The following is a 71,337-nucleotide window of genomic DNA, read 5'->3' as shown; positions in this document are numbered from 1 at the left end:
GCCGTTCACCTCTGAAGACCTGGGCGTATCCTCCTCCTTCGCTTCCTGATCTCATCGGCGATGCTTTTCTCTTCACCTCCGTGTCCTCCGTTTGCTCCGTCACTCTCTCCGGCGATGATTCACGGCTTGGTTGGTGCTCCTCAACTCTCCCTTTTTGACCGCTTCTCTCCTGCTCGTACCCAGCCTCCGCCGGAACCCTCTCCTCCGACGGATCCTCTGCCTCGATCTCTGGTGTAGATCTCCGTCGTTGTTTGCTCCCACATGCTATCCTCCGCTAGATCTGGACGTTCATTGTCGGCAAGTCTTTGTCTCCTCTCCGCAGCTGGGTTTAGAGATCTAGAAGCTCGCCTCAGTCTGACCTCTGCCATGACGGCATCCTTGAGAGCATTTCACTTTTTTACTAAGGGTTCTATCAACGCTCCTCTCCCAATCCCCCAGGTTTGTCTTTACTCGCTCTCCGTTTCTTCTTCTTTTGAAAGAAATCGGTTTATTGTCGAGGAGATGAATTTGATCTTGTGGAATCCTGGTGTAGTTAGTTATGATCTGATGGCTGTAGTTCCCATCATTCACACATTTGTGGCTTTTACCGGCATCCATGTCGTATTGTTTGTTCGACAGGAAGGTATTCTGTGTAAATCCAAATCATTTCTGTTTGTGGTGTCCATACTTTTTCCTGAATCAATCACAAATGATATATTCCAAATTGAGGATTATATGAGTAAATCCAAGGCGTTATCGCATATGGTGTCTATATCCCAAGTCTTTGAATTCGTCATTTTCCTTTTAGTGGCAGAAGGGATGACAATATGTGAAGATCTTCTTCAAACTATCTCTGAAGTAATAAGGACAATCTCGGTAAAATCCGACTCCTTACATCTGCTCAAGCCATCATCTCAGGCTTTTGTGTTTTCGAGCTTCATGGTATTCTCGAGGATCTCACTCCTCAACAAAAGATTTGACTTCACCTCTATCAAGTTTATTAAAAGTTTATCTAATGTATTCGCTGCTTCCTTCGAGAAAAAACTCTTTGTATGCGGTTCACGCATTTTCAGTTTAATTAATGGAAGTAACTAGTTGCACACACACAAAAAAAAAACCATAAACTCAACAGTTGCAGTGGTTGGTAAAATAACCATAATCTCTAGAATTGCAATGTTTAGAGAAATAAACCATAAACTCAATAGTTGCAATAGTTCACTAAAAAAATGGTAACAGTTAAATCTCCAACATTCATTACCCATTAAAATGTAATCATAGATTTCTTAAATAAACAACACATATACTGATAACAAACGAGAAGACACAACCATACAATAGCAATCGTTTATAAAATAAGCAGTCATACACGAAAAGATACAATTTAAAAAATATTTAATGAAAATACACAATGGATCATTCATAGTTTATCATGGAAAATTATAATCTAAAAAATTTAAACAAAAAAGACACAACCTGATAATAATAAATTTTCTTAAAAATAACTGTTATACATGAAAAGATACGATTAATAAAAAATAATATGAATAGAAAGACACAATGGCTCATTCATAATTTTTTAGATTGTTATTTTCTTCACATATTAAGGTTTTTTTTGTTCTTCTTAGCCTTTTTTGCGAGTTTCATTTTTTTTTAATTTTCAAAACTAAAATCTTCCAAACTTTCACATAAATTGGTTTTTTTTTATCTTCTTTTTCAATTCACATCCAAATCTATTAGTTGTGTTATCTACTTTAGAAAGTGCATATTTAGTCTCCATTATAGTTTGGTATATCATGTTTCTTGTGTCAAATAAATTATAGAATTGTCTCATATTTTCTGGATAATGAGTGGATGGTAGATACTTCAACTCAAGTTTTTCTTTATTTATGGATGAATAATTTTTTTAAAAAAATTTAAAATATAACTAAAAACTCATAAGACAATATATTATTGCCTTTTAAAAAATTAGTGATAGAATTGCCAAGAAAATTACTATTTTTTTTGTTTAGTCCAAATATTTTAGCTTTTGTTCTAAAAATATTTTATTGGAGAATGAGCAGATCTTTCACCTTTTATTTTAAGTTTTTCTTTATTCATGGCTAACCATCTACTAAAAAATCTTTTTTGTAACACCATTTCTATAACAATTACTTGCAAATGAACAATATTTTTACTAAGGAATTTTAAGTTAATTTGAATTTTATCAACAATGAATTGATATATAAGGTGTTTTTTTTAAGTAAGAGAGCAATATAAAAAAAAGTTCAATAAATAAATAATGAAGAATTGAGAAAAATATATACAATTTTGAAAGGACATAAGTATTAACAAAAGCAGTCGTTGATAATCAGCGGTTATGTACGAAACGATACAATTAGTAAAAAAACAAAAAAAAATATTCCTAGAATTGTAACATTTGAATAAATTAGCAGTTATATATGAAAATGTACAATTAATAAAAAAAAAAAATATATAGAGATACAATTTTTCAATAATTCATTCATATTTTTTCATATTGTTATTACTAATAGATTACCACTCTTTTCTGAACATGAATATCATATCTAGAAAATTCACAAAGAATTCTTCATTTTTTCTTCCAAACGCCAAATGTCCTCTCAATAACCAAGCGTAAACATGCATGATATCCATTAAACAATTCTTCTTTGTTTCCAAGAGGATGACCATTCTCGAATTGTGACATATGATACCTGACAACCAGGTTTCGTGAAGATCTAAAAGGTGTCAAAAAACCTTGTTTATATGTATAGCCAGAATCTACTAAATAATACTTGTCTTCCGGAGGCAAAGGAAATTCGGAATCATTGTCTTGCGCCATAGTGAGAACTGATGTATCGTGACATGAATCCAGTGCTTCATTCCAAACATACGTGAATAACATATTCAGATCACATACAGCCATTATATTAAATGATGTATAATTGTGACAACTCCAATACATTCCTCGTATTTCAGGCTTCACTTTGACACATATGTGAACTCCATCCATGGCTCCAACAAAACCACTAAAATATGGCCAATATTTTTGTTTCATTAGCCGTCATTCGGGAATCCGACTTAGTTCTTGCCTTAGAGGAGTCCTAATATAATCACAAGCAAGTAACTCAACCGCTCTAAGCACTTCAAAAAATTTCCTATTCACTATCTCTTGTGTTCGTCTATATCGCAATCCCACATCTCTCTGGATCGTTGTGTCCACATATCCGCAAAAAAATGGCTACACTCTCTTCAATACTTATATTTAATGTTGGTTTTAAACCATAACTCGTTTCCAGTTTACCACACAATGTCTTATAACAATCTAATGACATTCGTAGTAACTGAAGACAAGCAGCATTATCAACTTGTAATCGACGCCAAATATTCATCCACGATAAGCTACCATCAGTTTGAACTTCTCCCCTTTCAAAATATCGTCGATAGTAACTCAATGATAATTATTAACTTTTCAAATTGTTTGTTTTCCAAATTCCATAACTTAATTCTCTCCTCGTAACTAAGATTTTGAACACCTTGCGATCGCAGCTAACATATATGAAATGCCTGAAAGATTGTGAACATGAAATAAAAGATAAATTAAATTGATAAAATGAATAGTTGAAAAACATTACACAAAACATAACATAACCGCTAATAAGAAAACATTACATAAAAATATAACATAACTGATAATAACAAAAACGTCTGATTCTTTCTCGTTGTTGAGTTGTAGAAGCACGAATATGAAATTGGGCAACCGATGGAGAATTTTGACGCATGGATTCACGAACAAACTCATTTGAAGCTATAAATACAAAACTTAAAGTTTGTATTAATTTAATTCACACAATTAATAAGAGAACTTAAACTGGTATTATATTTACCTTAATTTACGATTTCTCTTTTGGTTATTTGATTTCTTCTAATTTGATTCGTGCTTATTCATAAAAATTGTCTTCTTGTTAAGCTCTTTTGTCTTAGTGATTATATCTTACCTCTATAAAATGACTTTGCGAGAATCCTTTATTCTTTTCCTAATCATGTCTCATAAGGGTGTTATCGAACTAAGTTTCACCTTTTCTCTTACGGTCGCTGACTCTGAGGTTAATCTCACATCTTTCATTTATTTTAATCATTATTTTTTATTCTTGAAAGAAACAAAAAAAAAAAGAAATATTCATTTAATACCTTCTGGATCCTAGTTTTGTCCAGGGGCGGAGGTAGAGAGGGAGTGACGGGGTCACCTGCCCCCTACTCTTTTTTATTTTTTAAAATATTTAGGTATATTTAATCTAATTATTTTTTAATTTAATAATAAAAAAACAATTTCCCCCAACTAATTTTTTTTCCTTGTTTATAAACTTATGCCCCCAACTAAATTTTTTTCTAAATCCGCCACTGGTTTTGTCCATCCTCCAAGTCTCCTAGACTAGTCTTGACACGGCGGAACTAAGAGAGTTGAGGCAAAGTAACGATGCAAAAATGTTAAAAGAAGAAACTTCCACAATTTACTTGGAACAAAAGATATTAGATATTACGCAAAATAAGTTTTTTATTTTTATTTTCTGAAAACAGGATCAACTTAATGTTGGAAAGTTAACATTTTTTTTAAAAAAAAAAGAAGTAAACAATTTTTTAAATTTTTAACTTTTTTATAAATGAACCACATTTCTATTCTAACTTTTTCGTGAGGATCATTTATTAATTTTAGACACTTAACCTCGTAATTATATCAACTAGATGAATACCCGCGTAGATACGCGGGTTTTTTTGTATAAAATATATATGTTTATGAATATATATTTGTAATCTGATAAATTGGTGATTTGATTAGTCTTTCTAAGAAATTGATCATCCTAATATATAAATTTGAAAACTTTGTTAAAATAAATATTTTCTTCAGATATTTGGTTATTATTTAACCTACATCAATATCACATGAACATGAGTTACATAATCAAATTAAAAAACATACCATATTTTTGATGATATTAAACTTTTTACTAATTCGTTTGTCCTAAAGCAAACTAATCTAATTTTGTTTGATATTGGTTATTTTATGATTCAGCACTCAAATCATTAAGTACTTGGTTTTGTTTGTTCTATTTACCAACCACTTTGTTGTATTTTATTTTTGGCTATAAACATCGGAACATATATATCCTACATAAAAATTTACCAAATTGTTTAAATAGTCTTAACATGGATGAATTGTTTCTTTTACATTTTCTATAAAAATATTGGATAAATTTACATTATGGAACTCTTATTTGTCTTTTTTTTGTTTGTTGGTGACATTAAAAAAAACGTGATGTATAATATGTTATATTTTGCGTTTTGGTTTACTTTCAATTGTTCAGGCTTCAGAGGTAAGATACTACAATAGTTTAATTTAATTCACCATCTTCATTACAAAATACACCCAGATAGCCTATCGCACAGATCCAAAATTTAAAAGAATTATTAATTATTCCATGTATATTGTTAACTGTGGACAAATTACAAACATCAAGTTAAGAATCAAAATGTAATTCATTAGAAAAACTCTTTGCCTGATTATTTCTCATAAAATTCTACATTGAATACATATTTCTATCAAGTAACATGGAGATTTTGTGATCCTATCAAATAAATATGCTATTTTAAAATAATTATTTTAGACTCCCTAGCATCTTTCTTTAGCAAACATTACTTCATCTTGACAACTTACATCTCCAGCAACTTTCATATTCGCATCTAACTCTTCATATGTCTTCAATTGTGCAGCTTTTCTTAACGGAGCAAAACCATCTCAGATAAAGACAAGATCGGTATCAAACAATTATCTTCAACCATTTCTGTAAAGAACTTGTAAGCATTATTCCAATGCCCCATCCCACAAAACACTCTCTCTGTCTCGGATATTTTTAGGCACCACAACCAAATTAGTGTAAATTGTAACATCTGGTTCGAATTTATCATTCAAGCCATTGAAACGTTAGCTCTTCTTTTTCTAGAGAGGATGCTAACGAATATGCAAAACACAATTTTATCAGGAACGCATATGTAATCTTCCATTCAGTTAAAGTAATGTATTACCTCCCTGAAGGTAATCCAGCTTTAACGTAATGTCTACTCAAAACCGTGAAGGTCTCCATCAAAATCTCTACGATGAGACGATTAGATTCATAGTTTATTTTGTTTTAAGGATGAGACGATTTCTGGTCGTAGTCGTCAGTTAAAAAAAGCTATAAATTGTAGATGAGGGATTCTATGGCGAACGCCACTGCACTTCTATATCACGCATCACAAAAACGGAGGGGGAGATTTGTGAGACGTTGGCGGCAGAAACTTGGGAGGTTTTGAGGGAGAGAGAGAAGGGAAGGTGAAAGCTAGGGTTTATCATTGGGGTTAGTACAGCTTTTGCAGTAATGATCTTTGATATGCAATGAAACTTTTTTATAGTGTGCGTATATTTAGGAGTTAACAAAGGTAAGACAGAGAAGACGCGATGGCGGTAGGGGATTCGTCCTTTTCATGGTCATAGGGCAGAAGAGTTTCGAGGTGGTGAATGGTTTATTAGAAAAAATACAATAAAGTAATGTGAATTAAATATTTGAATGGTGAAGTTGGAACGATTTGTAATTAATATTCTGATTAATGAAAAAGGGAATGAAATAAATCGAAATAGAATTAAGAATCGAAATATTGAAAATATCAATTAATTTGGCTGATGTGTCAAGCTGATGTGGCAAAAGATGGAGTGCTTATGTGTCAAGCTGATGAGACTCAACTGAGTCTTTATATAATAGACTAGATAAAACCCTGCGTGTACACGCGGTAATTTATATATATATATAATAGTTTAGTTTATCAATAATATATATATATATATGCAAATTTAAGTTTTCTAAATCATGATAGAATTATGTAATCGCAAATCATTATCTCTTTAAATTATTATCAGATATATATCTGTCTGTTTATTACATATTTTCTGTTTTTTTTACTAATGAAATAAAATTAACAAATACGTACACTCATCGATACACAATAAAATACAAAATATTGAGTTTGTTTGTTTCAGCCTAGCTTTAAATCTCATCTCAAATCCTTTGAGTTCTGCTTAGGGTAATATATATTAAAAAAAATAATTTCTTTCTAAATATTCATTTTTTAGTTAAAAAAATATAAAGTTCGGACGTCAATAGAATAAATATGATAAAGTTTGGACATTATATTCTCCTGATACATAAATAATTTTGTCTATGTGACAGAAAAATAAGGCGCTACGTATGAAAATTTTATAGCTAATTTTAGATTGAGTTAAACATTCACTATATGTCAGTCTTATGTATCTACAAAAGATGTACGAAAACTATAAACAGAAAAGAAAATGCCTCTAAAACTTCAACTTCGTTTGTTATATCATCTTCTCTAAACCTAATATTGTTAGGCACCAGAGCATTACGAATACAAAAATATCATAATTTTTCATGCATACAATAAACAAAAATTATTTTTGTTTTTTTCAATATTTTGCGAACAACAAAAAACGTCGCATAAAACTCTAAATTAATATGGAAACAAGAAATAATTATTTTAATGGCTCATAATATTTTTCTTATATATACATAAAATAGGAATATTGATATATATATATATATTGTGTAATTACGCTAGATACAACTTGTTCCTAGCTCTCTTTCTATGAGGGAAGGATTGGTTATCATTACCTCCTCGTAGACACATAGAGTGATTATATCCATGTACTTGATCGCATTTCTGATCTGAAACATCAAAAGCCACAATCACTAAAACAAAAGTAACACAAAAAAATCTGCATTTTGGATATGTTATTTGAAGACTTTAGTTCTTTCCCAATGTTGGCGCTATATCTGATTTCTGGAGTTCTTTGAGCGTGTAAGAGAAAGATGAAAAATAGGTGGAATGCCGCTTCATTTTATAATAACATATGACTATGGCTTTTGATTCTTCGAATTTATTTTAGCGTCGTTCAATTTTTTTGGGTGTGCTTTAGGAAGTGGTAACACTACAAGTTCAATGCATTTCCTTTTTATTGTAAGAGAATGACTTTTCGAGATAAAAACTACTTTTGTATTTATGTTATGGCTGATGAATTAATTTTTTTTTTTAAATTGAAAAAATTAATTTTTTCAAATGATGTGTCAAAAGAAAAAGTGCTTATGTGTCAAGCTTGTGAGACTCAACTGAGTTTTTATATAATAGATTTTAATTTAAGCCAACCGTCATTACTCTATGTTTCAGTTTTCGGTTGAATCCTCATCTTGAATCTTGAATTGTCCCGATTCATTCACGTCTCGATATCATGTCTTCGTTGACTAAACCATTACATAATATCTTAGTAAAAAAAGATGATTATTTTTATCCAAAGAAAAACGATTTCGAAAGCTTATAGAAAGACAATACGACGACATGGTAGTCATTTTAGTTTTACAGCTTATGGTTTAACTCATTTTACTATTAATAGAGTGGAGAAACAACTCAAAAAACGTCTAAAACTACATATGTCTATAGAACGGCATAACTAAATTTACTATCAAAGTGTGTGTTTAAAACGGCATAATCTATTAACAGCATATACATCCGTGTGCCCTTGTTTACATATGGTTTTTTTTCACTCTCAAAGGACTCCATCATTTCTTCGTCGTGTTCCCCATTTTTCACAAAAAAAAAAAATATTCATAACATTTTTTTAAGTCATGGAAATAATGGGGAATGCGACGGCTCCAGGACTTGGGATGCCAGAGCCGGATTTTATTGGAAATGATTATTGGGCAGGAGGAGGAGGCAGCGATAACATTACATCGTACCCGGGATTTGGGAATGTAGGAGCTAAGGGGTCCGAAGTAGATTGGGTAAATGATTTGGTTTGGTATGGTGAAGCTATAAGAGGTGATGGGTTTATATGTGAGGAGCATCCGGCTAAGTTGTCTTCAGATGGTATTTGGGAGAAGACTGTTTTTGACAAAAGGGGTTATAGCTTTTGGCAATATCGTCTTCCCAATCTGGAGCTTGTTATCTTGCTTGTGTTCTTCCTTTGGCAAGTATTTTATATCTTGTTCAAGAAATTGGGTCTTTCTATTCCAAATTTCACTTCCATGATGCTTGTGAGTTCTTCTTCCTTTTGTTCTTCTCATTCTTGAAGATCTATGATTTGTTTATGCAAAATATTGACAGTACGTACATTTTGCTACATTGAAGGCGGGGTTACTCTTGAATGTTCTACTTACTATTTCTGGCGATAACTCGATTATGCAAGAGATCTTGTTCCCCAAGAATAGAATAGACATTCCAGGATGCTTGGGATCATTAGGCTTCCTGATTTTCTGGTTCCTCAAGGGTGTGAAAATGGATGTCAAGAGAATATTCAGGGCTGAATCAAAGGCAAGACTAACTGGAGTTGCCGCGGTTACTTTCCCTATACTTGTTGGCTTCGTGCTTTACAAGTCACAACCAGCTGAGAATCGACCACTCAAATCAATAGAGTATGATACATTGTTGCTAATGGAGAGCCTCACATCCTTCTCAGGAATAGCAAGGCTCTTGCGCGACCTCGACATGAACCACTCGTCTATTGGTCGGGTCGCATTATCCTCAGCCTTAGTCTCTGATTTGGTTGGACTCATGTTCTTGTTGGGAACAGTTCCAGTTAATTTTACATCAAAGATTCAAGGTGGGAGTCTACTTGTAGAGATGCTCGTCTTTATCCTTGTTGCGTTTACTGTCATGAGACCGATAATATTTAGAATTATCAAACGCAAACGAGAAGGGAGACCCATCGAAGACAAATACATCTACAGCATTCTCGTCATGGTTTGTTTAGCTTGTATGTATTGGGACGATCTTGAGCAGTTTCCTGCACTTGGAGCCTTCTTTCTTGGTCTGGCCATTCCCAATGGACCTCCTATTGGTTCTGCATTGATTGAACGATTCGAGAGCTTCAATTTCGCTATCATATTGCCTCTCTTCCTGTCAGCTAGTATGCTAAGGGTTGATCTCAAATGTTGGAAAGACTGTTTTACGTTCTTTAGCAGTGATGAAAAAAAATTTGCGGTTGCGTCTCTCATCTTGCTCATATTCGTGTTGAAGCTCTCTATCTCGGTGATAGTACCTTACCTCTATAAAATGCCACTAAGAGACTCCTTTTTGCTTGCCCTTATCATGTCCCATAAGGGTATTATCGAAATAGGTTTCTACCTTTTCTCTTTCGGCCTCGAGGTTAGTCTCTCATCTTTCGATTTCTTGATTATTAAACTCCATGTGCTACATAATGTTTTAGATAAAAGCATGGAACTTAAGAAAGTTAATTTTCTTCAAAAATTATCATATAGTTTTAATACAGAAAAAAAGCTAATCTCATTAGTCATACAATATCCAAATAAATGTAAATGTTGCATAGAAATATTGAAAACTTTTTATATTTTGATACAAAAAAATCACTAATTCATCATTATAAATTTAGGGAGTATTATGTTTTCTTGAAAGAAAAAAAAAAGATTCATTTTTTCTCTTATTGGTTTGTTACAGCTTTTCAGCAGAGATTCCTACTCGATCATTGTCTTGTTTATCGTCCTCAACTCGTTTGTCATACCAATAATGATCGGATTTCTATACGACCCATCAAAGCAATTCGTGTGCTACCAAAAGAAAAACTTAGCAAGTATGAAGAACATTGGAGAGCTAAAGACTCTTGTGTGCATCCATAGACCTGAACACATATCTTCCATGATCAACCTTCTTGAAGCTTCTTATCAATCTGATGAGAGCCCTCTCACTTGCTATGTGCTTCACCTTGTCGAATTACAAGGTCAAGACGTTCCCACTTTGATCTCACACAAAGTCCAGAAACTCGGAGTTGGGTCAGGGAAAAAATATTCGGAAAACGTCATCCTTTCTTTCGAACATTTTACCCGTTATGTATGCAGTTCTGTTTCCATAGACACATTCACTTGCATAGCAACCCGAACCACATGCAAGATGATATTTGTTGGCTTACCCTCGATAAAGCTGTCACGCTTATCATTCTTCCTTTCCATCGGACTTGGTCTCTCGACCGAACCTCCATCATATCCGACAGTGAAATGATTCGGTTTCTTAATTTCAACGTATTGAAACAAGCTCCTTGCTCTGTCGGCATCCTTATCGAACGAAATCTTGTTAACAAGAAGCATGAGTTTCAAAAACATCTCAAGGTATATACTCATATTTTTCATTTTATCATCTTTCTAATTTATCCATACATTGAAAGTACTAAATACAAAGAAATAATTATGGTGGTTTTTTTTGGTTAAGAACTCGCTCTACTTGTTGAACCACATCCATTGTGATTTTATAGACATTTTAAGTAGCAAGAAAAACTTACTAGGTTAATGTTCAAAAAAAAAAAACTTACTAGGTTAATTAAAAACTAAGTACTTGGAGGGACTTGATGACAGGTGTGTGTGATATTCGTGGGAGGAAAAGACGACAGGGAAGCATTGGCCTTTGGAAAACGAATGGCTCGTCAAGGGAATGTGACATTAACGGTTCTACGCCTTTTAGCATCCGGAAAGAGCAAAGAAGCGAAAGGATGGGATCAAATGCTTGACACAGTGGAACTTAGAGAGTTGATGCGAAAGAACGATGGAGAAGTACTAAAAGAAGAAAGTTCCATAATTTATATGGAACAAGAGATAATAGATGGAGCGGATACGGCAATGCTTCTACGTTCCATGGCTTACGGTTACGACCTTTTCATCGTAGGAAGAACATGTGGAGAGAACCATGAGGCAACAAGAGGGACTGAGAATTGGTGTGAGTTTGAGGAGCTTGGAGTCATTGGTGATTTCTTGGCCTCGCCGGATTTCCCAAGCGAAACATCGGTGTTAGTAGTTCAACAACAACGAACGGTAGCCAATAATTAGAAGTGGAGAAAAGCACACTACTTGTTCCACAAATTTCTTTTGTATAGCATCTAAAATAAAATTTTAAATAATTAGAGGTACAGAAAGAGACACCAGTAATTCTGCAATTCACTTTGAAATACCCAAAAGCAGAATATGAGTCGATATCATTTGGTTTGGTCATTGTTACTTGCGGATTATTACATTCACAAAAAAAAAATTGAGAGAAATTACAATGTTTTTACTGTAGTTCAGGGTTGTTCTGCATTTCCTTCTAAATTTAGGAATGTATCAAAATAAGTTTTAGTTTTTTATTTTCCTGAATTAGCGTCAATTCAGGTGTTGATTGGTTCATTCGCTATCACCCGTTTATAGGCATTTTATCACAATCATAGAAATCGCTGCAAAGCGTTCCATATCGTTTTATACCGCTGAAATCCAAAAGTTGCTTTCTGCCAGCGTTTGCGTTTACGGACGGTAGCTATTGAGTAAAAAAAAAATCACGTAAGATCACATTAGTTATAAAACCCTAACCCTACTAATCTTCTCCTATATATATAAACCCTAACCTTTCACTTTTTCTATCAAGTTCTAGTCTCTAATCATGGTTTTTATATAAGTTGAAGAAAATTAAGATACAAGCATAAATGTCATAATACTTTGGTTTAATTCATTTATATTAATTGTTCTGTTTCCACTTTTAAAGTAAGAAATTATAAATATGTATATTATTAATTACAAAATTAGTTTATTATAATTCTTTTTTTATTCATCAGAAAGTTACATGATCAAACGAGATGATATGTGCGTTACTTCAATGAATTATTATGGAAAAACAAACTCAAGATAAATATCTTAGATTTTTTAGTGCACTCCAAAAAGAACGTATTTTGAAGAATACTAATGAGCAATTTGGAGTTGATATGAGTTGGGGTCGTGCAAAAAACCGATTAGATCAATTGAAGAAATTTTACATTATAAATAAGACAAATCCAGAAAATCCACATATTAGAGCAAATTTTTTCTAGTCTATTACATTACTAGACATAATTTTGGGCAATGTTCCCAATAATTAAAATAAAATATATTATTACAAAATTTATTAGTTTTTAAAATAATTATTTAGTATTTATTTATAATTTTTATTAATTATTTTGAACTAGTGATTTTTATTTATAGTTTTTCTATTTTTTATAATTATATATAATGTTTATTTTAGAAATTTTAGATTTAATCGCTAAAACAACCGCTAGTTTTGCTAGTTAAAAATGTCTCGCAAAAAGATTCGTCTTAAAAAATTTAACCAGTTGCAAACAGCTGAATAACGCTCAAAACCGCAATCGTCCGCTTCCACAAACTCCTACATTCGCAACCGCAACCACTGCGTTTAAACCAGTCAAACCCTCAATGTTGGACGTTAATTTTTTTTTGTTTTTCTGCTAAATAACTCACTTTTTTGGGAGAAAATAATTTCATTGATTTCAACTGAAATTGCAAAGTCAATATACAGAATTTTCACAAAATAAATTGTTACATAAACTGATATATATGCCATATAGCAAAAAATATATACTAAAATAAGTGAGTTTGACGATTATAACTTACTTTCTTATACTACCTTTTTCGTCAAGAATCAAGATAATTGGTTATAAAAATACTCGAAATTCGTAACTATATCCATGTTAAATTAAAAGCAAATGATACAATTTGGTGGATGATCTAAGTCCTTGTGATTACAGTGGCTTCTCTTTCGAAGATAAATCTTATGTGGATATTATTCGTCGAATATCGGAAAGCCGTTGAAGTTCTCTGTTATTTAGAAGACCTGTGTCTCCATTTTTTTTGGGCTTTTGTTTTTGTTTTTATTTTTATTTTTTATCAAACCTTTTGATTTTCTTTGTCATCTAGAGTTGTTGTTTCTATCTGTGAAAAGAGCTTGTGACTCGGAAACTTTGTTATTACTTTTTATTCATAAGTTTAAACCTAAATCATGACCTAATATGTTCTAAAGGTTTTGGGTTCAGTCCTTGACTAACCCATTATATGAGTCGGAATATAACTAAAAAAAAAACATTTTAGAAAAAGGAATAGTACAACACTTCTTAACCAGAATTGATGTTTATTTATTCAGAGATATGCGGTTTAGAAACCTTACAAATTTTTCATATATTCTATATCAACAAATCTGATTTCATTTTTGTAGATAATCATGAACCTAATTAATTTGTCGACAATATGACTACGATTTTTTTGGTCTTTTTGCCTTTTTTTCTGGTAATTTTTTTGGTTTGACCTCTTTTATGGTTTAACTTTATATACTATTTATAGAGTGGAGAGACAACTCAAGAAGGTCAAAAACAACATATGTCTATAGATGTCCAAAGTGTGTTTTTTTTAAAACGGCATAACCTATAAACAGCATATACAATCTGTGTGCCCTTGTTTACATATGGCTTCTCTTTTTCACTCTTAGAGGAAACCAGCATTTCTCCGTCGCGTTCTCCATTTTCTCACAAGGATTCTTCATAAGATTTTAGAACCATGGAGACGATGGGAAATGCGACGGATCAAGGACTTGGGATGCCAGAACCAGATTTTGTTGGAAATGACGGTGGTGTACCGGGAGGTGTGGGGCTTGATTTAAATTGGGTATTTGATTTGACTTGGTATGGGGAAGCTATAAGAGGTACTGATGGGTTTATGTGCGAGGAGCATCCGGTTAAACTGTCTTCAGATGGTATTTGGGAGAAAATTATTTTGAAAAAAATTGGTTATAACGTTTGGCAATATCGTCTTCCGAATCTTGAGCTTGTCATCTTACTTGTATTCTTCTTTTGGCAAGTCTTTAATGTCTTGTTCAAGAAATTGGGTCTTTCGATTCCTAAGTTCACCTCTATGATGCTTGTAAGTTCTTTTTCCTCTTCTTCTCATTCTTGGAAATTTATTATTTGCTTAATGCAAAATCTTGATAATACATTTCTTTGCATTGAAGGCAGGGTTACTCTTGAACGCTCTACTTACTATTTATGGCGACAAGTCTATTATTCAAGAGATCTTGTTCCCTAAAAATAGAATCGACATTGCAGGATGCCTTGGATCATTTGGCTTCATGATTTTTTGGTTCCTCAAGGGTGTGAAAATGGACGTCAGGAGAATCTTGAAAGCTGAAGCAAAGGCAAGAGTAACAGGAGTCGCAGCAGTTACTTTGCCTATAGTTGTTGGTCTAGTGCTTTACAAGTTTAAATCTGGTGAGAATCGACCACTTAAAACTGAAGAGTACGATACATTGTTGCTAATGGAGAGCCTAACGTCCTTCTCGGGAATCGCAAGGCTCTTACGCGACCTTGGCATGAACCACTCGTCTATTGGTCGGGTTGCTTTATCCTCAGCCTTAGTCTCTGATATGGTTGGACTCACGTTCTTGTTGGGAATGGTTCCTGTTACTTTTAAATCAAAGGTTCAAGGTTTCAGTCTACTTGCTGAAATGATCTTCTTTATCGTCATTTCGTTTGTTGTATTGAGGCGATTGATGTTTAAAGTAATCAAACGCAAACGAGAAGGGAGACCCATCGACGACAAATACATCTACGGGATTATCCTCATGGTTTGTATAGCGTGTATGTATTGGGACGATCTTGAGCAGTTTCCTGCCCTTGGAGCTTTCTTTCTCGGTCTGGCCATTCCCAATGGACCCCCTATTGGTTCAGCATTGATCGAACGATTAGAGAGCTTCAATTTCGGTATCATATTGCCTCTCTTCTTGTCAGCCAGTATGCTCAGGACTGATATCAGTTCTTGGAAAACCAGTTTAACATTCTTCGGCAGTGATGAAAAGAAATTTGCGGTTGCGTCTCTCGTTTTGCTGATCTTCTTGTTGAAGATCTCAGTTTCAGTGATCGTACCTTACCTCTATAAAATGCCATTGAGAGACTCCATTGTTCTTGCCCTTATCATGTCCCATAAGGGTATTATCGAACTAAGTTTCTATCTTTTCTCTTATGGCCTCTTGGTTAGTATCTCATCTTTCTTGATTATTATTTAGTTTTCTTGAAAGATACAAAAATAAAATGATTCATTTTTCTGATTGGTTTGATACAGCTTTTAACTAGAGATACCTTCTCGATCCTAGTCTTGGCCATCGTCATCAACTCAATACTCATACCAATAACGATTGGTTTTCTCTACGACCCATCCAAGCAATTCTTGTGCTACCAAAAGAGAAATTTAGCAAGTTTGAAGACCATTGGAGAGCTAAAGACCCTTGTGTGCATCCATAGGCCAGACCACATATCTTCCATGATCAACCTTCTAGAAGCTTCTTATCAATCTGAAGAGAGTCCTCTCACTTGCTACGTTCTTCACCTTGTCGAGTTACAAGGTCAAGATGTTCCCACTTTGATCTCACACAAAGTCCAGAAACTTGGAGTCGGGTCAGGGAAAAAGTATTCGGAAAACGTCATTCTTTCTTTCGAACATTTTACCCGTTATGTATGCAGTTCAGTTTCCATAGACACATTCACTTGCATAGCAAACCCGAACCACATGCAGGATGATGTTTGTTGGCTCGCTCTCGATAAAGCTGTCACGCTAATCATTCTTCCTTTCCATCGGACTTGGTCACTCGACCGAACATCCATCGTATCCGACGATGAAATGATCCGATTTCTCAATTTCAACGTCTTGAAACAAGCTCCTTGCTCTGTTGGCATCCTTATTGAACGTCATGTCGTTAACAAAAAGCAAGATTCTCCACAAAACCTTAAGGTATATACTCACAATTACATTTTATCATCTTTGTAATTTATCAAATGAAACTAGGTATGAAGAACTCGCTCTATTATGAACTATAGACGTCTCAAGTAGCAAGAAAATATTGTGGCCTATTACATGCTTCCAAATTACATGCTAAGTCCTTGGAGTGATTTGATGACAGGTTTGTGTGGTATTTGTGGGAGGAAAAGACGATAGGGAAGCATTGGCCTTTGCAAAACGAATGGCTCGTCAAGAGAATGTAACATTAACGGTTCTACGCCTTTTAGCATCCGGAAAGAGCAAAGAAGCGTCAGGATGGGATCAAATGCTTGACACAGTGGAACTAAGAGAGTTGATGCGAAACAACGATTCAGGAATGATGAAAGAAGATACTTCCACGATTTACTTGGAACAAGAGATTTTAGATGGAGCGGACACGTCGATGCTTCTACGTTCCATGGCTTTCGATTACGACCTTTTCATCGTAGGAAGAACATGCGGAGAGAACCACGAGGCGACCAAAGGGATAGAGAATTGGTGCGAGTTTGAGGAGCTTGGAGTCATTGGTGATTTCTTGGCCTCACCGGATTTCCCGAGCAAAACATCGGTGTTAGTAGTTCAACAACAGCGAACGGTAGCCAATAATTAGAAGCGAAGAAAAGCACCACTCTTGTTCCATATGTCTCTTTTGTATAGCATCTACAATAAAGTTTGAAATACCAAAAACAGCATGAGCACATAGTATTTAATTTGTTCATTGTTACTAGTGGATTATTATATTTCCGAGAGCAGAATTAAAATGAAGGAAAAACAAAATCTAAAATGTCTAGGAGTTGTTTTGCATTTTCCTGAAAAGTGAGTCATGTACTAAAATAAGGTTTTTTCTGAAAAATAGCATTAATCTTGGTTGGAACGTACATTTTTAAAAATATTTTTCTTACTTTTTCAAGATAATTCTTCAACGATTTTAGATAGTCAGAATTTGCAACCATGTCAAATTAATTGAAAACAAATTACATGTAGAAGTAGAACTGTAGAACACATGATAGAAACGAAAAGAAAAAGAAAAAACTCTTTGACGTAATCGCACGTACATAAAACTAATTGGAATTTTTGATCAAGTTTTATTGTCTTAACTTGTTAGTTTGAAACCGCCCTTAACGACACACATTTGTTATTTTAATAAATATTTTTATTTATCTTGGTTTTAATTCTATAATTATATATTTTAAAGATTGGTAGGTTTGAGTTTAGGTTGGAGTTCGGGGTTAAATCGTTTTATTCTCGGACTGGTTACGAGTTTTGAATCATTCGGTTTATAATTTTTTGCATCATAATCTTAACGTGTTAGCTTCCTAATCGTTTTATTTTCTTCCAGTTTTGTTTCTAGGGATATTTTCTTTTTACACCGGCTTTGCTTTCCTTTTTTAGGCTTTCGAGTTTTTGTAAGATTCTATAATTTTTTTTATAAAAAAAATATATTATTTTAATGATTTTATTTTGTTTATATTAACAATTTAGATATTTACTAAGCAATTCTACCCGAAGTCCTACCCAAAAACGGTTGCATATACATACATACCTTCCAACTCTTCTTTGATCCCTGCGTATACGAATTATCAATGACATCGAACGCTTATGGAAATAGTCAAATATTTTTAAAGTTTAGGTTGCAATTCATGCCTTTATAGAAAGTTGTTGCTAACGTATCATCTTCTAATTAATATAAAGCCATTCTACATTCCATGCAATTTTAATAATAATCTTTTTTGTTTTTTCAACCAACCCATGCATTTTCAATAATAATCATGCACTTTGAAGCTTATTATAAGCAAACCAAATTATAAAGAAAGATAAGTCATCAAATGTTTAAAAAAGTATTAACATATGTATTAAGAATTTACACTAGACGCAATTATATAAGCATATTTCGAGAGTCAATTATTCAGGCTTCTCTGAGTCCTGCTGGACTAATCTTTGAAAAGAACCCATTTTCTAATTGATAAATTAAGGGGAAAAAACCATATATTTGGGGTTTATTATATTTAAGTCCCAACCATTTTTATTTTTCAGGTGGTCGAGCCGGTATGGGTTTTGGACATTCAAAAGACCTATCCTCGACACACATATTCGTTTATATTTCTTCATCGAAACCGCTATTTGAAATTATTTCCTTGTTTGCACACTAAAAGATTTCTCTAAAAAAAAATTATTTCCTTATTTATCGTATAGTTTTATCTATCTTGGAATTCGAATCTCTAGCAATTAACAATTTACCGTACAGTTGTAACTATCTACAACCAAACCGTTATGGTGTACTGATCACCAACTGAAAGTGCGTTGCTTGTATAAATTTTTGAGTAAGGGAGTTTCATCAATTTTAAGATAAAAATATGAAATCTATCTGTCATAACTTAAATTATTCAGTTCACCAAGAAGCCAAGAACCGAAACACCTGCAAGTTGTTTCAAATTTATTTATTTACTCATGTCATTAAAGGTTAATTATAGGATGTCTTTGTTGCACCAAAACTCTTAAACACCAATCCTTTTAAACTCATCCCTTTTAACCTCCCACCTCCCCCCGAAAACACATACATCATTTGTTAATAGATAGAGTTTGAGATAGTCTATGAATACCTACAATGCGAGTTGGTGGACGAGTCTGGTTTGGCGCGGCTATGCGCTGAGTGAGGACAGGGATATGTTTTGCGAGTCACTTCCGTCTAAGATCAACTCTTTCGGTGTGTGGGAGAAGATACTTCACAGATCAGTAGGGTTAGGTTTTTGGGAATACCCTCTTCCTAATCTAGAGCTTATGATCTTCTCAGTCTTCCTCTTGTGGCAATTCTTTGAGATCTTGTTCAAAATGTCCAACATTCCCATTCCCAAAATCCCCTCCATGATGCTTGTAAGTACAGTGACAAACTTCTTCATTTATGATGTTTCAAAAGTTATTTCCGCATTCACGTGACAAAACAAAACGAATTTCACATTTTCTAGAAAATCAAACATATTTAATTTACTTTGGCGTTTGCGTTAACAATTAACTAAAATAATATTTTCTTACCATCAGTATGGATACAATTATTTCAAAAGTTGTTTTCTAACGAAATGAAAAACTTTCAACAAATTATCATTCGATTTGATCATTTTATAGAATATAAACGCAACAATCAAATATTCGATGTAATTTTTTTTTTTTTTTTTTGAAAGAGATGTAATTTTAATTTACATGAACTATATTTCTATTGCTGAAGGGCGGTGTGGCCATCAACCTATTTTCTTACACCAGTCCAGGCTCTTTGCTTCATCAGATGTTTTTACCAGACGACGGGAGGCCAAAGCTAGCAGAGACCGCAGGTGCATTTGGGTTTGTCATGTACTGGTTCCTTAAAGGCGTGACTATAGACGTTGGGATTCTTAAAAAAACCGAACCAAGGGCTGCTTTGATCGGTTTTACGTCAGTGGTCATACCTCTCCTATCCGGTTACATTCTCATGAGGACTAGGTTACATTTTGGGGAGTTAGCCATGCCAGAATATCAGTACGAAACTATCACGGCCTTGCAGTGTGTGTCAACATTTGCAGGTGTGAATGGACTCTTAAAAGATCTCAAGATCAACCATTCCGAGTTTGGACGAATCGTGCAGTCTTGTGCAGCGGTCTCCGACTTAGTAATCTTTATAATAACCTCCGTGAACATGTTGTTTAAAGGACAACAAGGTTTGAAGCATGTTATCGCTAAAATATTCATCGTCGTGGTCTTGTTCTATATCGTATGGCCAGTTATGTTATGGATTATCAAACAAACACCAGAAGGCAGGCCGGTTAAAGATGTCTACATCTATGCGGTTATGGCTATCGCCTATTTGGTGTACTTGTTTTGGCTTAAATTCTTTTATTTTTCACCATACGGCTGGTTTATTATCGGTTTGGCCACCCCGGCTGGTCCTCCACTTGGATCTGCTCTCATTCAGAGATTTGAATGTTTGAACGTTGGTGTTTTCTTGCCGCTTTTCGCATCTCTAACCATGGGACAACTCGATATATCGTGGTTAATGCGAGAGCTATCGCAGCTAAAAAACATGGAGGGGCTTGCTTATGAAGCCATCTCCTTGATCTTGATAGTTACTGTGGTTAAGTACTTTGTCACAGCATTAATAGCTTTTGCTATGAAAATTCCTTACCGAGATTCCATTGTCTTGGCTTTGGTTATGTCACACAGAAGCATCTTCGAGCTCGGCTACCTAGGCTACATTGTTGAATTCAAAGTAAGCACTTCTTTTATTTATTTTGTGTGTTTACATGCCATAGTTTTGCATTTATTTCGACATGAAACTACTAAAACAAGAAATTTCAAAAATACCACTTTGACACCACTTCTTAAGTTTTTACAAATACTACGGTTTGTAGAAAAATACCATGGTTTGCTTTTTCTTTTTAAAAATAGTATTTTTATACGTATTTGTAAGATTATTTATAAAAATTTATAAATTAAGCTTTAAAACAACTTATAAAACTTTAGAAGAAATAGTAGAAACTATATTTAAAGGTTTTAGTTATGAATTTTTATAACATGTTTATAAAAAGAATTAGAGTAGTAATGAAAACTGATATTTAGAAACGTCTGTAATTCAAGATGGAGAAAGTTTATAAACACTTCTTTTATTTATTTTGTGTGTTTACATGCCATAGTTTTGTATGAAACTACTAAAACAGGAAATTTCAAAAATACCACTTTGACACCACTTCTTAAGTTTTTACAAATACTACGGTTTGTAAAAAAATACTATGGTTTGCTTTTTCTTTTTAAAAATAGTATTTTTATATGTATTTGTAAGATTATTTATAAAAATTTATAAATCAAGCTTTAAAACAACTTATGAAACTTTAGAAGAAATAGTATAAACTATATTTAAAGGTTATAGTTATGAAGTTTTATAACATGTTTATAAAAAGAATTAGAGTAGTAATGAAAACTGATATTTAGAAACGTCTGTAATTCAAGATGGAGAAAGTTTATAAACATTTATATAAACTACGCAAATTTTACATTTTTGAATTATTTGCACCAGATAGCACTTTTTTGGTCAATTTTGAGCATCAGATAGCACTTAAAACTTGGGTTTTCATTTTTTGTCACTTTTTGCCCTTTTGATTTATTTTGTTTTTATATATCTTTTAGCGTTGAAATGAATGTTCAACTCCACCTTACTGCTCTTGTATATTGTCGTTCATGTTGTGTTTTCTAATGGTAAAATAATCATGAATAATGAAATAAGTGTTAAATCCAAATAGGAAAATGCTAACTAATAATAGCTGGACGAATGACAATTCATGCAAAAGACTCTACTTTTTAAAATATCATTGGTGATATTTTCGCAAAATGATATCATAACAGTGGTATTTGTGAAATTTTCCAAATTAAAACCTTTAGTTTTTTGTGAAATTTCCCGAACTAAAACCTTTACTTATTTAAATAGCATTCATATTCTTAACGCTAAACGCAAATGTATGCGTTTAAACTTTGCAAAGTACATGTTTTAAACTTTGCAAAAATACCTCATCTCGCAATAACAATCGATTCTTAATGTCCATTTCAATTCTCTAAAACAGATGTTTGACAACAAGAGCTTCACAGTCGCAGCTGCATCAGTACTTGTCAGCTCTCTATCAATACCGATCGCGATCGATTTCATGTACCAACCACATCAGACCTTTAGTTGCTACCGAGATAGGAACTTGCTAACCTTGAAAAACGACTCTAAGCTAAAGACCCTTGTATGCATTCACAAGCCTGACCACATAACCTCCATGATCAACTTTGTTGAAGTCTTTCACCCAACACAAGACTCACAACTCGAATGCAACGTTCTTCACCTAGTGGAGCTAATGGGTCAAGCCAGTCCTACTTTCATTTCCCACCAGTTACAAAAGCCGATGGTCGGAACAAAATCTTGCTCAAGAAATGTCATAGCCGCGTTCATACAACTCCATAGACTCTTCACTGAAGAAGTAATGTCCATTGACATCTTTACTTCTGCGAGCTTGGTTGATCACATGCACGAGGATCTTTGTTCGCTTGTCCTAGACAAAAGTTTAGCTCTTGTTGTTCTTCCTTTTCACCGTTCTTGGTCTGTTGACCGATCAACCGTCCTCACTGACGACAAGGCCGTGCAGAATCTCAACCGCCAAGTCTTGAAAAGAGCGGCATGCTCTGTCGGAATCTTTGTCTACCGTAAACCTCTATGGGAATCTCAAATGGCCGGATCTTGTTACAAGGTACTTAATCAAGAAACCATGTTTCTAATGATGTAATCTAAAGATCTCATGTCCAAACTGATCTTATGGTTCTAAGTTCAGGTTTGTGCAATATTTGTGGGAGGGAAAGACGATAGAGAAGCCTTAGCATTCACTAACCGTATGAGAAGAAACAAGAGGACAAGCGTAACCATTTTACGCTTCATTCCTCAACTCAAAACCGGGGAAAACGAGGAGTTGGTGCAGAAGTTCGATATGGAGGACATAAAAGAGATCATGAAGAACGAGGAGGATTCAGAGGACACTGATCCCGTGACATGTATTGACAAAAGTGTCAAAGAAGGTGCTGAGACTTCGACGATACTAAGATCAATAGCATACGATTTCGATATGTTTATTGTTGGAAGAAGTAGCGGAATGAATAGCGTGGTTACAGAAGGATTGAATGAATGGACAGAGTTTGATGAGCTTGGAGCCATTGGAGATGTTATAGCATCAAAGGAGTTTCCTTCAAGAGCATCCGTCTTGGTCTTGCAACAACAACAATATTAGGGTCATTCATTTTAACCACGTTGTGAATAAATCTGAAATCTTAAATTAGGTTCATAGAATTGAGTCGGCGACCTTATGGGTCGTCTGTACTGCTGTATCCGGGTTAAGAAACCTTTATTCTTTATTTAATTCAACAAAGAACAATATATGGAATCAAGATATGTCTCAATGCTCTTAAAACAACATTAGTCTCTTACGAATAGCCAAAATGTTTAAAAAGTCACTAGGCGGTAATGCAATGAACCAAAAGGTCCAAAACATAATATATCAACTTAAGGCTTGAGATTATAATCCAAGAAATACGCTGATTACTCTACAAAAACCATGTTTATTCGATAGAGAATCAACAACCTCGATTACATCATCATTAGAATTAAAATTAGATCCCAGGGAATTATAAAACATACAGAGAGGAAGACAATCAATGAGATGCAGAACCGGGTTTAAATCAGACTGGAACATCGCGTTATGAAATCAAGTGAAAGGCTTGATGAATTCAAAACCTTGGTTTAGAAGTGATCCGGTGATCCACAGCTTCAGGTTAGGCAAGTTTAAGCTTTGTTCAAAACATGTCCCCTGTTTCCAGCAAACAAGCAAACTCTGTACATTAGTAAACGAATATTCAGAAACTAATAGAAACCAAAAAATAAAAGGGGACAAGTTGGATTACATCTAATGTATACGTTAAGAGGTATCTGTCAGAGGAAGGAGAGCTTAGGTTGGAGTTTTGCACTTGGAAACTTGTAAGAGACTCCAAAGACTTGTAAAGTGATGGAGCCACACCTTCTCCTTTATTACACACCAATCTCACATAAAACCCTTTCTCCTCCACTTGAATTACATCCATCTAAAACACACAAAAACACAAACTTTAACCATTTTGGACATAACCCTTTTGAACAGAACGTTTCTAATATGTCCTCTTTTTGGGGTTTCTTTACCTGAATGATTTTCTTGGAAACAGGAGGATTGATTCCGCGAAAAGTTTGAATCTTTTGAGCATCTAGTTCAGGTTCTTGATACCCACCAGAAGAGTTTAAAGAAGCTTCAAGACCAGCTATATCGGCTTTGAGTTTCTTGGCTTGTGATTGCAATTCTTGAACATACAACACTGCATCTCCCACTATAGATGCTTTATCCATCTAATGCCACAAATCAAAAAAAAAATGTTCCACTCAGTTTCATAATCTCTGTTTTGTGTTCTGTAAAATAGATTCAAGATTTACCTTAGTAATGTTTGGAACAAGAGATCTCAATGCGTAGAGCTTATCCTTCATACGACCTCTCCTTCTTCTTTCCGAGATCAAAGTCCTTGACCGATCCGTTTTCGTCTTTCGGGTCCCGTCGTTATTCGTTGTGGTGGCTGAAGAATCGTCGCCGTCGTTGTAATCGTCTTCACCACCGGCTCTGACAGTACTCTCGCCGTCGAAGCTACGAAACGATTCGGCGACATTGGAGTCTAAGTCAGGCAATTCGTCGAACAGGTCATCGACAGGTGTTGGAATAAACTGGTTTTCGTCGATGAAACAGGGGCTGTTCTGCAATGGACCACCGAGATCGAAATCGAGAGGTGGGTTCTCGATGATTTGATCGTCTCCTCTGATGAGATTTATGAACTGATCGAAGTTTGGATCGACCAAGAAGTTGTGTAGCTCTAAGTCGTTTAGGTTTGAAAGAGCGTTGACTCTTCCTTCCATTGTCTCTTTTGTTGTTTTGTCGGTTTTCTTGTCAAATAAAAGAAGAGACTCTTCGAAGTTTCTGACAACGAAAGAGAAAATAAAGTGAGTTTATATATACAGTGAGTTTTTGTTTCCTAGTGGTATTATAATCACAGAGTTATGAACTAAACTGTATTTAATGTCGACACTTATAAAATAAAATGTATTATTAGCAATTTATTATTGTCAACTTTTGCATCATTAAATCAGTGGGATTATTTGTTAAATAGCTTTGGTGTGTTTTGTTTTTTTATTTTCTTATGTTTCTCTCTTTTAGGAAGTTTGGTTCCCGAGATATTTCTATTTTACTCCAGTTCTTGCCTCCAGGAATATTTATCATTCTAGAGGAAAAAAGTTCTTTTATTTTATTTTAACATCAGTGTTCATAAGTGTTTTCTTTGGTTCCATATATCTATTTTTTGTTTCATAGGACTATTTCTAATTTTTTTTCCTTGTTCTATAGATCTATTTACAATTTATAAAACGTTAGATTTAGGGGTTCATTTAGGATGTAAACTTCTTTGATTTTATTATTTGCGTTTTTTTTTGTGTGTCGAAGAACAGGAAGCCAAATAATTAACTAAAAAAACATGAGAAATCATTTTTATAAATAATCAATTGTTAATATTGACTAAAATAACTAAAAAACAGAGAAATATTATTGTTAAGCTCGTTAGTTATGTTCTACATCAATCCGTTAACGTCTTAATAATGTCATGCATGACGATTGATAATGTCATGCAGGAATTAATATATCTTGATAAATTGATTCCAATGATTAGTTTGTCGTGTTACATGACAATTATATCTATAAATGTTAATTTTTTTGGCTATACATGAAGGTAGAATGTGATAACACCGGATTTTGACTATTTTTATGGATCATTTTAATATTTTTTACATGTGTTTTTACTCCATTTTCAAAGGTTTTCAAAAGATTTTTATGTTTCCGGATTTTAAAAGATTTTTCAGGTAATTTGGGATAAAGAGGCACAAAATAAAACAAAAAGACTCTTTTGGATAAATACAAACCGTCAGAACTCTCATGGAGAGATGAAGACCTTCTCACCGTCTGATCACCCTCAAAATTGGAAAACTTATAGAAGAATCAACCAGCTTTCAAATGTACTTGGTTAGAAGACATTCCAACGGTTGGATCTCAAGATATTCCATTAGCCCCGGAGCCACGCGGAGTCGGCCAGCAATTCACGCGACCGCGGCCAACAAGCTATTTGCCGCGGTCAGAAGCTTCCCGACCGCGGCCAACAAGCCAATTGCCGCATTCAACCTCCGACTTAAAGCCCACTTATCTAAAGCCCAAAGTCATTCACAGCCTCAATTCCGGAACCCTAGAGACCATGGAGTATTGGAGACTATAAATACATGTCATTTAGGTCGTTTTTAGAGAAAGCTTTTCATACTTTACAGAAACCTTTTTCCTTTAGCCGTTTTTATGAGATTTCTGTAGAAGATTGTTCAAGTCCGAGTTCTTCAATAGAGAAGCTTTCTTTATCTCTTTTCTTTACTGTTTTTCATTACTTTTAATAAAACCAATGATGATGTCGAACTCAGCCATGTCTGAGTAGATCCCGAGTTGGGCTTAGGGTTCCCGAAAGGGGCTCTCATAATCGATTAAGACATCTAAGTTTATAGATCTGGGATTTCGACCTGTTCTCTGTTTATTCTTGTTCTTATTGCATGTATGCTTGATTGATCACCTAGTATCTGATCTAGATAGTTAGTGTTGCGAAAGTTTTCATTAAGTATCAGCCCTAGAATGAAACAGGCGATTTTCCGTAAGAGTGGAAACCTACCTGCGGCGAGATCGTGAGTATTGACGAGTCTTGTGCAGCTCTTGCGTTCTCTCCCTTCCAGGGCTAGAGTGGAAACCTACTGGTCAGGGTTGCGAGAAACAGTTGGTTATGATCACGACAGTGACGTAGTCATACCGCCGTACTCTAGCTCTAGAACCCATATATTGTTATCCGTCAATCCCAATCTATCTACACTAATGTTAAAACCGATTATGATCCCTTAGAGTTCCCAAAAGCTCAGCGTTTTTAGCCATAGTTTATATTTTACTTGCCTTATTTTTGTTTAGTTCGATATTTTACTTGTTCCATTTGCATTTCATTCTATTTTCTTTACTTGCTTTTTAGGATAGATTTATTTGCTTTCTTTTGTTTTAGTTTAATTCGCAAGAAAAACAACCAACTTTTAAAACCAATTTAGTCTAGACATAAAGTTAAAAACCGTAGAAGAATACCAGGCACACAAATCTCTGTGGATTCGATCCCTAAATACTACAACTGATTAGTTGTGCACTTGCGGCTTTCATTTGTTTTGTTAAGGGTAAAACTTGTTCCCTCACGTAGTTCACACGAGCACGCATCAAGTTTTTGGCGCCGTTGCCGGGGATTTGTTTCGCTGCCTCTTGCTATTTTTCTTGTTTTAACTTCTGTTCTAGACACCTGATCTCTAATTCTTTCTTAAAGTTTTTCTGAACTATCTTTCCCTTCTTTTGTCTTTCTCTGAATTGCATGAATACCAGGCGTAGACCTGCAGGAGACATTCCAATTCTAGACGAGATAGACAGACACGAAAGAGAACTTCGAAGACTTAGACGAACGCAAGGAATGGCCAACGACGACCAGCCTGGAGATCCTATTAATCGAAATTTAAATATGGACCAAGAAGGGTCCGAACATGGAGAAAACGAAGAGAATGATCACATAGAAGGTGATCATGCTCGACAAGATGGAGAGGAGGATGAGGTTCTTCCAAGAAACCACCAGAACCGAGAGAGAGAAGGACGTGAAGACCTTGATCCACCCATCAATGTAGCCGATGGTGACCACCCAGCAATGCAGCCGAATGAACGCGTTCACCGCCCCATTCTGCCAGCAAATCAACACCGAAGACAAGCCAGGAACCATCGCATAGCTGACTTTGATGCACCTACTCAAAATTTTCAGAATCGATCTGCGATTCAAGTACCATTTTCAAACCGGAATGAGTTTGAAGTCAAGCCTCAAATCATCTCATTGGTGAAGCAAAACCAGTTCCATGGAGTTCCTTCTGAGCACCCAATGGACCATATCGAGCTTTTTGAAGAAATTTGCAGCATGATGAGAACAAACCAAGTTCCACCTGACTATTTAAAGTGTAAGTTGTTCCCTTTTTCATTAGCAGATAAAGCTCACCGTTGGTTGAAGTCTTTGCCTGCAGGATCGATTACTAATTGGGAAGAATGTAGAACAGCTTTCCTGAACCACTTCTACACTAAGTCAAGGTCGAACAATCTGAGAACGAAGATCTCAACCTTTCAACAAGGGCCAAATGAATCTTTCTATGAAGCTTGGGAACGTTTTAAGGAGTATGAACGTGATTGCCCTCATCATGGATTTGATGGATCAAGCCTGCTGAGCACATTTTACTGAGGTTTGCAACCAAAATACAAACTTTCACTTGATACAGCTAGCAATGGAGATTTTGGGCAAAAGACGATAACCCAAGGAAAAGCCCTCATCGAAAATTTGGCTCAAGCCAATAGCAATGACTGTCCTGAATATTATCGATCGATGAAGCAAGCCGGAACAGACAACAAGGAGATAACCGAGTTGAAGAACATGGTGAGCCAGCTTCTGAAGAGCAACAATCGCCCGATCCATGCTTGTGAAACCAACAATGGCGCAGAAGAGGAAGGACCTAGTGATATCGATCACATTAATCAAGCATTTCAAGAAGAAGATGTGAACTACGTAGGAGCACTGGTGTTATACCAAAATCGTTCCAACAACAACTTCAACAACAACTTCTGGAATGCAAATTACAACAATCTCTCTTACCGCAATCCAAATGTGGAGAACCCTCAAGATCAGTACTACCCACCTCAGCAAAAATCATTCCAAAACAAGTTTCAAGGTGGAAACTTTGGAGGAATAGTACCATATCAACCGCGACAACCATATAACTACCAAGGTACGGATTTTAACAATCAATTTGTACAACAGCAGGGAGTCACGACGAACCAGCTAGCTTCATAAATCGGTAGACTTGAACAGTCAATCCAACAGCTCGTTATGACGAACGAAAAAGCGTCTAAAGACGTGAACGTGAAAGTGGACTGCATGTACAATGTTCTGAATGGTAAGTTTGAATCTTTATCTTCGCACGTAAAGAAGTTAGATGTGCAAGTTGCCCAAACAGCCGACTCTATGAAGAGGCAAAGTGGAGGTCTTCCAGGAAGAGTTGAAGATAACCCTAAGAAGTTTTGCAATGCCATAACAACATTGCCCGAAGAAGAGTCCGGAACCGATGGAAAGAAAGAAGAAACCCCAATCTTTGTACCACTGTACAAGGACATCGATCCCAAGCAGCCACCGTTTAAGGTACCCGAACGATCACCGTTTCAAAGGCTTACCAAAGCCGATGATCCGGGACGTTTTGTTTTCCAGTGTTTCATTTCAGGAATCAAGTTTACAGACTGCTTGTGCGATTTCAGAGCCAATGTCAATATCATGTCTAAGGCATTTGCCGAAAGATTGGGCATAAAAACCTTAAGGACATCGACGGTTAAGGTTATCTTTGGAGATTCATCTCAAAAAGATACTGAATGGGCGATTCATGATCTACAAGTTCTAGTGGGAGATAAGATTGTTCCAGCAGATTTCCAAGTCCTGTAGATGGATAAAGACAAGGAGAGGCCACTCATTTTCGAGAGACCATTCCTAGCTACAATAGGAGCAATAATCGATCACGCAAACCGGCATGCTGTTTTCCTCAATGTGGACAGAAAGACATACTATCCTACTATCTTAGATGAATTTCCAAGTAAAGCAAACAGGCCAAAAGAGAAAGAAAAGGAAAAGCCGAAAGCTTTTGCAAAGATCAAGATCATCATTCCACCGGACGCAACAAAAACTAGTGAGGACCAGATCCAGGAGCTGATCGAAAACACAAAAAAGGTTCTGAACAACATTAAAGTCCGAAAGAAGAGTAAAGGTAAGAAGACTTCTCTTCAAGGAGAAGAAGTAAAACCTCCACCAACCGCAAGTGATAAAGGCACATCAAGTGGAGTGCCATTCAAATCAGCCTGATTCTTCATGCTTACGTCGAGCTAAACGACTTAAAACAAAAGCGCTTAATGGGAGGCAACCCATTTAGGTACTTTTTCTTTTAGTTTTCTTTTCCTTTTTAGAATTTATGCTTTCTTTTTCTTTTTAAGTTTTATGTATTTTATAAAACAAAAAACAAAAAAATCAGATAATTAGAAAAAACCAAGGAGAAAAAGGTAGGTTTTTAGGTGCTCGGCCCGGCAAAGACGAGAAGATTGGACAATAGGCCGCAGGAGGAAGACTCGCGGTCGCAACTGACGGAACCGCGGCAAAAGGTGCATCGACCGCGGCACCGTTAATGTGACCGCGGCCGAGCCCTCAGCTACCGCGGTCGCGCGTCTCCTGACCGCGGCCGTTGGTCGTTGAGATGATTCCGCGGATTTCTGCCGCTTCCCGGTGTTGCCTGGTGATTCCCGGTTTTGCCTGGTGATTCCCGGTATTTCCTGAAATGTTCCCGGTAAAACCCGAAAAGATCCTCCGTAAGTTTTAAACTTTCCTAATGTGCAAACAAGAAAATGTAAGTTCCCGTAAACTTAAAAAATTTCCAGAAATTTTCCGTTTTTGCTTCAAAAACGCTTTTTAAATAAAAGAAATAAACTTTTTGGATCAAGACTCTTTCTTCTCTTCTCTTCCAAAAGACTTAGAGATTTAGGAGAAAGAACACATTTTCAATTTTTAAGAGATTTTTGGCTCAAATCTCACTCTTTTTCGAAGCTGATTTCAATTCTGCCATCAATTCTCTCTTTCCAGCAAGGTATGAACCTCAAACTCACCATTCTTACTCGATTTTGAACTTAGGGTTTTCTTTAAAAACCCAGAATCTTGGTCTATTGATGGTGAAAATAGCTTAAGAATGATAGATTATCCATTTAGGTTATCTAAAAATCGATTTTAGCACATAGCTTAAGAGGAATTGAGATTTTTGAAATTTGGATTCTTCATGCTTCATAAAAATCGAATTTGGAACAGCAAAATTGATGAATTTGATTTAGTCTTGTGTGATTAGTGATTAGTATTGGGTAATCTTTAGAATTCACATGGAAATTGCTCAATAAAAACCGATTTTTAGAAGATTTCTATGTTGAGAACATAAAAAATCCGAATTTAGTCATGAACTACTTGATTTCTCTGATTTAATATCAATTTTGTTTGCTAATAATTTTAATTAATCTCTTTATACTAGTATTAGTATAACAGATCTTAATGTGTTAAAATTAGCATCCAAAATTCACTCTTTTTCCAAGAATCATTTCATTTTACAGAAAATAGATGAAACCAGATCCCGAAGGAGCCGACGAACTGGTGGCAGCTCCGATGATATTCCCGACGATGCTACTCTAGGAGAGTACATGCTGAACCAAGCCATACCGAGAAGAAGAAGCTATGTGATGAGATTGCTCCAGCATTCAAGAGAAACACGAGCACCTCTCGAACCACCACAGATTCGATACACTGGGAGGGAGACAAACCCGAGAGTGGGCTATGCAAGGCGTTTCAAGAAGCTGAACATCAAACCCACGCCTTGCATTGATTATCATACACTCGAGATGCTTGGAATCAGAGAGGATGTGATCTGGTACATCGGTGCACTTAAGCTGAGACCCTACTTGGAGCTGAACCTTCCGACTTATCCTGAGCTAGTCCGTGAGCTTTTAGCGACCGTCACACTCCACCACACGAAGAGGAGGAACCCCAGAGCATCAGATGGCATCTTGTCATTCTCCATCCGCGCACAGCCTTATTCTCTCACCATTTCCGAGGTTTGTGAAGCTCTTAAGCTTCCGTACACTGATGGCATCTACCTTGAAGATGAACCTGATCTTAACCTATGGAGAGAGATGGGTAATGGAGCTTACGATAGTGGGAGATCTAAGTCAGCCCTTCTTAGCCACCCAGCAGTAAGAGTTGTGCACAAACTTTTAGCACACACGATCTTCTCTAGAGCCAACATGGGAGGTGTCTTGAAGACTGAGCTCATTACACTTCAGATTCCGTTTATGGATGACCCACGACTTGCCTGCTTTACCTAGATCATATCGCAGAATATGATAAAGGTGAAGCATGATTTACATGGTTGCGATGACGCTACTCCAGCCTTCGGGAGTGCTATTACAGCGATACTACAGACTGTAGGATTCGATTTCTCATCTGATGATCCACTTCCCGATATCTGGTATGATCTACTTTATCTCTCTCGCGATCACACTATCTCTCGTGCCAGACAGGTTTGGTTACAAGTATTGCACTGGCACTGAGGAGCACCGAGTCCGCTTACCTTCATCAGCTATCCCGAGATTGTGCAACGGAGGACGCCCTCGATGGACTCCGGAATCCGATGATTTCCTGCCATCCGTACCTCAATTACCATTCACCATTGGCCAGTACATAGTGGCCAAGGCGAGGCGTGATGCAGCTGCGGCCCGTACTCAATTTCAGCAATCCATTCCGACCGGCCACACCTCATCATCCACATCATCACACACTCATTCCGATCTGGAGCGCAGAGTTGAGAGACAGGGACGACGCTTTGAGCACGTTGTCACCTTCTTACAGGAGCAGCACCAGTTCACAGACGACACTTCAGAGGATGAGTGATTGACCAGCACTTCACTACCATCACGGTTCTATCATCATTTTCTTTTCTTTTATCTTATTTTGCTTTTATTCACCATCTGTGATTTAAGTCTGGGGGAGGATGTCTATCCGTACTAATTATTTTCCTGCCTTTGCTTTTAAATTTCAAGTACTTTTTAAATTTTAATATGTAACCTATTCGACATTAAGTATTTTTCAGGAATGTTTGACGCAAAACTATGATGATTTAGATCTGCACACTTTTACACTATGCATGATAGCTCATTTGTGGTTAGCACTAGACTAGGCGGTAGCTAGAGTACTTGCACTACGAACTCCTACCAGAGGACTTCTATTCATGGAGATTCTTTCTAACAGGATATACTAGCTCATTTTATTTGGACTTAATATTGATATCTAATTTTCTCATCATTGATTTTAGGCAGGCATCGACATACACATCTAGGACGTCTTTTACCATCACTTTTACCACTCTTTGTCGTCCTAGATGACCAGTTTATCTTTATCTGGTACCATACCTTAAACCCAAAACCTTTGTTTTCAATCCTCATGCATTCTTTCTTTAGTTTATATCAGCAGATATGTGCAAAAACGTCGGAGAGAAAAGGAGCGACGCAGTTTTCAGTCACTCGCAAAAGAGACTGAATGGAATTGGGAAAGAAGAGTATCAGAAACATAATAAAGCTTTACAAGACAGATATTAACTGGTAAATTCGTGCTCTCTAAGACTCTATATCTAAAGGTGTTCCCTTTCATTTAAAAAAAAAAAAAAAAAACGTGAAAAGAGAAAGGGAAACAAAAAGCCTAATGAGTCTTAGATTGTCGAAATTTATGGAGCAATGAGCAACCACTATTCGTTTAAGGAGCTATTGTTTTGAAAGATTTACAAAAATCTAAGTCTGGGGGAGTTTGGAGAGAACTTGAGGAAGAAGACCACGAATCTATGTCGAGAAAAAAGTGACTGAAAACTGTGGATACCAACAGCTTCACTCTCTCTTGCGGTTTTGCATAATGTCTTGCATCCTCCAGATCCTCAGGTAACCATTAAACACTTTAAGCCATACCCCCAAATAATCCTTCTTTACACCTAGCCTAGATTGCCTTGCCTAGATTTTCTTTGATGAGAACCACCGAGATTTTTAATGAATGTTAAGAGCTAGTTGACTGGAAGTTAGATCTTAGTGCATAGATTTCTGCATGACGGATTAACGGACTAGTTATGTCTGTATTGCTAGTGAGAATTTTCTAGGCTATCCCCGATTGATGCATACTGATTGATATTGGTCTAGAAGTTTAGTCTCTGAGATTTTGTTTAGTTCCTGCATTTTCAAACCTCTCGCCGAGATTTAGCCTTTGTTTTGTTTGAGAACAAACAAAAGACTAAGTCTGGGGGAGTTGATAACACCGGATTTTGACCATTTTTATGGATCATTTTAATATCTTTTACAGGTGTTTTTACTCCATTTTCAAAGGTTTTCAAAGGATTTCTATGTTTCCGGATTTTAAAAGACTTTTCAGGTAATTTGGGATAAAGAGGCACAAAATGGAACAAAAAGACTCTTTTGGATAAATGCAGACCGTCAGAACTCTCATGGAGAGACGAAGACCTTCTCACCGTCTGATCACCCTCAAAATTGGACAACTTATAGAAGAATCAACCAGCTTTCAAATGCACTTGGTTTGGAGACATTCCAACGGTTGGATCTCAAGATATTCCATTAGCCCCGGAGCAACGCGGAGTCGGCCAGCAATTCACGCGACCGCGGCCAACAAGCTATTTGCCGCTGTCAGAAGCTTCCCGACCGCGGCCAACAAGCCAATTGCTGCGGTCACAACACTCCCGACCGCGGCATTCAACCTCCGACTTAAAGCCCACTTATCTGAAGCCCAAAGTCATTCCCAGCCTCAATTCCGGAACCCTAGAGACCATGGAATATTGGAGACTATAAATACATGTCATTTAGGTCGTTTTTAGAGATAGCTTTTCATACTTTACATAAACCCTTTTCCTTTAGCCGTTTTTATGAGATTTTTGTAGAAGATTGTTCAAGTCCGAGTTCTTCAATAGAGAAGCTTTCTTTATCTCTTTTCTTTACTGTTTTTCATTACTTTTAATAAAACCAATGATGATGTCGAACTCAGCCATGTCTGAGTAGATCCCGAGTTGGGCTTAGGGTTCCCGAAAGGGGCTCTCATAATCGATTAAAACATCTAGGTTTATAGATCTGGGATTTCGACCTGTTCTTTGTTTATTCTTGTTCTTATTGCATGTATGCTTGATTGATCACCTAGTATCTGATCTAGATAGTTAGTGTTGCGAAAGTTTTCATTAAGTATCAGCCCTAGAATGAAACAGGCGATTTTTCCGTAGGAGTGGAAACCTACCTGCGGCGAGATCGTGAGTATTGACGAGTCTTGTGCAGCTCTTGCGTTCTCTCCCTTCCAGGGCCAGAGTGGAAATCTACTGGTCAGGATTGCGAGAAACAGTTGGTTATGATCACGACAGTGACGTAGTCATACCGCCGTACTCTAGCTCTAGAACCCATATATTGTTATCCGTCAATCCCAATCTATCTACACTAATGTTAAAACTGATTATGATCCCTTAGAGTTCCCAAAAGCTCAGCGTTTTTAGCCATAGTTTACAATTCCATCGATTTTTACTTGCTTTCTTAGACCTGCATTTCAATTTTCTTAGTTCGTTATTTACTTGCTTTATTTACCTTTCATGCGATATTTTACTTGCCTTATTTTTGTTTAGTTCGATATTTTACTTATTCCATTTGCATTTCATTCGATTTTCTTTACTTGCTTTTTAGGATAGATTTATTTGCTTTCTTTTGTTTTAGTTTAATTCGCAAGAAAAACAACCAACCTTTAAAACCAATTTAGTCTAGACATAAAGTTAAAAACCGTAGAAGAATACTAGGCACACAAATCTATGTGGATTCGATCCCTAAATACTACAACTGATTAGCTGTGCACTTGCGACTTTTATTTGTTTTGTTAAAGGTAAAAATTGTTCCCTCACGTAATTGACACGAGCACTCATCAGAATGCGCTGAAGATAAATGGGAAGTTGAATTCTAAAACAAAATCGACAATCGAATTATCAATCCAAATATGAAAAATCTGAAGAAAAAAAATAAGAAAAGAAAAATAAAAAATGTGACCTGAACATTGGAACGAGACTTGAGCCAAAGAACATGCACGTTTAAGATTTACAATGTTTTTTTTTTAAACAATTAAGATTTGCAATGTTTCAATAAAAGTGAGAACATTTTTCATATACATAATATGAAGAGTGAGAACAATTTTAGACGGCGATAACAATATATAGTAAGGTTTTAAATTGGTACTTTAAGTGCTATTTTGAACAAAAGAATTGTACCAACAAAATTTTTGAATACACAACACAAGAATTATACGTTTTTTTTTAATATAATATGGATGACTTAAAAAAAAAAACGAATTCATTAAGGTATAAAACAGCATACGGAGTTTATAATGGTAAACAACATACGAATATTCGTTTACCCACAATTTTTTTGTTAATTATAGCTTCATCAATCTCCATTCCAAAAAAAAAATAAAAACAGGGGAGATTATTTAGATAAATAAATATTTATATAGGTATAAATAATCCATATATGATGCATTCATTTATCATATATCGGTAAATAACATAAAATCTCCCAAAAATGAGTAAATAATTTTGTAATCTGACAAAAACCAAAAATAAATTAAAAAAAAAAACCAGTTGAATTTCTCATCGATGTTATTGGTCTGATAGCTTTGCGAATCTATGTATGAAACTGCATGCTATGCAATTTTCTAGAAAAAAAAGTCTTCAATTGTTTAAGATATATTCTTTTTTGGTCAATTTTGTTTAAAATATATATAATACTTTAATAGTTTTATTTTAGTTAAAAAAAAAGATTCATTGACTTTGTGGAATGGAATTTATAGGGTGGACCTATTTTAAGAGTAAATATCCAATTTGTTTTTTTTTTAAGTAACAATTGAAACATCCAGAAAAATTATACAAACATATATAGGCGGCTATTCGGTTGGTATTCAGGGATCCCATTTTTGTTTTTGCATATGTCAGTGTACTATTTTTTTTTATTTAGTTAATGTAAGTGTATGAAAGGAATCTGAGAAGAAGTTTATCCGTTCATTGTCAGTCACCTAATAACTTATTTTATTGACTTTGTGAAGAACCAGAAATATATTCGTACGGATTTTGGTTATATAAAGACCAGACCGTATTTAAAGCAGGTTTTATGTTAAGGCTGGGCAATTATATGAGATCTGAGATCCAGTGTGTGTTTTTGTTTTACTAGTTCTCAAAATTTGGATTTCCAGAACTGGTGAATTTAGATTCGAATAGTAAAAATTCACAGATATGTGAATCAAGATAATACTGTTGTTCTTTAATGAATACTAAAATTTATTTCGTGTATCTGCACAAGAATTTTTTTAATCAAAATTTATTATGTAATTTATATTTATATATATATATATATAATTTTCTAAAGTTATAAAAATTTATTTTGTATTTATATATAATTTTATTTTTTAATTTTGTTTAATATTATTATGACCACGATCATAAAAACATAATTCTAATTCGGTCATTTTATTAATAAAAAATAACTATTATTATAAAAAATATATTTCTAACTTGCTCATTCTACTAATCCGAAAAAACCCTAATTATAAAATCATAATTTTAATTCGTGCATTCATATTATTATTATATAATATAAATATTTATTAATTTAAAATAATTTTATATTAATATCTTTTGATAATAACCTAATCCGCATAAGATCATAATTATGAAAAAAACATAATTTATCTCATCAAATTACCATATAATATTAATATTTATCTGTGATTGAATAATATTAACATAATATTAATGTGTGAAATTTTAGTCTGATTGAATAAAATTTAAAAATATATTAACATATTCATTAATTATATGTGTTATTCTAAAAATATTATTTAAATTTTAAATTAAATCTAACACATATTTAAGGAAGTCTAAAGTAATTGAAATTAATATTTATTTTTTATAATTTAATTTAATTTTTAAAAAAATAGTTTAAATTTTAAATTAAATTTAACCTATATTTAAAGAAATATTTAGTTATCTAAATTAATATCTAATTTCAGAATTAAATTTATGTATAAATGATGATATATATTTTAAAAAATATTACAATAAATTAAAAACTGTTTTCAAACAAAATTTTTTAAAAATTTATGAGTGTTTGAAAGCAAACATTAAAAGTGCTTCTAATTTTAAAATGAATAGATAGATGCAAGTAGATTTGGATATTTTGTTCTTTATAATAATTTTATGTAGTTTTACTAAATAATTTGTGACTCAATTGATATCGATCCATATTGATAAACTATTACCACAAATTGTTTAGAAATACAAAAATTGCTAAACACTTATCAAAATTCAGATCAGATTGGACGATCTGCTTATACTAAAAAAAATTGATAAATATTTGATATTTTAAGTATCTGTGGTGTTTGGTTTAGGATCTGAAATTTTTAAAACGGGTTTGAATATGTATGTAGATATAATTAAATTTCAGGGTATCCGATCAGTGTTCATCCATAATCTGCATTATTGGATATTGAATAACAAAATTTATCCATATTCTAAAGTTTTAGTCTTTATTTCTTAACAAAAATTTACAATTAGATTAAAATTCTCAAAATATAATTTATATCTAAAATACTGAACCGGCTCCAAAATCGATGATATGGTAATAGCATTTTCATATTCTACTCATTGATAGATCATCGCAAATTCGCAACTAATTATGAAGAGAAGCCTGTTCAATGCTTTTTGTTTTGGTTTTTGTCACAACAACAGGCAAATGATTAGTAAAAAACGGAAAACAATATACTATTTCTTGGCCGGTGAGATTAACTAACTATTATAGGTGTACGAATTACGATTAACAAATTGTGAACTTATTAAGGTGTATGGTATATTATCACGTATGGTCTGTAACAAAAAATTGTTAGTCAACGAATTATAGATTCCTTTTTAGCTATATATTGAATTGAGAAATGAAACGTTTGAGCAAATGATATTCTAAACTCTCAGAACCTCAACCAATCGAATTTTATATTCAGTTCAAAATAAGTATATGCATATTATATAAATAATTAAATAATAATAATCTACTTTCATCGCCAAAAAAGAGAGTTGACAAAAAAAGCACCAACAAACAGAAAACCATAGTCATATCAATAGAGTTTGCAGTAAGGCTAGATAAATTATCCATGATTGGAAATTTTATCAGTTATCCGATCCACTAGGACCCAACATTTTGGATATCCAGAATATCTATATCCTAATATTATAATTACTAGGTCTTGAGTCTCCACGAAATCACAGAGAAAATAAAGTATATTAAACTTTTAATTATTTTAAATATTTATAAGTAAACATACATATAATAAAAATGTGATGATACTTAGATGTAAATATCTAAATTTGAAAAATAACTATTATTATGAACAATAAATAGATATGACTTTTAAAAATATAAAAAAGATGAACGAAATCGTACAAAGCAATTAACACACCTTTTTATTTGAGTTTATAGTTTATAATTAATATAATAGTGTATAATTTAACATATACATCCATATAAAAAATAATTATACAATTGACATTGAGAAAAAGTTAAACAGCAATTATAACCAACATGATCAATTTTATCGATAGAAATTAATCGTTGATAGATATATTTTTACAATAAAAAGTTTTTAAAACATTATCATAATAAAAAATGTAAAAATCTCCAAACAAAGAGAATAAAATTCTAGTACAAAATCTTGTATGAAAAAAATTCAAATTTTTCATGACTTTTAAAAAATTTGGAAAACATTTGGATTTTTAAATCATTAGAAATAGTTTTGATACATCTTAAGTTAACATTATCTTTGAGAAACTTAAAAAATTCTTGAATTTATAAAATTATATAGCACTGAACATATTATATTAGCTTAAAAATTCTTAATTATGTGAAAGTAAAAGTAAAAGCTAGGATATAATTATATGCTCTTATATATCAGAGAAACAAAGACTCACTTAAAAACTTAATTAATAACAGTGGAGGCTCACGAGAAGTAGGGAGTAAAACACGATATTCTTTGCAACAAATTGAGAACAATGGCTATTTACTAACTGCATATGTTTCAGTACTTTCTAATGACTAAACCTAAGCATTACAATCGGGATATTGCATTAAGTTATTATTTAGTTTCTTTTTCGTGGTCTTCATCCTTTTTCTTAAAATTTTTAACATTATTTGTTCTTATATATATATAAAAAAACAGTTATGATATTATGACTAGCAATAGATATACTTATTATTCTAACTTTTTTGGGATAATGCTATCATTTGATATTCGTTGAAAATCACCATCTATTCAAAAATGAATTTTTAATAAATATGTGTAAATTAACATTACAAAAGTAATTTTTTAAATATATAATTTTAGTGATGTATTGTTAATCGAAGATTGTTGCTGGGAGAAACTTTCTAATTTTATTGAAGTTCCAGTGTTTATTTTTTTTTAATTCTTTTCTGCAAGCAAAATATTTACTTAAAAAATATATTATATCAATATCATATTAAACTTTTACATCCTTAAATGGAGGATAAAACAATAAAATTCCAACATTATCAGCCAAATTTTAAAAACATCCTACATGAGTAATTTTAAAAAATGAAAAAGTCAATACATAATAACTAATTTTGATCATATTATTGAATAAATAATACCTTCTTTGTTTAACAATAGTGAACTCATAGATCTTATGCCAGTAGTATTAGAAAAACTTGTAAATATACCAGATACTTCAACTTTATGACGTTTAACAGGTGAATTGTATGCTTGATATATAGAATGTTTACCCATCTCTAAATGAAATTAAAAACAATAATTTTGTTTTCTTGTTATATATATATATATATATTATTTGGTAGAAAGTTGTATTTTCTTAACGAAAAGTTATTCCTCTTCAATAAGTAATTGTGTTTTTATTTTGAAAAGAAGCAATGCTTCAATATTGATAAATAAATTGTTTAATTTTTGAATAGTTACATCGATTTAATAACCATTAACTCAAGAAGTGCAATGGTTGGTAAATTAACTTTAATTTTAAGAGTTGCAATGTTTAGTAAATACATACCTATAAACTCAACAGTTGCAATGGTTGATAAAATGACCATAATATTTAGAATTGCAATGTTTAGTAAAATAACCATAAACTCAATAATTTCAATAGTTCACCAAAATAATCATAATACTTAAATCTCTAACATTCATTTCCTATTAAAATGTAAGCATAGATTCACTATATAAACAACACATATACAAATAAAAAACCAGAAAACATAAACATACAATAGCTAGCAGTTATAAAAAAAATACAAATAAAAATATATTTAATGGTAAAACACAACGGTTCATACGTAGTTTTTCACAGAAAAGTATAATTTAAAAAAAAATAAACGAAAAAACACAACTTTATAATAATGATAACCTTTCATATTAATACATATTATACACCAAAATGTACAATTAATTTAAAATTGATAATAAATACAAAAGAAAAATAATTCATTCATAGTTTTTCACCGTTATTTTCTTCATAGATTTAGATTTTTATTTTGGTTCTTCCTAACCTTTTCTTTTGTCTGGAAACTTTTTTGTGATTTTTCATTTTCTTATTTTCAAGAGTACAATCTTCATCACTTTTACATAAATTGATTTCTTATGTGTCTTCTTTTTACACTTCACATCCAAATCTATTTGTTACATTATCCACTTTAGAATGTGCATCTTTAATCCCTATTATAATTTGGTATATCAATATTTCTTATGTCAAATAAATTATATAACTATTATAGTATAACCAAAAGTAGTGCTACATTTGCATATTTAATGATAAATTAAATTTAAAAATTAGATTTTAAAATATAACTAATCAACTCAAGGGACAAAAGATTATGTTGCCTTCTAATATTAATGATAAACTTGCCAAAAAATTATCATTTTTCAGTTTAGTGATATTTTTTTTAATTTTGTTCCAAAAATATATTTCTAAATATTAAGCGGATGTGAGGCCCTCTAATTCAAGTTCTTCTTTATTCATGTCTGAATATAATTTTTTTTTAAAAGCAAATTTTAAAATAGAACTAACAACTCATAGGAAAAAAAATATTATGTTGCATTTTAAGATTAGTAATATAATTGCCAAGAGAATTACCATTTTTAATCCAAATTATTTGGCTTTCTTTCCAAAAAATATTTTTTGGGGAATGAGCAGATCTTTCACGCTCCACTTTAAGTTTTTCTTTATTCATGACTAACCATATACTTAAAAGAAAATTTCTAACACCATTTCGGTTACAATTGCTTGCGGATGAACAATGTTTTTTCTCAAAGAATTCTAAGTTAATTTGAAAATTTTCAACAAAAAATTAATGTATAAGGTGTTGTTTTTCAAAATTAGAGAGCATTATGAAAAAAATTTCAAATAAAAAAAATAATGAAGAATAGAACAAAATATATACAATCTCCAAAAGACATAAAATTAAGAGAAGTAACCTTTAATAATCGTCGGTTATGTAAAACATGGTACAACTAATAAAATAAAACAAAAAGACACAACTGTAGAATTGTAACCATTGAATAAATTAGCAGTTATATACAAAAATATATAATTAATTAAAACTAGAAAAAAAAACAGAAAGACAAAATGGTCTACTCATAAATTTTATTTTATAGAATTCTAAAGTGTACAAATGAATAGTTGCAATAGTTTAGAAGAAATATAATTCCAACAGTTGCAATGATTTAATAATCATTAACTCAATATGTGCAATGGTTGGTAAAATAACCTTAAACTCAATAGTAGCAATGTTTATTAAATAATGGGTTTAATGCAAAAAAACCCAACACCTTATTTTTTTTTGCAAAAAAACCCATGAGCTCACAAAAATGCAAGTCAAACCACTCACCTACGAAGTCACCCGCTAAACGGCCCAGGCCCATATTGATGACGTGGCGTAATGAAAGTCTGTTAAAAAAATGGACGGAAGGTTAAATGCAGAGTTTTTTATTTGCGAAAACAGTGTGTTATTTCGAGTTGTTGTTGTTTTTTTCTTAAAAAAACGGCATGAAATTTGCCTTACACATAACTTCAAACACTTAGTCGATATTTTGAGAGAAAGGGGGAAATTAGAAATTAGGGTTTGTGGAAAATCGATTTGGGGAAAATTGATTTGGGGGAATTCGATTTGGGGGTAATCGATTTGGGGGAAATCGATGATGAGTTAGGGTTTAGTCGAATTCTCCAAAATCGTGGGGTCTAGGTTAGTGCCAACGACTTCGCGGATTCGAATCGAAGAGATTTTGCGGCGATTTTGAAGAATCTAAAATTTGAGGCTACAGAGTTGAGGATCTTACTTGTGAGGTAGAAATCGAGATTGTAAAATGAGGTAATGCTCTGTAACTCTTTCTCTGTATCATTTTTCATCTGTTATTGGAATCGATAGTCATAGTTTTTTTGTCGTTGTTATAGTTTCGATCTGTATTTAATGGCTGGAGGGTACTGGTCACCGGATGACTATTATCTTGGTGGGGAGTCTCATTTTGCGGGTAGACACAATAGTAAAGATGTTACAGTGAAGAAGATTGTGATTCTATTGACAGATTACATCGGGTATGAGGACAACATGAGGATGATATCTTGGTATCCGCCTGATCAGCCAGACAAAAAACAAGACATTGAAGATGATGAGTTGCTTGCTAGGGCTGTTCACTACGGTGTTGGGACAGGGGCTTTAACCCTTTATGTTGTTCGAGAAGATGACCCTTATATTGGTCGGCGATTAGGTGTTGCAAATTCATCAGTCTGATGACGAAGGCCTAGGGTTTAATGAAGACAATGCTTCTGATGGTTCACAATCTGACTCTGATGATCAAGTCGAAAATGGGAATGAAGAGCTTGATAAGTACAGCAGCAGTGATAGTGAAGAAAATGGAAAATTTGAGATAGATGAAACTAAGTACCGTAGGTTTGAGTTGGGTCAAGAATACCGGACGGTGGAGAGCTTCAAGAAAGCAGTCACTAAATATGCAGTGAAGCATAGGAAGGATATTAAGTACCACAGTCACTAACAGCAGTGTGTTGTGACAGAAAATGTCCTTGGAGGATATATGCATCAATAAACAGCAGCTCTACTAGGGTGGTTGTGAGGACTTTGCAGGAAGAACATAACTGCACTTGGCAGGGTAAAGTAAGTCTCCTCAATAATGCTAGAATATCTGAGTTGTTCATTGAAGAATTCAGACTGAATCCGGATTTTTCAGCAAATCAGTTGCAAATGAAACTATTGGCTCGTAACATTAATGTCCCTTGGACAATCTGTGAGAGGTCTAGGCTTAGATGTCTGCAAACGTTTGATAATGAGCAAGCCGAGCAATTTGGAAGACTTTTTGACTATGTGCATGAGCTGAAACGAGCAAAACCTGGATCTAAAGTGGAATGTGATGTCAGGGAGACCAGGTTCTACAGATTTTATGTATGTTTTGCTGGTCTGGCAGAAGGTTGGAAGTTAGCTTGTAGGCCTATTATTCACCTCGCTGGGACTCATCTGAAATGGAGAATGACAGGGGTACTTTTAGTGGCGTGTGGCCGAGATCCGAATGATCAGATGTATCCAATAGCTTGGAGTATTGTAGAAGTTGAGAACACACCGAATTGGTTGTGGTTCTTTGAACATTTGAAAGATGATTTGGGCTTGTCATCAGGTAATGGCTACACGTTGGCAAGTGACCATCAGAAAGGATTAATTGCTGTAGTCTAAATCGTCTTGCCATATGCTGAGCACAGGTCATGTGCAAGGCATGTTCATGCTAATTGGAAGAAGAAACACTCGGGAGCAGAGCTAGAAGATTTATTTTGGGCTGCAGCTGATTCGTATTATCCACAAGAGTTTGATAGGAAAATGAAAGAATTGAAGGAGTATGACTCTGATGCACATGCTGCATTGAAGACTAATGTCTTCTGTCTCTGGTCAAGGTAATATTCTAGTTTTACCATAGATGGTGTAATTTTTTTGCCGTTAGCTTAAAGTCTTTTGTTTGTTGATGTTGATGCAGGGCTTTTTTCTCTGAGTATTCAAAGTGTGATGCAGTCGAGAACAACTTAGGAGAGTCGTTCAATGCAGCTATCAGAATTGCACGAACAAAACCGGTGGTCGAAATGCTAGAAGAAATCAGACGGAGAGTGATGGTGTGTAATGATAAGAAGAGGCTCGAAGCTTCTAAAACCAGAGGAGATTACACTCCTAAAGTTGTGGCCTTACTTGATCAGCAGATCGAATTGGCGAAGCACTGTAGGCCATTACCTTGTGGACTTGGAAAATATGAAGTGGGCTATTTCAACGACAGGTATGTGGTGCATCTGAGGAATGAAACAAGCTGCACATGTAGGCTTTATCTCATTAGTGGAATTCCTTGCTGCCATATTGCTTCTGGACTTAGACTAGAGAGAAATGCTGATCAAGACCCAAAGACTCTTATTAGTCACTGGTTTACAGTTGAAAAGCTTAGAAAATGTTATGCTTCTGCTTTGAATCTTGTGAATGGTATGAACATGTGGGAGATAACTACCACTGTTCGGGTTAAACCTCCACCATACAAGAGACCTCCTGGTCGGCCTCCTGGTACACAGAGAAAGAAAGAGAAGGGTGAGGCCAAAAAACAACCCAAAGCAATCATGTTAAACTTAGCAATTTTTTGGTTTTTTTTAGCAATCGTGTTAAACTTAGCATTCTTTTGGTTTTTACTTTGTGTAGCACTGCAGCAAATGTGGTCAAGAAGGTCATAACATTCTCAAGTGCAAGAATGATCCAGCACTGAAACCTCCGAAGAGGCCACCGGGAAGGCCCCGTACTAGACCTATAAGTGAATCTTCTTCATAGCCACCTGAAAGCAGATATTTGTTGCCTCCAAGTGATGTCCGAGCTGAATCTTCTTCTCAGCCTGCACCAAACTGCAATTCTGTGCCTGGACCGAATAGAAATTGGGTGCCTCAGAGTAATGATGGAGCTGGTACTTCTCAGGTTGGTGGAGGTTGGGGAGCTTGGTTCAATAGTGGAGCTGGAGCTTCTTCTCAGCCTGAGGAAGATCAGGAAGATCTTCCGAGCCTCTCCTCTGCACTTCCACGAAGGAAGCGTGGCAGACCACGCAATAATCCATCTGCTGAAGGTCAGGCAGATATGCATTCTCAACCAACAAACAGAGTTACAAGATCAATGCAGCCTCCAAGAGTAATTTGAATTTTGGTTGGTTATTTTGGTTTACTTATACACATACATCTTATGGTTTCTTTACACAACTTTTTTTTTGTTTTGCAGGAAGGGTATGGTATCTTCACAAGTCCAGAGACAGGAGATGATTACATTCATCTTGGGAGGTCTATGAGAGATACAAGCAACAACACAGTCCTTCCAAGCAGCCTCTACCGAGCTAGAGAAGCAAAGAAGATGGCAGTTGCTTGTCGTGGTGGTAGTGGCCGTGGCTCCTCACAACCGTGATGTTTTTCTTTTGTTATGTTTTTAAAAAAACTACGTATTATGATGTGTTTTGAACAAGGAAAAAACTGGTTATGAGTCTTTGTTGAGACTTTGGTTGTTATGACTGTTATGAGTCTTTTTAATGGTGATTGTTATGATTGTGTTATGACTTTGTTATAAGTCATTTTAATGGTGGTTCTTATGCAGCATCTGATTCTTTTAGAATTCAACACATAAGATACACCTTACCAAATACAATAAAAGACAGATTCTGAAATATAAAACACAAAAGTAGATAGTCTTAACAAAGGATTAGATAGTCTTACATAACAACACAAAAGTAGATTGTCTTACATCAATTGAAATTAGCTTACAACACATAACTAGATATTCTTACATAATACCCTTTAATGTTTTATGGAAAATGAAGGGTTCAACCGATAATGCAACAAAAAGGAACACAAGCTTACTTCACCAAGCTTACTTCACCAAGCTAACAAGCACACCAACAACAACGATGGTAACAACGACGGCCACAACCATCTTCACCTCTTTTGCTTACTTTTTCTTCACATCAAGCAACTCCTTCACCATCTTCAATTCATCTTCTCCAAGTTTAGAACACTCAGAGTGGTAATGTCCATAGCGAATCCTAGCCTCAAGAGTCTTCAAATCTCCCTTCACTTCCATCAGCTCCTCAGTGAGTGCTTCATCCCACCACTTCCACACATGAACTCCTCCATCCTTAAAAAAAAATCGCTGATTCAACATACTAACTTCATCACTCACTTTTCAAATTATTTGGAATTGAATTTTCATCACATCATCCTAACAAGCATTCGATTTTCATCACAACATCCTAACAAGATTTCGATTTTCATCAGAGTATACTAACATCCAAACTTCATCACTCAATTAGCAAAAAAAATTCTGGAAATAAATTTTCACCACTCACTTCTTGCTCGTGAATAAAGGAACTCACAGAGTTGTTAGAACATGTATAGAAGCGCCTCCCCGGATTTGTGATTGTGTGAGAGGTAACAAGAACTGTAGAACCACCGCAAAAGCCCTTTGTGGGAATGCCGTGAAGACCATAGCGACGACCCCTAGAGCTAATGCTTGACCTGGATGAATCGCTGCTATGATTGAATGTCATCTTCCCTGTTAACAAATGAGTTGACTCAAAATTTTCAGAAAACCCAGATATCCAGAATTTTTAAAACCAGATTCTCAAACTAATACTCTAATATAACCAACCCAGAAACCAGCGATGAGTATAGAATCATGCACAAGCTCACCGTATCTGCTAGTTCAGGAAAAAGCTTCGATCTTCTTCTTTGAAACTTCCACTTCGCTTATACCGCCGCAAAGAACTAGAACCCTAATTTCGATTTTTTCCCCAAATCGAATGCTCCCACATATGAGACATAATGCCTTTTAACATGTTCCCTTTCATTTAAAGCACATGTCTATAATGTTGGTCGTAAAAACAACATGATCTTTCCGTAATTCAGAACGCTTTGTTTTGATTCCCGTAAGCGATATAACGATGACTTAACGGATGGGCCGTTTAACGGGTGACTTCGTAGGTGAGTGGTTTGACTTGCATTTTTGTGAGCTCATGGGTTTTTTTGCAAAAAAAATTAAGGTGCTGGGTTTTTTTTGCATTAAACCCTTAAATAATCATAAACTTAAGATTTGCAATGACTGTAAAATAATATAATCTCTAGAATTGTAATGTTTAGAGAAATAACATAAACTCAATAGTTGCAATGGTTCACTAAAAAACGGTAACACTTAAATCTCTAACATTCATTTCCCATTAAAATGTAATCATAGATTCACTAAATAAACAACACATATACTAATAACAAACAAAAAAAACACAACCATACAATACCAACCTTTCATAAAATTAGCAGTTACACACGAAAATATACAATTTATAAAATATTTAATGGAAATACACAACTGTTCATTCATAGTTTTTTCACGGAAATTTATAATATAAAAAAATTAAACGAAAAAACACAAAATTATAATAATAAATTTCGTAAAAAATAATTGTTATACATGAAAATGTACTATTAATAAAAAAATAATATGAATAGAAAGACACAATGGTTGATTCATAGTTTTTTATATTGTTATTTTCTTCAGAGATCAAGGTTTTTTTTGTTTTTCCTAGCCTTCTCTTTTGTTTTGAAACTTTTTTTGGGATTTTTCATTTTTTTTATTTTAAAACTTAAATCTTCATAACTTTCACATAAATTGGCTTCTTCATTGTCTTCTTTTTCATTTCACATCATATCTATTAGTTGTATTATCTACTTTAAAAAGTGCATCTTTAATCCTCATTATAGTTTGGTATATCATGTTTCATATGTCAAATAAATTATACAATTGTCTCATATTTTCTGGATAATGAGTGAATGGTAGATCCTCCAATTCAAGTTCTTCTTTATTCATGGCTGAATAAAATTAAAAAATATATATAACTAAAAAACTCATAAGACAAAAGAGAATATTGCTTTTTAAGATTAGTGATATGATTGCCAAGAGAATTACCATTTTTTGTCTAGTCCAAACTTTTTGGCTGTTGTTCTAAAAATCTTTCACCTTTTATTTTAAGTTTTTCTTTACTCATGGCTAACCATCTACTAAAAAATCTTTCTTGTAACATCATTTCTGTAACAATTGCTTGCAAATGAACAATTTTTTTATTAAAAATTTTTAAGTTAATTTGAAGTTTATCGACAATAAATTGATATATAAGGTGTTGTTTTTCAAAGTAAAAGAGCATTATAAGAAAAAAAGTTCAATAAAAGAAATAATGAACAATGAACAAAATATATTACAATCTTGAAAAGAAATAAGTATTAAGAAAAGCAACTGTTGATAATCAGCGGTTATGTACAAATGACACAATTAATAAAATAAAACAAAAAGATACAACCGTAGAATTGTAACATTTGAATAAAATAGCAGTTATACATGAAAAAGTACAATTAATTAAAACAAATAATAAATAGAAAGACACAATGGTTCAATGATTCATTCATAGTGTTTCATATTGTTATTACTAATAGTACTATTTCTTGCAAATGAACAATATTTTTATCAAGGAATTTTAAGTTAATTTGAAGTTTATTCACAATAAATTGATATATAAGGTGTTGCTTTTCAAAGTAAGAGAGCATTTTAAAAAAAAATAGTTCAATAGAATAAATACTAAAGAATAAAGCAAAATATATACAATCTTGAAAATACATAAGTATTAAGAGAAGCAATCGTTGATAATCAGCGGATATGTTACAACTAATAAAATAAAACAAAAAGACATAACCATAGAACTGTAGCCTTTGAATAAATTAGCAGTTATACATGAAAATGTACAAATAATTTAAAAAAATAATAAATAGAAAAACACAATGGTTCAATGATTTATTCATACTGTCTTTTTTTTTATCATAACCAACTAAATGAATACGAAAATTATCATGTCCAGTATTCTTAGATCTATCTCTTGCTTTTCGAAATACCTTTGCTTGAACATGAATTCATCAACCATATCTATCAACTGTGAAACAATATTCTCATCTAGCTCATCACTATCATCCCCATTCAGTGAAGTTAGACGATTTTTTAACTCATTAGCAGTATCAAAAATATACATTTGAGAGAACTTTGATAACAAAGATCCAATAAGATAATAATTTTCACCATGGACCTTGAAACAATACATTCCATATGTATTTTGAAAAAAAATAATCAATTTCTACACCCATAGAAGTAAAAGCTATGATAGAAATATATGCTCTTATATATTGGAGAAACAAAGGCTCACTTAAAAGATTAACTAATAATGGTGGAGGATCACGAGCAGTAGGGAGTAAAACACGACCTTGTTTGCAAAAAATTGAGAACAATGGTTGTTTAATACCTACATCTGTTTCAGTACTTTCTAATGACCAAACCCAAGCATTACAATCAGGACATTGCATTAAGTTATTATTTGGTTCATTTTTCGTGGTCTTCCTTCTTTTCCTTTATATTTTTAACATTATTAGTTCTAATATATTAAAAAACAGTTATGTTATTATGACTAGCAATAGAAATACTCACTATTCCAATTTTTTTTTTGGATAATGCTATTGTTTGATGTTGGTTGAAAATCACCATCTATTCAAAAAAAAATTTTTAATTATTATATTTCAATTAACATTCCAAAAGTATTTTTTGAAAAAATATATAATTTAAGTGATGTATTGTAATTGAAGATTGTTGTTAGAATTTGCAGTATTCATTGATTTTTGAAACTTTTCTGCAAGCAAAATATTTTTAAAAATATATTACATCAATTTCATATTAAACTTTTACACCCTTAAATGGAGGATGAAACAATAACAATTCAAATATTATCAGCCAAGTTTTAAAAACATCATACATGAGTAGTTTTTTTTTTTTAAGTCAATACATAATAACTAATTTTGATCATATTATTGAATGAATAATATCTTCTTCGTTTAACAATAGTGAACTCGTAAATCTTATGCTAATAGTGTTAGAAAAATTTGTAACTGTAGCAGATACTTCATTTTTATGGCGTTTAACAGGTGAATTGTATGCTTGATAGATAGAATGTTTACCCATTTCTAAATGAAAATTAAAACAAAAACTATGTCTTATTGTTATATATATATATATATATATTTGGTAGAAAGTTGTATCTTCTTAATGAAAATTTGTGCCTCTTCAATAAGTAATTGTGTCTTTATTCTGAAAAGATGCAATGCTTCAATATTTAAAAATAAATTGTTTAAATTTTGAACAGTTGCAATGGTTTAATAATTATCAACTAAAGATGTGTAATGGTTGGTAAATTAACTTTAATTTCAGTAGTTGTAATGTTTAGTAAATAACTAGAAACTCAAGAGTTGAAATGGTTGATAAAGTAACCATAAAATATAATTATAGATTCACTAAATAAAACATATTCATATATTAATAAATACAATCTTGAAAAGACATAAGTATTAAAAGAAACAACTGCTGATAATCAGCAGTTATGTACGAAATGATACAATTAGTAAGATAAAATGTAAAGAGACAACCATAAAATTGTAACTTTTGAATAAATTAGTAGTTATACATGAAAAAGTATAATTAATTAAAAAAATAATAACAAATAGAAAGACACAATGGTTCAGTGCATTCATAGTTTTTCATATTGTTATTATTTCCTACTATATGAGTAATTTTTTAAAAATTAAAAAGAAAATACATAATAATTAATTTTGATCACACTATTGAATAAATAATACCTTTTTAACAATAGTGAACTGGTAGATCTTATGCCAATGGTGTTAGAAAAAATTGTAATTGTAGCAGAACTTCATCTTTATGGCATTTAACAGATTAATTGTATGTTTTATAAATATAATGTTTACCCATCTCTAAATAAAAATAGAAAAAAAACTGTGTCTTATATATATATATATATATATATATATATATATATATATATAATTTGGTAGAAAGTTGTATTTTCTTAATGAAAAATTATGCCTCTTCAATTAATAATTGTGTCTTTATTTTGAAAAGATGTATTGCTCCAATATTGAAAAATAAAATGTTAAATTTTTGAACAGTTGCAATGGTTTAGTTATTATCAACTCAAGAGGTGGAATGGAGAGCAAATTAACCTTAATTACAAGAGTTGCAATGTTTAGTAAATAACTATAAACTCAATAGTTGCAATGGTTGATAAAATGATCATAATCTCTAAAATTACAATTAGGAAAATAACCATAAACTCAATAGTTGTAATGACTCACCAAAAAAATTAGCACTTAAATATTCCACATTCATTTTCTATTAAAATGTAATCATATATTCACTAAATAAACAACACATATACCCAAAAAAAACAAAAGACATAACCATAAAATAGCAAGCAGTTATATTCATTAAAATATATTTTAAAAAAAAATTAATGAAAGGACATAACGATTTATTCTTAGTTTTTCATAAAAATTATAATTTAAAAAAAATAAATAAATAAAAAGACACAACTTTATAATAATGATAACCTTTCATATTAATAACTGTTATACTAAAAAAACAAATATTAATTAAAATAATAATAAAAACAAAGATAAAATGATTCATTTATAGTTTTTCATATCGTCAGTTTATTTACAGATTTAGGCTTTTTTTTATGTTCTTCCTAGCCTTTTCTTTTGTCTTGATATATATATATATTTTTTTTTGATTTTGTTATTTTCAAAAAAAAAAAACCAAAAGACATAACCACAAAATAGCAAACAGTTATATTCATTAAAATATATTTTAAAAAATATTTAAAAGGAAGGACATAACGGTTTATTTATAATTTTTCACAGAAATTTATAATTTAAGAAAACAAATAAACAAAATACACAACTTTATAATAATGATAACCTTTCATATTAATAACTGTTATACTAAAAATATAATATTAATTAAAATAATAATAAAAACAAAGATAAAATGGTTCATTTATAGTTTTTCATATCGTCATTTTCTTCACAGATTTAGGTTTTTTTTTATGTTCCTCCTACCCTTTTCTTTTGTCTTGATATATATTTTTTTATTTTTTATTTTGTTATTTTCAAGACTAAAATCTTTATCACTTTCACATAAATTAGCTTCTTCTTTATCTTCCTTTTTCACTTCACATCCAAATATATTAGTTGCATTATCTACTTTAGAAAATGCATCTTTAATCCCCATTGTAGTTTGGTATATCATTCACGTGTCAAATAAATTATATAATTATTATAGTATAACCAAATGTATGTAGTGCTACACTTGCATATTTAATAATAAATTAAAAATCAGATTTTAAAATATAACTAATAAGCTCATAGGGAAAAAGATTATATTGCCTTCTAAAATTAGTTATAAACTTGTCAAAAGAATTAAAAATTTTCCGTTTAGTCCGATTTTTTTGAATTTTCTTCCTAAAATATTTTTCTGGATGTTGAGAGGATGTGAAACCCTCCAATTCAAGGTCTTCTTTATTCATGACTGAATAGATTTTTTAAAAAAAAAAATTGAAATGGAACTAAAAAAACCATAGGAAAAAAAAATTATGTTGCCTTTTAAGATTAGTAAAATGATTGCCAAGAGAATTATAATTTTTTGGCTTTTATTCCAAAAATATTTTCTTGGGAAATGAGCAGATCTTTCACCTTTCATTTTGAATTTTTTTTTTATTCATAGCTAACCATCTACTAAATTTTTTTTCTTGTAACATTATTTCTGTAACAATTGCTTGCAAATGAACAATGTTTTGATTCAAGAATTTTAAGTTGATTTGAAGATTATCAACAGCTAAATGATATATAAGATGTTGTTTTTCAAAGTAAGAGAGTATTATAAAAAATTTCAATAAAAAGATAATAAAGAATGAAATTAAATATACATAATCTTCAAAAGACATAAGTATTAAAAGAAACAACCTTTGATAGTCAGTGGTTTTATATGAAATAGTACAATTAATAAAATAAAATGAAAATACACAACCGTAGAATGATGAACTTTATATAAATTAGTAATTATACATGAAAATGTACAATTACTTAAAAATAATAATTAGAAAAATACAATGGTTCAATGGTTCATTCATAGTTTTTCATCCAATGTTTTAATAAGGAATTTTAAGTTTTTTTTTTAACGACTGAATTATATTGACTAAGAAACTTTTACAAAGTCTTGGTGTAACATGTGCGAGATAAATCTAGGAACATAGAAATAATAATTATACAAAGAATTCTCTGGTATTGCTTTCTTTGCTAAGATATCAGCTACCATATTCCTTTTTTTCCCCTCCAACAAAATTGGACGGACTTCTTCAAACTTTTGCTGCCAAAGCCTTGCTTCACGGATCCAATTGTGTAACCCAAAGTTGATTTTCTTTCCATTTAACAAATTGGTCACTAACTGATTATCTCCTTCAAATATGACCTTTTTGAAACCTCTAGTCCAACAGTGCTGCATTGAGATGATTAATGCTTGAAGTTCACTTTCAATTGCTTTAGAAACTTTGTTGGCTTGTGCTCGTCCTGAACCTTGATAAATGCCTCTGTTATCTCTGAGTATCCATCCTGCCTTAGCTGGAATATTTCTGTTGATGAAGGAAACATCATAACTGCATTTGATGAAGCCTTGTGAAGGTTTGTTCCAGTATGAGTGACGACTGGAGTGAGACATAATCAGAGGTGGAGTGTTGTGGTTCTTCCACGAGGGTTCGACGCAGTCATTCCATTCCATTGCATCTTGTCTTGCAAGCCTTAGAGTCAGTCCCCACGTTATATGTTGTTGTTGATACATCAACATATTCCGACTTTTCCATAATCTCCATAGAATCCACAAAGGCAAATGCTTAAAATGTGACAAAGTACTCCGGGTATTGCATGACAAACAAACCTCAATTTTTGCCTCAAGAGTCATAGTTTGATCCAGGATCGTTTAATTTGAAATGCCTGATCCTCTCCAAACCACCTGAGCATATGGGCAATCGAAAAACAGATACTTTACAGTTTCATCACCTCTGCAACATCTTTTACATCGTGAGTCCTAAGAGATATGTCTTATTTTTAAAGTATCTCCAGTACTTAACGCTTGTGAAAGTAATCTCCAGAGAAAATGTTTGAGTTTAGGCGCTATATGAAGTTTCCAAACTGTGCTCTTGACATTTAAGTCCCCGGGAGGAGCTCTTGACAGGGCATTATCTGGGAGGTGAGTACTGAGCCAGTATCCAGATTTCTGGGTGTAGATACCATCGTCTGTATAGTGATATCCGAGAAGATCTCTGCCTGTTGTTTGACTTATCTTAAGAGATAAAATGCTCTCAGCATTTTCAGCCTGAAAGATATCTCGTACAACATCTTCATCCCATCTTCTTCTTCTATTATCGATCAGTTGGGTCATGGTGATAGAATCATCTTTTTGGTCTCGTGGTCTTGGTGACCGTGGTGGATGAGTTGGTAACCACTGATCTTCCCAAACATTTATAAAGGATCCATCCCCAATGATAAATCTCATCCCCTTCTTCAATAGATCCTTGCCGTGTAACAGAGACTTCCAAACATAAAAGTCTTTGCGTTTTCTTGTGGCATTAAGAAGATGACTATCATGGAAGTATCTTCCCTGAAGGACTCTTGCTGCTAAACAGTTTGGATTTTGCAGAAATCTCTAAACCTGTTTTGCAAGCAAAGCGGTATTGAAGTTTTCAAGGTCTCAAAATCCCAAACCTCCTTTCTCTTTCGGGTAAACTTAATCTTTTCCAGGCGTACCAATGCATCCCTTTCTTATTGTTACCAGAACTCCACCAATATTTGGCCAGTATTGCACTGATCTCCTCACAGATAATTTTTGGAAGTTTGAAGACATTCATGGAGAAGATAGGCATAGCTAAAGCCACTGATTTGAATAGTATTTCCTTTCCCCCGTGTGAAAGGAAGCCCTTACTCCAACCTTGTGTACGGTCTTGCACTTTATCAATAATATACTGAAAAATTTCACTCTTCTTAGAGCCAAATTTGCTCCGGCAACCCAAGATACTTCTCATTTCCACCATCATTGTGGATATTTAGGATGTTCCTCATCACTGTCCTTGTAGTATCTTTAACCTTTCTTCCAAAAGTGATCGCAGATAAGTTAACAGCTTGTCCTGAGATAGCTTCATAGGTTGCAAGTGTTCGTTTGATACCTCTGCAAGATTTGACATTCGCCAAAGTAAAAAAGAGGGAATCATCTGCAAAAAGAAGATGATTGATCATCGGACTTCTGTTGCTAATCTTGATTCCCTGAATTTGTCTTTCAGCCATTGCTCTATTCATTAGGTGTGACAGAACTTCAGCACACAAAATGAACAGCTATGGGGATAATGGATCCCCTTGACGCAGACCTCTCTTTGGTGATATAAGCCCACAAGGTTGTCCTTGATGAGAATAGAAAATCTGACTGTAGAAACGCATGTCATGATCCATTGAATCCATTTGTCTGTAAAGCCCATTCTTTTCATAGTTTCCTCCAAGAATCTCCATTCAAGACAATCATAGGCTTTGGTGATATCTGTTTTGATCACCATATATGATTGAGCTTGCCTTTTCCTTACTTTTAAAATGTGCAGGATCTCATGAGCAATGATGATGTTGTCAGTGATCATTCTTCCAGGAATAAATGCAGCTTGGTTTTCTGTTATTAGACTTGAGAGATAGGGTTTGAGTCGATTCACCAAAATCTTAGAAATGATTTTGTATGAAACGTTACACAGGGCTATAGGTCTGAAGTCTTTCATTGTTATAGGAGGCGTCACTTTTGGTATCAAGCAAATGTTGGTATGGTTGTGGCTTTGCTCCAACTGACCAGATTTGAAAAAAGCTTGAACTTCAGAAAGTATTGCAGGGTTGATTTCAGACCAGAACTTCTCATAGAAATCTCCAGAGAGACCATTAGGGCCTGGTTCCCGATGTGGACCAATATCAAATACCGCTTTCTGAATTTCCTCAAGGGTAACAGATCTCGTTAAGTCTTCTTTTGTTTCAGGGGTTACTGTTTGGTGAAAATCTCGGAAAGCCTCCTCATATAATCCCTGTGCCACTGGAGTTGAAGTATATAGATTTTGAAAATACTGGATATCTACTTCTTGAACCTCCGCAGATCCTCTCTTGATCACCCCTTCTTCATTCATAATAGAATTTAGTCTATTACGACTTCGCTTTGCTTTAGTGTCAGAGTGAAAATATTTAGTGTTCCGGTCACCGGATTGTAACCAAGAGATCCTGCTTTTTTGTTTCCAGAATAGCTCCTCTTCAATGTACGCTTTGTTGAGTGCATTACTAAGGGATCTTCTTTCATCGTTGGATAAGGAGCCAGATGCAATTCCTCGATCCAGTTTATGACGAATGGTAGCTATTTTCTCTGCAGCGTTTAGGCGTTTGGTCTTTTTCCACTTTGAGATGTACTTCCTGCAGTTGTGTATTCTTTCAACCATACTTGTGTTTGTATTTGTCCTTGTCTGTGTCAGATTCTTTTCTTGTAAAACTGAGTCCTGAAAACCATCTTTATCATAGCAACGACCATCAAAAGTGAATCTTCCTCTCCTGATCTCTTGATCCTTAGACATAAAAGTTATGAGAGGTTGATGATCAGACTCAGTGAACTCCAAGTATTCTGTTGCAGATGCAGGGAAAATATTGTGCCATTCACTTGTTGCCATTGATTTATCTAAACAACAAGTAACATAGTGTTGTCCTCTTTGACCAGCCCAAGAGAACTTGTCACCCGCAACCTTTAACTCCGTAAATTCACAGCTCATTGCCATTCTTCGAAAGTCTCTGAAGGATGCATCTGAACAAACAGGACCCCCTTTCTTCTCATGGTTTCCAAAAAACTCATTGAAATCACCTAGAATAAACCATGGTTGCCCTCGTCTGTTTGTCCCAATTCTTTCTAATATCTCCCATAAATGGTTTCTTTGACTAGTTTCAGGATGCCCGTAAACAAATGAACAGATAAAGCTGATTCCATTGCACTTGACTGAACAGTCTACAAGGTTAGGGGATTGATAAAAAACAGATACTTCTACTTCATTCTTCCAGAAAATAACTAATCTTCCACTAAGTCCTACTGGTGAAACGATTACATTCTTAACAAAGCCTAACTGGCCGCCAACATCTCTAATATAATCGTCATGCTGCTTTGTCTCTGAAAGGTAGATGATGTCCGGGAGATAAGTCCTGTTTATCTCCTTTAGACGTCGAACCGTCGAGTCTGAACCTAACCCTCGACAGTTCCAATGGAGTGTCCTCATGGGGGCTTTGGTGGTTCAGGGCCCACCGCGCCTCCAACGGCCTGTTTAGCGGAAGAAGATGAGCTTCCTCCACTGCAATCTCCTCCACCAATTCCCATTGCTCTCTTATTCGCTTCTGTTTCCTCTGCATCTAGCTTTCTCTTGCGGTGAAGGTAATCCACCTTGATTTGTACACCTTGGTTTGGGCGTCTCTCATCTTCAGGTCCATCGTCCCCCTCCTCATCATCAGATAGATGGATAACTCCTCCATTTTGAACCAGACAAGACCTAGAATCATGTGTGAGAATTCCACAAACCTCGCAAAAACCTCGGAGTCTCTCATAACGAAACCTCAGAAGCGTGTTAACTCCAGGCGTGAATTGAAAGTGGCGTTGGAATCTTAGAGGTTGAGTGATGTCCCAGTTGACTCTAACCCGGGCCTACTTACGTCTTGAAATGGCCTCCGCATTGTAATCGACTTCCATCAACATGCCAAAAGCTCTGCCGATATGAGCAATGACGTCTTGGTTCACAAATTGCAGAGGTATCCCTCGAATCTGGATCCAAAAAGGGATGAAATCCAGCAAGGCAAAGTCCATCAGTGGCGCCCATCTTTGCAGCACCAATATTCGATCTGCAAACGCCCATGGACCACGTCTGAGTACACTCTCCAAAGTTTCCTCTGTCGGAAAGATGAACTGGACTCTGTGGTTGTCAGCAATTCTTCCAAATATCAACCCTTCTAGCCCCCAAATTCGAGGCATATTTTCAACAATCGAATGGAGGTTTTGTCTGCGTGGAATGGTGGGGCGGCCCATGATCACAAATCGGTTCTCATTGTCTGCTTGATTCACCATATCAACCGGAAGGACAAATGGTGCATCTTATGCATCGAGATTAAGTTCTTGAACCGCTCTTCTCAAATTATCTCCCATTTTGAGTAGTGTGAAATAGAAACGAAGTGGAAAGAAGGAGTTTGCAGGGATTTGCAAGCAAAGATGTGGAGATGGTAACCATCGCTGAGGATTATATATACGCTTCTTCACCGAGTTTGATGGGAGATGGGCATCACTATGAAATGTGGTTTCATTAGTGGGAATAACTGCTCGCTAACAAGGAACAGGGACATGATCTCCTGTCTTGCCGAAAAGTGGATTACAAACTGTCACCAGAGAAGTGAACAAGGGATAAAACTGTTCAAGAAACTGTCGTAATAATCGCCATAAAATCGCCTTATAAATCGCCATTTTTACCAAAGTGTGACTAAGGAATTTTAAGTTAATTTGAAGTTTATCATCCAATAAATTGATATATAAGAGGTTGTTTCGCAAAGTAGAAAGTATTATTAAATAAAGTTCAAAAAATAGATAATGAAGATTGAAACAAAATATATACAAACTTGAAAAGACATAAGTATAAAGAAAAATATTTCGTTAAGAATCAGTGGTTATATACGAAATTGTATAATTCATAAAGTAAAACAAAATGACACAACTGTAAAATTGTAACCTATGAATAAATTAGCAGTTATAAATGAAAATATACAATAGAAAGACACAATTGGTCAATGATTCATGAATTATAACATTTGAATAAATTAGCAGCTATAAATGACAAGGTACAATAGAAAGACACAATGGTTCAATGGTTCATTCATAGTTTTTCATTTTGTTATTATTAATAGATAAATTCAAGTGATATAAATTTTGAAGACGGATATCTGAGTTATAGATTATGTATTAATAATACTTATTTTGAATGTTTTGTGTTTTTTAGATTCTCAGGAGTAAGTAGAAATCAAAAACAAGAAAATTCATGTTCTAAAGGAGTTTATTAAGATAGACAACAAGGTTGAAATAGAAATAGCTCATTATAAACTTGATTCCAATGCAAAAACAAAAGAAAAAAAAAAAAGAAACCTAACTTGTCACCAAGAAAAAAAAAAATTAGATTGATATTCATAAAGAGGGAAGAAGGTGAATTGCAAAACTTGCAATCTCAAAGTTATCTATTTATCTTTAACAACACATATATACTTGCTAGAAACCTTAGCATACCCTAGCATACCCTAGCATACATGGGTTTGCTAATACTTCATTAAATTTATTGGACTAATGTTGGGTCTGTCTCTGTCATATAGATGGTCTAACATCAGAGTCGGATATGGATATGTAAATCTGTTCGCTGCATTTACATCAATTGCATTAGCCAGCATTAGCCAAAAATCAACACACAATAAGAACAATCTATATACTCTTGCAACAAACCAAGTCTTATGTCAACTAAACCAAGGATCTGCAACTCAAAAATCACAGCTCGAAAAATATATCATATTCTCGTGTATCTATGTAACCTAAGATATAGTCATGTATAGTAGTGTAGTTGACCATGCTCTCAGGAAGACTCGTGTCGAGAGTTATAAGAGTCCAAAAATATCAATATCTTGATCATAAACAACGTGAAACTTTTGTCTAAATATGATATGAAAATGAGCCTAATTAGAAGCATATATGTTGTATTTATCGGGAACAGCTGATACTAAATCTTTTAACATATTCATATTAATAGCATAAATTTTTGAAAGAAAACAAAAAATCCCAAATCCAATTTTACTGACATATGTGTAATTTTTTTCACATGAACGATATAACGATATGAAGTAGCCTTTTTTTTCCTTACACTAATCTAGATAAAAAACAAAATTCAAATTGCTTGAGTTTATGACCATCCACATCTTTAGAAATACACAACACTAGATAAGAACATAAATAAAGTGGTGTGTACAGTGTAAATACTCAGATAACTGTAACTTGCCGGTTACATTTTGAAAACCGAAATGCCATTGGAATTACAAATAAATCCATACCTAACAATTGACCATACCAATCAGTAACAGTGGTCCATCATCTCATCTCACATCACATCAAAACATTAATACCTTTCTCCTTCCAAATTTTCTTTCTCTCAAATCATACTTACATCTTTTCACTGCCCAATAACCAAACATTAAGTGCTCTCTGAATCTTTTTTAGGCTTTCTATGAAACACTTTTTTCGTTCCCCCTTTTTCATACCATCTTTTCCAGATTTACAATCACAACATAATCAAATAAAGAAAGAAGCCCGCCACAAGACAAACAAAAAAGGACCTTTTTCACATTCAAATATTTTCAAAAAACCGCCTTCGAAGCTTGCTTAGGGGTTCCTCATGAACTGGCTGAAGGCACTTTTGATTGGATTATAACCCGTGCTCCTGAAGCAAGCCTGTTCAAGATACATAGAGGTTTCAATGAGTCTTAAAATGAAACAAGATGACAATGATATGTTCCTTTTAACATCAAGATGTTTTTCTGCTTACCTTTCATCAATCTTGATCACCTTCTCCTCATCTTCTCTAAAAGAATCAGGCTTCCTCAAAGATTCTGTTATTCTTTTACTGCACACATCAGGTGTTTTAGAAGGGCTGGGCACGTTCTTGGCAGTATCTTTTGATGAGTCTCTTGCCTTGTCTAAAACAGGAGATCTCATGGACTCGCTGCGTGGTTGTTGCGTCTTTCCCGAGCGTGGAATGTATTTCGAACCACCAGGTTTTAATTCTCCGTTCTCTGCTACACCCATTTGGTTGGATGCCCTGAAACAAAAATCATGTGTATTTCTATAAGTTGAAGAATGTGTACTCAAGAATTCACAGAGATGAAGTTTACTATTCAAATCAAGAACCTTTCCAATCACAAACCAAGCAATAGAAAAAGATAGCATACTCAAGATGCTTCTCTCTCTTGGTTTCAAGATGAGTTTCTATCATCATTAAAAGAACACAAGAACTCTCTTAACATTAAAACAAACCACAGCATCCAACTAAACAAAGAGGCAATCACTAGTAGAAATTTTCTTTCTAGGTGATTCAGAAATCTACCTGTCACCATTGTAGGAAGAAGAACGCTTAAGAGAAGTATTCCCAACTGAGGCATCCTTCTTCTGCAGCTTGGTCTCGACCAAACTCCCGCTAAAATACTCTTTCTCCTCTAATCTCAGGCTCATTAAGCTCGGTGTTTCAGACAAACGATCAAGATCTTGCATCATAAACGACGAGGAGAAAAACGGGGAAGGAAACTTCGAGTGGCCAAACTTCGGTTTATAAGTGGGTACAAGGCCGAAGTTGTTGTCCTTGACTGATATTGAGCCACAAGATATCAACTGCATCAGCATATTCGAGGCCTTAAGCCTCGGATTAGCGTGCATTCTAACATCTTCTTGTTCAAGAATCCTGAAACTATTCATCTTACTAACATCAGCTCTTATAAGAGACTCCAAAGTATCTGTCTTTGCGCTGTTGGAAAATGGTGGAGAGACAGAGTTTCTTGATATTTCCGCACTCTCACTCTCTTTCCCTGCACACGAAGCCTCGCTCACGAGAATGTTTTCGCTGGTTTCAGGCTCTGATGAGCCATCATCATCAGTTGAAACACCTCTGCTAAAGGTCTGTTTAGAGCAACCGGTAATAGTTTCATCGGTTTGTGTAGAAGCGTCTGCGAGTCCTTCGCTTTTATACACTTTGTACTCAGCTAAACACCAAGAAGATGAGTTCTTGGCGTCTCTAGAGTCAGGAGATACACCAGAGGAAGAAACAGAGCGAAGAGCTGGAGGAGAAAGCTCGTCGTCTTCCTGAGAATGCTTATTAGTCCCCTTCCCATTATTCATACTCGAAGAGGAAGATGAATCATCCATGCTTCTAGATGATGGTGGCTCCACAACTATCTGCTTCATGTTTTGTGTCGCTGAATTCGCAATTGGACTAAAATGATCTGCAACAACACAATTCAGAGGCTTCTTTTCATCGAAACATAAACCAAATGATTCAAAAAAGGGTTCTTTTTTCTTTTCTGACCTGAATTGGATTCATCAAATAGCTCAGAACCTTTAAGAACATACTCATTCCCATGAGCTGGTAGAATTAAGTCATCTTCTGATAAGTCATGCCAAACAAAACCATTCCTATAGCTTCTGCAGATTGAAATGAAGAAACATTGAAATCTGGAAACTTTTGCTTGCTTTCATGAAGAGAAGTGAAAAATCAAAGAAATTGTTTTCATGAAGAGAAGTGAAAAATCAAAGAAAGTTTATACCTTTTACTAGACCAAGAATACATTGAAGCCATGCCTCTACCTCTAAGAACATTAAGCCTATCTATAACATCTGCAAACACGCACAAAGATTCTTCATAATTCCCAGAATCTCCCAAAATTTGTAATTGTCAAAAGCATTATAATGATTTTTACCTCTAAGGTATAAACCGTTTGGAGAAGAAATCAAGACTTCCATGAAATGAGGATGCTCAAGTTGACGATTCTTGGAGAGGTAATAAACAATTTGGACTTTCTTGATCTTCTGATGATACTTTGGTGATTTCTCTGTCCAGACTTTTGCTCTCTCTGGACTCACTACTTCTCTGTATTTCTTCATCCTCGCTTCCATTTTTTTCTTTCTCGTGACCCAATATAAGAAAGTAAACCCTAATAGGCTAATTCCGGCATTCTCTGTTTTCGTTTCTCGATTTGAATCAGATCTATCAATCTGGAGGAAACAAGAGAAAAAGAGGGGGGGGGGGGGGTGGGGGGAAACAGAGTTTACAAGCTTAACGATGAAGTCGAGCGAGAGAATTTGACCAATGAGTGAGTGAGAGAGAGAGAGGTGAGTTTCTGCAATGAATTGAGATTTTTTTTTTTTTGGGACAGGACTGGAGATTAATGGAGAGACAGAGAGACGACAGTAACAGTAAGGGAGAGAGAGAGAGAGATTAAAGCCTTTAGTGCCTTTTACCTTATTTTCAGACAGTTTCTTTTGTTTTGTAACGAAACACTGAAAATCACTGTGATTTTATTCGGTCATGTCGCCTTCTTTTTTTTGTCAACATTCTTTTTATCTTTTTCTTTTTTATTTTTTTGGTCTAAATAAATATCAAGATGGACTTAACCAGAGTTGGCGAAAAGGTTTCCCTAGAAAAAAAATCATATGAAAAAAAAAAAATTAAAAGAAATTACCAAATAACTTAGAAGTTAGAACCAAACATAAAGAAACTATATCAAGACATATATTCCCAAGACTAAACCTCACAAAATTTTGCTTGAGTTCATTTAATCTGATTGCAGCATAATTTAAGAACAAATTATTTTGTAGAATCAAAAAGAGAGCTATTATTAAATTTTGCTCACAAAAAAGAGTTAAAATCAGAATTAGAATTAGAATTAGAATTATTAGAGTTAGAAGTGGAATACTCACTAACCATTGAAACACCGAGTATTGTTTCTTTGAGAAGAAAAACGCAGAATATTGTTTGCTACACTAAATATTTCGTCCTTGAGCTTTCACATGATTTAAAGGAAGACTGTAATTATTTTTCGTATTGGATATTAAAACTATACTAAACTGAACATAAAACTAATAAACAGAACTTGAATACAAATTTTTTATTAATCCAAATGGAAACAAATATTTTATATCGAATCAGCTAGAATGAATCTGAATTTGGTGTGATCAAACCGAACTAAACTACAATAAAACGAAATTTACTAAAATTTGGTATTATTAATCGAACATTTACTTAAAAAACATTTAAATATTATATACATATATATTACATTTATTTGCATTTTCTTTGAGTAAACAAATAAATAATATGACTAATTTCGAGCGTTAATTAACTTGCAGTTTAGGAAAAGCTTAAAGCGATTATATATATATTTATATATGCTTTCTCTTTCTTTGTTGGAAAGCTGAAATGGAATAAAAACTCGTGCATGAAGATGTCTCTTGTTAGATTTACGTGCATGCTTTTATTTCTTTATCATAGGGTAATATTAAAAATACAACTATATCGAAACCATGCATGTAATTATTGATGTTGAGCTGAGGTCACTGTAACAGAGTTATTAGCCCAAAAATAATAATATTGAGACTGATTTTTTTCTTCAATGTGTCATATAATAAAGCGGGTTCGAAATTAAAAAAAAAAATCCGGTTGGCCATCTTCAATGTGTCATATAATGAAGCAGGTTTGAAATACAAAAAAAAAATCCATTTGGGCCAACCCAACAACTTTTATAATTTGTTTATTCCCCTTCTATTCATCCATGATTCAACAACATGTTTTTGATTAACTTCTTTTTGTTAGATTTAACCATCCAACAATAAGAACCATTCTTGATTCTATAAATACAGTATCACTTACCTTTCTTCCTATTTTTATAAGATAAAGAGGTTTCCTTGTATTGCTTTTCTGTTCTTTGAAGTTTGTTTCATTCACACACTTTCCACTGCAAAAATGCTTTGAAGCCCATAAGACAAATGTTAAGATATCCCCGCTTTTTCCTTATTCGAACCCAATTTTATTAATGGGCCTGGTCAACTACTTTTTCCGTTTCACAAGTATGATTTCGGTTCTAGGACTCTCTCTTCTCTTAGAGATGAGAAACTCGCAGCGTTATATCACAAAGATGAAGTAACTGAGGTGGAGATTTGGGTGACAACTATGATTGAGCCCAATGAAAATAATAATTTGAAATATTGTACTAGATTGGACAAATTCTTGAAGCTCATTCCCAATTTAGGCCCACTAATAACCACTCAATTATGCAAGATGACCTAACTTTACACAACTCAGCTTCTTAATCATATTATTTCTGAAGATTTTGATTTCTTTGTCGTAGAAACAGATTGATGGGAATTTTTTGTCGTTTAGGTTCATATAAACAAAAGTACGTAGGTAATCAAACAAAGTTCCGTTTATTTAATCATATCAGAGTTATTGATCTTGCCATGGTTGTGTCTAGCAGAATAAGATAAAAAAAAATGAAAGAAAAGAAAAGAAAAAAGCAATGGTGTAAACCAATTAAGATTATTTATTTGATCAACAAAAGAAAGAGAGAAAAATTACCAATTATGGCTCAATTCTTTAAACTGAACTGTTTGCAACAATCCGGCCTAGAATTGTTGTAATTGAAACATAGAAGTTAGATCTTTTTATTATTATTTGTGGTACCATTAGCTTATTAAATCAACTTGTACAAGTAAAAATGGACATTTAGATTGTTTACTATCCATCTTAAATGTCATTGATGCTCTGTATTTAGTATTAACTATTCACTCTTTATCCTCGATTTTTGCTCGTGCTACAACGCTCAGCTTCGTTATATTTGAATTGTAAGTGCACAAAACTTTCGGGAAATCGGCTAATTCGTGCATCAACTGGCCTCCCTGGTACGATTTGCTGCATGTACTCTTGAGCTGTGCCTACACATACCTCAACTCTTAAAAATTTAAATTTTCATGCCTGTACCGACATTTGTTTGGCTAATTCATGCATTGACTAATTCTCTGTTAGTCAACTCCGTTAAGCTGTTAACGGATGCTGATTTATCTGCCACGTAGAAATCCCCGTTGGAACGGAATTAAAAAACAACGTCGTTTTAAATGAAATTGGGTTTAAAAAAAAATTTGCATTCTCAGGGATTTGAACCCGTGACCTGTTTTCATTAAAATCGACTTCAGAACCAGCGGACCATATGTACTAATCAACAAACCATCACCAGTTAATATAAAACTTCTTCACAATCGTCATTAAAAAAACAAGTAAAACGACGTTGTTTTACTTTTATGTGTTTTAAGAAGAATCGATCTTCTTCTTCCTCTTCTTCGTCGATGTCTATATTTAAAATTGGGGAAAAACTTTCCACCATAATATATGATGAACACACAATCCAAGTTGTCGCTGAAATATGAATATACAATTGCTTAAGACACGAATTTAATATTCCAAACGATTAAAAAATTGAAGATCAATATAAAATTTGAAAATCAGATCGAAAACCTAAACCCTAGATTTTTAAAATACCTCATTTTTTAGGGAAATTGAGTCCCAAGACTCGGAATTTGCCTCAAATTATTCCAACCTCTCACCAATTTCACCAAGCTAAACCACAGCTACCACCGTCATCGTCCAAAATCGGGATTGATTCGAAGGAAGAACCTTTCGAAGAGGAAGGAAGAAGAAGATCGATTCTTTTTTTTTTAACAAGGATTGTGAGAGTTTATATTAATTAAGTGTGCAATGATTTATCGATTATCTTACATATTCTACTGGTTCTGGAGCCGGTTTAATCGCAAGCATGTTATAGGTTCGAGTCCTAGAGCTTGCACATCTTTTTAAATACCCGCTTCATAAAACGACGTCGTATTACTTGTTTTGTTTAATGACAATTGTGAAGAAGCTTTATATTTGGTAACTGGTGATGGTTTACTAATTAACACACATGGTCCACTGGTTCTGCAGTCGGTTCTAACGCAAAAGGGTCAAGGGTTCGAATTCCTGAAATTGCAAAAAAAAATTTGAAACCCAATTTCATTTAAAACGACATCGTTTTCTGATTTTTGTTCCAACGGGGATTCTTACGTGGCAGATGAGTCAGCATCCGTTAACAACTTAACGGAGTTGACTAACGGGGAATTAGTCAAGGCATGAATTAGCCAAACGAATATTGGTACAGACATGAAAATTCAAATTTTTAAGAGTTGAGGTATGTGTAGGCACAGCTCAAAAGTACAGGCAGCAAATCGTACCAGGGAGTCCAGTTGAAACACGAATAGGCCGCTTTCCCACAAAACTTTCTCCTAGTAAAGGCTATAACTTACCTTCTTTTCTCTTGAATAACCTATGTGAATGATTTGCCATGGATCTTAAGAGTAAACGAAAGATATCAACTTGTATATAGGAAAAAATGAGATTAGTAGGTGAATTAGTCAAATAATAATATAGTGCAAAAAAGCATAACCAAGAAAATTGGTCCTCCCACTTTTTTCTTGAAGATCCACCAACTCCTACTCATGTCTTGGGCAAGAACTCACTGTTACTGTCGCTGAAAAAATAAATCTTATTAATTTATGTCTTCTTAGACGATAATGATTCGGATCTGTGGGTTCCAAAAATCCCAATCACTATACACTCATGAACCTCACATCATTTAATCTTTAAGTCTCTTTCTCACACTATACACTCACAAGAGAATAGAATTGTTGCAACGGGCCAGGCCGGTCCGTTTTAGTTTGACCTGTTTTAAGCGGGGCCGGTTTTGACCTTGGTTTAAGCATTGAAACCTCGTCTCAAAATTTTGGATAGGGTCAGAAGCTAACCCGCGGTTAACCTGCAAACAAGCTACGAAATGCGGGTTAACCTGCAAAAATGATTCAAGATCCAGTGTTTTGCCATTCAATGAGTTAACTAACGGGTCGGTTTGTTCAAAACCAGACCGGATCAGCCTATGGACCCACTATAACAACCCCCACATGGGAGGAAAAGATTCAAGCTTCAATGCTTTTGGCATTCAATGACCCTTAATTGAAAGAATACAAAGAAAAGTGAACTCTTTTCTATACATCTTCATGCTTGAATCAGAATGTGAATACATCAACAATCAAGGCAAGAGGAGCCTTTGGTACTTTGCCTCTCTTTTGGAATTAGACTCATCACAGTGAACCCTCTTCCTGTTTAGATTATTCCCACAGCTACTTTGTGACAATGGTGTTGCTTCAGGAATAATCACCGGTGGAATCTCAAATGATTCAAGCTGCGGCGGTGGATGACGCCATTGTGGAAGCTGTCCAGCCAAAAGCAGAGTCTGAAGCAAAGGCCCTGCTTTCAAAACCGCTTTTAAAAGCTTCCCTTTCTCCGGTAATGACGTCTCCGGAAAATCTAACTCTTGCACCGGCGGTTCGAAAGATGAGACGATGCTTTCTTCGCCGTCTGATGAAGGAAACCCATTGATGTTTGGATCTTGTTCCTCACCTGCTTTGTGTTGAAGGATGAAGTTTTGGCCAAGAAGAAGCTTCTTGTACTTCTCTTGTGCTTCATCTTTCTCTTTGGTAGCTTTGTTGAGGAGATCTTTGAGCTGCATTATCTGGTCGTCTTTGGTATTGAGTTCTTCTTGTGCCACAATTCTTGTTTGTTCTAACTCCATTGTTGTGTGCAGAAGTGAATGTCTTAGCTCTTCTATTGTCTGCCCACAAAAATAAAATATACAGTTGAGTTTGGAGGGAATTGAGCAATCAAAATTAGAAAAGAATGTGAATAAATAATCTCTAGAAGAAAAACGTAGAATGATGTTATAGTTTACCTTTATACCACACTGGTTTTGGTGAACCCAATTAAGTAGATAATTCTGTTGTCTCTCCATATTCCTCAATGGATCAATTCTAGAGTGAGAAGGGAGAGAGTTATAAATGACTTACGATGAATGTATTGTTTGTTGTCATAGTTATAAGTAAACTATAGGATAGATAAGTCACAAGGGGTTGGGACAAAATTCCAAAAAAATGTCTGATCCTTTTTCCCATCAAAGAGAATCTTTATTGACTTTTTTTTCCTTCGCTTTTTGTTTTTACAACAAATACAAAAAAACAAAAAAAACGCGTTAACGGTAATTATGATTATTGGCCGCAATTTGACTGGACAGTAAAGTGGATGATTTATTCCATGGACTTCTTCGGCCACCATTTGAGAGAAGAAGAGATTTTTATTTTGGTGGAAAGTTAAAGGAGAAGAGAATTTAACGAAAGTGAAGTAGCGAAAACTTGATAGATTTTGATGACCGTTGATTCTAAAAAATGTCCGTTAAAATGAGGATTTGTTTTTTTCTTTTTTGTCATTGTTAAAATGAGGATTTGATGATCGTTTATTCTGATTAATGGTCATTGGCCGTTCAAACGAAAGTGTGATTCACGATGAATGCCGATAACAAGGTAAATAAACTGAAAATTTCTTGGTGTATTTTATTAATCAAAAAGCTAACTTCAACTTACAACTCAAGACTCCTTTAAATAAGAACTTTGTAAACAAAAACCCTAATCTAAGAAGATAAACATAAACTCTTAAAAGGTACAAATGGGGTTAAATCTCAAAAAGCAACAACGCCCAAACAGATACGTAAACACATGATCACGAGGAACAATGGAATCCCAATTGAGTAAAGATGCGTACCATATATCAGAGAGTACGCCTATTTTATCATATATATGCTTCCTATGTGAATAAATAAGAGAAAAGAACCAACTGATTTACTAAACTAATATGTAAGAAAATATAGCCAGGTTTAAGTTTAATAAAATTTAAACGTCTATTAAATATAGTATTTTTCTTGATAAAATTTACCAATATTCTTTCTCGAGCAAAACATTAGAGAAAAAAAAAACTTAATAGTTCTCATCGTCCTCTTCTACCATTGTATCAACATTATTGGACATTTTTGCGACCACTATAACCTCATATATGATAACAAGATTTGACTGAATTTATACACTGTTTTTTACTTTTTTGTGTGAAAAACTTAAACATTTAACTACTTATATTATTGGGGGTTGTTTCATCAGCTGATTAATCATTATAGGATTTTTCAAAAAGAGCATGAAAACAACATCTGACCAACATTAAATTATCATGCTGAAAATGTTCCAAAACATAGTTATCATCAGACTCTCTTTTTTTTTTTTAATATCTTATAATGATTAATCTGCTAATCAAATAACCCCCAATAATATAAGTAGTTATAGGTCTGAGCTTTTCAGACAAAAACCATGATTTTAACTAATGGAATATTATATACACCAAGTTTTACAATTCAAATATAATCTGATTCGTTTGTAAACAAGCATAACATTCATCTTATACATGACAAAAATAAAACAAGGGCCCTTCATGTTTTTTAAATATATAGTTTTTGGAAGAATAGGATCCTTTCTTTAATAAGTTAATTTAAAAAAAAATATGTCCCACCTATTTTAAAATATCAAAATGTTTGTGTTATGGTCATGTCACCTATTCCTTACAGTTGTAGGCCGGGCCTGATCTGAGATTTTAATAAGTTCCAATTGATGGGACCCTAATTTTTTTCTTTTTTTGTACGTTGATGTATTTATTTGCTACATTCCGC

The 71,337-nt window shown here is 33.8% G+C and overlaps 7 protein-coding genes, 1 non-coding gene and 2 pseudogenes across 8 annotated transcripts; 3 read left to right on the top strand and 7 right to left on the bottom strand.

The window, feature by feature from the left end:
• Window positions 1–2,566: 2,566 nt before the first annotated feature.
• On the bottom strand, window positions 2,567–8,232 carry LOC112081515 (annotated as a pseudogene).
• A 470-nt stretch (window positions 8,233–8,702) lies between these two features.
• LOC112081471 (cation/H(+) antiporter 8-like) lies at window positions 8,703–12,032 on the top strand. Its single transcript, XM_024148182.1, is given in 5 exon segments — window positions 8,703–9,110; window positions 9,205–10,221; window positions 10,531–10,957; window positions 10,960–11,195; window positions 11,439–12,032. Coding segments are annotated over 5 exon segments (2,556 nt in total). The 3' UTR covers window positions 11,907–12,032.
• A 2,380-nt stretch (window positions 12,033–14,412) lies between these two features.
• LOC18027430 (cation/H(+) antiporter 8) lies at window positions 14,413–17,369 on the top strand. The gene is made up of 4 exons (XM_024148167.1): window positions 14,413–14,789; window positions 14,878–15,894; window positions 15,984–16,649; window positions 16,819–17,369. Exons 1-4 carry the CDS (start codon window positions 14,427–14,429, stop codon window positions 17,284–17,286), a joined length of 2,514 nt encoding a protein of 837 aa, XP_024003935.1. The 5' UTR covers window positions 14,413–14,426; the 3' UTR covers window positions 17,287–17,369.
• Window positions 17,370–19,268: 1,899 nt separating this feature from the next.
• Window positions 19,269–23,452, top strand: LOC18027429 (cation/H(+) antiporter 7). Its single transcript, XM_006409775.1, has 4 exons — window positions 19,269–19,547; window positions 19,897–20,910; window positions 22,256–22,921; window positions 23,003–23,452. Exons 1-4 carry the CDS (start codon window positions 19,269–19,271, stop codon window positions 23,450–23,452), a joined length of 2,409 nt encoding a protein of 802 aa, XP_006409838.1.
• Window positions 23,453–23,717: 265 nt separating this feature from the next.
• LOC18027428 (transcription factor FER-LIKE IRON DEFICIENCY-INDUCED TRANSCRIPTION FACTOR) lies at window positions 23,718–25,209 on the bottom strand. The gene is made up of 4 exons (XM_006409774.2): window positions 24,679–25,209; window positions 24,394–24,594; window positions 24,123–24,299; window positions 23,718–24,028 (listed from the first exon to the last, which is right to left on the bottom strand). The coding sequence occupies exons 1-4, from the start codon at window positions 25,147–25,149 to the stop codon at window positions 23,927–23,929; spliced, it is 951 nt and encodes a 316-aa protein (XP_006409837.1). The 5' UTR covers window positions 25,150–25,209; the 3' UTR covers window positions 23,718–23,926.
• Window positions 25,210–28,469: 3,260 nt separating this feature from the next.
• LOC112081698 lies at window positions 28,470–28,576 on the bottom strand. The gene has a single exon (XR_002896620.1). It is a non-coding gene; the product is annotated as a small nucleolar RNA R71 (small nucleolar RNA).
• Window positions 28,577–47,077: 18,501 nt separating this feature from the next.
• On the bottom strand, window positions 47,078–58,382 carry LOC112081514. Its single transcript, XM_024148271.1, has 3 exons — window positions 56,840–58,382; window positions 47,502–47,680; window positions 47,078–47,263 (listed from the first exon to the last, which is right to left on the bottom strand). The coding sequence occupies exons 1-3, from the start codon at window positions 58,380–58,382 to the stop codon at window positions 47,078–47,080; spliced, it is 1,908 nt and encodes a 635-aa protein (XP_024004039.1).
• On the bottom strand, window positions 58,379–59,608 carry LOC112081513 (annotated as a pseudogene).
• A 1,692-nt stretch (window positions 59,609–61,300) lies between these two features.
• Window positions 61,301–64,110, bottom strand: LOC18027427 (protein UPSTREAM OF FLC). Its single transcript, XM_006409773.2, has 6 exons — window positions 63,640–64,110; window positions 63,487–63,556; window positions 63,249–63,364; window positions 62,277–63,165; window positions 61,719–61,991; window positions 61,301–61,624 (listed from the first exon to the last, which is right to left on the bottom strand). The coding sequence occupies exons 1-6, from the start codon at window positions 63,833–63,835 to the stop codon at window positions 61,567–61,569; spliced, it is 1,602 nt and encodes a 533-aa protein (XP_006409836.1). The 5' UTR covers window positions 63,836–64,110; the 3' UTR covers window positions 61,301–61,566.
• A 4,611-nt stretch (window positions 64,111–68,721) lies between these two features.
• On the bottom strand, window positions 68,722–69,663 carry LOC18027426. The gene is made up of 2 exons (XM_006409772.2): window positions 69,526–69,663; window positions 68,722–69,408 (listed from the first exon to the last, which is right to left on the bottom strand). Exons 1-2 carry the CDS (start codon window positions 69,583–69,585, stop codon window positions 68,827–68,829), a joined length of 642 nt encoding a protein of 213 aa, XP_006409835.1. The 5' UTR covers window positions 69,586–69,663; the 3' UTR covers window positions 68,722–68,826.
• Between the last annotated feature and the right edge of the window lie 1,674 nt (window positions 69,664–71,337).

This window comes from Eutrema salsugineum, unplaced genomic scaffold (genome assembly GCF_000478725.1).
Source record: "Eutrema salsugineum unplaced genomic scaffold, Eutsalg1_0 scaffold_10, whole genome shotgun sequence".
Lineage (NCBI taxonomy): Eukaryota > Viridiplantae > Streptophyta > Magnoliopsida > Brassicales > Brassicaceae > Eutrema > Eutrema salsugineum.
Note: the sequence above shows the minus strand (reverse complement) of the source record. Positions and strands in the feature narration are given on the sequence as shown.

Bases quoted from the DNA above. Each gene is read 5' to 3' on its own strand.
- LOC18027426 (XM_006409772.2), bottom strand. From the start codon at position 69,585: ATGGAGAGACAACAGAATTATCTACTTAATTGGGTTCACCAAAACCAG. The intron at 69,409-69,525 runs GTAAACTATAAC...TTTTGTGGGCAG, and splicing joins AAAACCAGTGTGGTATAAAG to ACAATAGAAGAGCTAAGACA.
- LOC18027428 (XM_006409774.2), bottom strand. From the start codon at position 25,149: ATGGAAGGAAGAGTCAACGCTCTTTCAAACCTAAACGACTTAGAGCTA. The intron at 24,595-24,678 runs GTAAATCTTGAA...TTGTGGCATTAG, and splicing joins TTGTTCCAAACATTACTAAG to ATGGATAAAGCATCTATAGT. The intron at 24,029-24,122 runs GTAATCCAACTT...TGCTGGAAACAG, and splicing joins TCTTAACGTATACATTAGAT to GGGACATGTTTTGAACAAAG.
- LOC18027429 (XM_006409775.1), top strand. From the start codon at position 19,269: ATGAATACCTACAATGCGAGTTGGTGGACGAGTCTGGTTTGGCGCGGC. The intron at 19,548-19,896 runs GTAAGTACAGTG...CTATTGCTGAAG, and splicing joins AAATCCCCTCCATGATGCTT to GGCGGTGTGGCCATCAACCT. The intron at 20,911-22,255 runs GTAAGCACTTCT...TCTCTAAAACAG, and splicing joins GCTACATTGTTGAATTCAAA to ATGTTTGACAACAAGAGCTT.
- LOC18027427 (XM_006409773.2), bottom strand. From the start codon at position 63,835: ATGGAAGCGAGGATGAAGAAATACAGAGAAGTAGTGAGTCCAGAGAGA. The intron at 63,557-63,639 runs GTAAAAATCATT...GCGTGTTTGCAG, and splicing joins AAACGGTTTATACCTTAGAG to ATGTTATAGATAGGCTTAAT. The intron at 63,166-63,248 runs GTCAGAAAAGAA...GTGTTGTTGCAG, and splicing joins ATTTGATGAATCCAATTCAG to ATCATTTTAGTCCAATTGCG.
- LOC112081514 (XM_024148271.1), bottom strand. From the start codon at position 58,382: ATGAGGACACTCCATTGGAACTGTCGAGGGTTAGGTTCAGACTCGACG. The intron at 47,681-56,839 runs GTAACGTTTCAT...ATTTGTTAACAG, and splicing joins CTTCAGACCTATAGCCCTGT to GGAAGATGACATTCAATCAT. The intron at 47,264-47,501 runs GTGAGTTCCTTT...TTTTTTTTTAAG, and splicing joins ATACATGTTCTAACAACTCT to GATGGAGGAGTTCATGTGTG.
- LOC18027430 (XM_024148167.1), top strand. From the start codon at position 14,427: ATGGAGACGATGGGAAATGCGACGGATCAAGGACTTGGGATGCCAGAA. The intron at 15,895-15,983 runs GTTAGTATCTCA...GGTTTGATACAG, and splicing joins TTTTCTCTTATGGCCTCTTG to CTTTTAACTAGAGATACCTT. The intron at 16,650-16,818 runs GTATATACTCAC...ATTTGATGACAG, and splicing joins ATTCTCCACAAAACCTTAAG to GTTTGTGTGGTATTTGTGGG.